The 66533-nt window shown below is 61.3% G+C and overlaps 1 protein-coding gene and 1 long non-coding RNA gene across 2 annotated transcripts; both read left to right on the top strand.

The window, feature by feature from the left end:
- The first annotated feature begins 26932 nt into the window (after positions 1-26932).
- On the top strand, positions 26933-28374 carry LOC137455672 (uncharacterized). The gene is made up of 3 exons (XR_010990869.1): positions 26933-27059; positions 27507-27710; positions 28124-28374. It is a non-coding gene; the product is annotated as an uncharacterized lncRNA (long non-coding RNA).
- A 27-nt stretch (positions 28375-28401) lies between these two features.
- LOC137455660 (hydrocephalus-inducing protein-like) lies at positions 28402-42554 on the top strand. Its single transcript, XM_068166673.1, has 16 exons — positions 28402-28646; positions 28867-28986; positions 30136-30295; positions 30401-30573; positions 30988-31186; positions 31821-31884; positions 32457-32556; positions 33649-33817; positions 35774-35851; positions 36453-36657; positions 37006-37244; positions 38127-38278; positions 39631-39823; positions 40487-40592; positions 41176-41436; positions 42051-42554. Exons 1-16 carry the CDS (start codon positions 28402-28404, stop codon positions 42293-42295), a joined length of 2709 nt encoding a protein of 902 aa, XP_068022774.1. The 3' UTR covers positions 42296-42554.
- The last annotated feature ends 23979 nt before the right edge of the window (positions 42555-66533 follow it).

Genomic DNA, 66533 nt, shown 5'->3' with positions numbered 1-66533 from the left:
TGTGATCCTCCTCTTCCAGCCCTTCTTGTGGCTCACAGCAAGCCAGGCTTCCTCAAAGCTCTGCTCTGTGGCAGGACAAGGAGGCCTGGCTGCTGGCAATCAAGTCCATTGCTCCTCAGGCCAGGCTGGTTGGATGCCAGCCTCTGAAGATGGCAGCTAAGCTGCAGGGCTTTGCCTTTGCCATTGAAAGTTTGCTGTGCTGGCAGCTGGAGGCAAAGCCAAGCACCTCAGAAGGGCCACAAGAGGGAAAGTGTCTCAGGGGCTGGGCAGCTGAGTGGCCTTGAGCAGGAGGGCTGGGGAGAAGCAGGAAGGCTGCAGCGAGGCCCTGTGTGAAGGGCCACAGCTTGCAGTGCTGCTCTGGAGCCCTGATTCTGCACTGGGCTTGGATTGGATCTTTTGTAAGGGGGCTCCATGGCTGCAGTGCTGGTGATGAGCAGTGCAGGGCTCCTTAGCAGGGCAGGGGCTGAGCCTCACAGCTTTCAAGACACTTCTGGTGGTGGCTTTGGTTTGCAGAGAGGATCTGAGCAGCTCAGAGTCAGAGCTGTGCCAGGCAGCCCAGTGGTGGATTTGTCTGTCTTGCAGGCTGCCTCTCTGGGTGTTCAGCAAGGATCATCTCCTGCAGCTCCAGCTCCAGCCCCTGCTGAGCAGCACAGGGCTGCCACAGCTCATCTGGCAGCTAAAGGCCCTGCTCAGCCTGCTGTGCAAGCTGAGGAGAAGCAACCCTGCCCAAGTCCTCCCCAGCGTGCTGCCCCCCAGGCAAGGGAAAGCACAAAGGTGTCTGGAGTCAGCAAGCAGCAATCAAGGCTGAAAAGACATCTTGAGGATAAGGCAGAGGGCGAAGAGAAGGAGGGGAAGAAAAGGAGGAGCTGCAGGGAGAAGGAAGCCAAAGCAGAAGCCGAGACATGCAGAGGCAGAGCAGCAGGCAGCAGAGGCAAAGGACTGAGTGGTGCTGCTCACAGAGCCTCAGAAGCAGGCTTAGAAGTTAGTCTCCTCCTTCAGCAACTCCTCAAGTTAGAGAGCTGCCTCAGATAGCCCTGAGCAGGCTGAGGGGGCAGGGGGCAGGCCAGTGGCCAGAGCCGGCGGAGATTGCCCAGAGAGCAGAGTCTGGGAGGAGCTGCAGGAGCCAAGGGCAGGAAGAGAGCCAAGGAGGCTCCCTACAGCCTCAGCACTCAGAGGTGAGGAGCTCAGCATCCTGCTCTGCTCTTCAGGCCAGGCTTTGCTTGGCCCTGGCTGCTTTCTAGGCTGGGATCTCTTGCCCTTGAGGGTTGTCAAGGCCTGGTGCAGGCTGCCCAGGGCAGTGGTGGAGTCCCCATCCCTGGGGGGTTGGTGTGGTGCTGAGGGCCATGGTTTGGGGGTGCCCTAGCAATGGGAGCATGGTTGGAGTGGAGCTGAAAGAGCTCTTCCAGCCAGAAAGGTTCTCTGCTTCTGCTGGCTCTTCAGGCTCTTGGGCTTGGGCAGGGAGTGCTCCCTGCCTCCTTGGAGAGGTGTCAAACTCCTCCTGGGGCAGGAGAAGCCAAGAGCAGGCCCCAGGAGAAGTGTCAGCCTCAGCAGGCCCTTGAGGAGGAAGTGGGGAGCCAAGGTGTGACCTCCAAATGCTGCCCACAGCCTTGGCTCAGCAGAGCTGATGCTGAGGCAGAGCCTTGCTGACAGTGCCCTGGGGCTGTGTTGTCTCTGCCTGCAGCAGAGCTTTGCTTTGTGCCTGTTGCTGCCCTTGGCTCCTGGGCAGCCTGCTGTGCTCTCTGGGTGCTGCTGTGGTGCTGCAGCCCTGCAGTGAGCACTGGAGCTGGCTGGAGCTTGTAGAAAGGATCCAAGTGCTGCTCCAGCTGACAAGTGAGATGAGCAGAGGCTGCCCTTGGCTCTTCTGCCGGGGTGGGACCCCCTGTGCCCCCAGGGGGGATCCCCTGTGCCCCCGGGGCAGACACTGGCCCAGAGTCCAGGTCCCTGTGAGCTTGAAGAGGAAGCCCAGGATGTTTAAGTGGGCAGTCAGTTCCTGTTGCTCCTTGATTCCTCCAAGCCCCTTGGCTGACCTCCTCAGACCTCCAGCGTGTTTGACACTGAGGGTGGTGAGAGCCTGGCCCCAGTTGCCCAGGGAGGGGTAGGTGCCCCACTGCTGGCACCACTTCAGGTCAGGTTGCTTGGGGCTCAGAGCTCCCTGCTGTGCCTGCAGCTGTTCTGCTCAGTGCTGCTGCTTGGGCTGGCTGCCCTTGGAAGCTCCCTTCCCACCTCAAGGCCTCAAGGAGTCATCCAATGGAACTCTCCCCCCAGGCTGTGAAGCCAGGCTGCCTCTGCACATCCAAGGGGAAGGCCGAGGGCCCTGGCTCTGCTTCAGCCTGGAGCAGCTGGACCCTGGGCAGCTGTTGGTTGGCTCCAGCAACAGCTCTGAGGTGAGCAGCAGGGGCTGGCAGGGCTTGGGGGGAAGTCCCACTGTGGAGACAGGCTGTGGGAGCTGGGGCTGTTCAGGCTGGGGAAGAGAAGGCTCCAGGGAGAGCTCAGAGCAGCCTTCCAGGAGCTGTGGGAGCTCCAGGAGAGCTGGGGAGGGACTTTGGCCAAGGGCTGGGAGGGGGGATGAGAGGGAATGGGGTGAAGCTTGGGGAGGGCAGCTTGAGCCTGGAGCTTAGGAAGAGTCTTTAGAGTGAGAGTAGGGAGAGCCTGGCACAGGCTGCCCAGGGAGGCTGTGGCTGCCCCTTCCCTGGAAGTGTTCAGGAGCAGGCTGGATGAGGCCTGGAGCAGCCTGGGCTGGTGGGAGGGGTCTCTGCCTCTGGTGGGGGTTGGAACTGGATGAGCTGGAAGGTCCCTTCCAACCAAGCCATTCCAGGATCCATTCTATGAAGTCCTGGCTGCTTGGCATCAAACCCCCAAAGGCTGAACTCCCCTTTGGCTTCTGCCAAGCAGCAGCAGGCAGCATCCTCTGCCTTTGCCAGCTGTCAGCTTGTGCTGCTCTGGGCTGGACCTGCAGGCCAAAAGCCCAAATGGAAGCTGATGGAGATTCCCTCCCCCTCTCCCTTGGCTGGGAAGGTCAAGCAAATCAGGCAGGAGAAAGGAGAGGTAAGATCAGGACAGCAAATGGTCTGGAATCTGTTGGGCAGAAGAAAAGGTCCTTGTTCCACTCTCTTTGTGTAGATTTCAGTCCCAGGGCAGGTTCCAAGGGGATAGGGTGAAGGGCAGGGGGCAAAGCATCCAAAGGCAGCCCCAGCTGGCACTGGACTCCCTTGGTGCCAGTGGCTGCAGCTCTTCAGGAGGTGTGGATGCAGCAGGGAGCAGCAGGGGGGGGATGCAGCAGCCCTGGGGAGCCTTCTGTGCAGCAGTGGCTGTGCAGGGGAAAGAGAGAGCAGGAGCAGAGCTCTGCCCTGCCTAGCAAGGCTTGCTGGGCAGGGAGGGGCAGTGGCATAGAGCCCCTTGGAGCCAGGGGCCCCCTCCTCCTGGGAGGGGGAAAGCCAAGTCTCTCTCTGCCCAGCCAGAGCAGCTGGGGCTGGGCTCTTTTCAGCCCCCATCAAGGGGGGTGTAACCCTGCAGGGAGGTGCTTGGGCAGGACACAAATCAGCCTCCTGGAAGGAGAGAAGGTTCCTCAGGGCTTGCCATGGGATGTCTTGCAGGTGATCCTGCACAAGACAGGAGCCATCCATGCCTCCTGCAGCTGCAGCTCTGGGCTCCTGCTTCAGCTCCTGCCCCTGCCAGGGCCTCCTTTGGCCAGAGGAGTTCCAACTCCTGCAGGTCTGCTTCTGTCCCCCTGTCCTGGGGCACTTGAGAGAGGAGTTGAGGTGCAGTGTGGAAGGATCCCCTGAGCCTGGGCCCTTGGCTGTCAGGTGAGAGGCTGAGTGCAGCCCCCTGTGCTGTGAGAGCAGCTTTGCAGCCTGCCAGCAGCAGTGCAAGCTGCAGGCTCTGCAGTGCTCTGCAGCCAAGCCAAGGCCTCCTCTGCTGTGTCCCCCCAGGGGCTGTGTCTCTGCACCCCCTCTGCGCTTCCATGTCCCTTGCCTGCGCTTCGGGGACGGCTCCTGGGGTGAGTGTGGCCTGGCCTTGGAGCACAGCCTGAGGGCTCTGCAGCCCCAGAGTGCAGCCTCAGAGCCTCCAGCACTGGTGGCCCTCCAGAGCAGCCTGCAGGAGGTTCCAGCAGGGCTGCAGGCTGCCTGGGCAGGGCTTTGCCATCCTGAGGGCACAGAGGCCCAAAGGACTGGCAGAGCAGGGTCTTGTGGGGTCCCTGATGGTCTGATCAGCCCCAGGCTGCCAGTCCTTGGCAGCAGGATGGCTGTGAGAGCCCCAGCAGGGCCCAGGGGCTGGGACTGCAGGAGCAGGGAGTTGAAGCTCTGGCCTAGCCCATAGCTGCTGTGGGTCAATGTTGCCAGGCTTGGAGACCATTTCCCCCCTGAGCTGCAGGGTGAGATGTTGCTTGGTGCTGGGAGGGCCACTGGTTGTCACTGCCAGGGAATGTGGCCAAGAAAGAGCTCTGCCTCAGGCTCTGGTGTGCTCAGAGCCCTGGGCTCCTTCTCCTTGCCCAGCAGAGGCCCAGCTCTGCTGCCTGAGCACTGAGCTGCAGGTTCTGCTGCTTCAGCTCAGGCTCCCAGAAGGCTTTTCCCTGAGGGGCTCTCAGCTCTGCCTGGGAAGCCAGTTCTGGGCTGACTGAAGAGCTGTGCTCAGCCTGGCCAGGATGCCTCTCTGTTTTCCTGCTGCTGAGGGACTTGGCTAAGAGAAGTGCTGGCCCTTGCTGAGCTGCAGCCTCCCCTCCCTCCATCCCTGCCCTGTCTCTTGGCTTCCTTGTGAGCAGACAAAGCCAGAGGGATGCCAGCAGGCAGCAGCCTGGGCTCCAAGAGGAGAAGAGTCCTCTCCAGCTGCTGGCCTGGAGAAGGCTCCTGGTGCTTGCTGTGCCCTGCTGGCCACCCTCTGCTGAGAGCAGCCTTGGCCTTCTTGGCCAGGAGGGCCCCTGGCTGCCCGATGGGGAACTTGTTGTCCCCCAGCAGTGCCAGCACAGAGCTGCTTGGCTTCCGCGGCAGCTGCAGCTCAGAGGGAAGAGAGCCAGAGGCCAAGGGCAGCCTGAGCATGTCAGGAGATTGCCTGCAGGAGGCAGAGGAGCTGTGTGCAGAGGTGCAGAGCTGTGTCCTTTCCCCTAGGCTTCCCTCCCAGCCTGTCCTGTGGCCTCCCCAAGCCCTCCCCGCTGCCCCTGGCCCTCGCCCTCCGCCTGCCCGGGGCCGGCGCGGCAGAGCCCAGCGCTGCCCAGGGGCTGGACACCTCTCTGCCCTGCTGGGAGAGGAGAGCCAGGAGCTGCCTCAGGCCCTGTGAGTTCACCATCAGCCCTGGCAGAGGCACCATCCCTGCTCTGAGCTTCCAGGACATCCAGGTAGGGAGCAGTGGGGCCAGAGGGGCTTCAGCAGCTGGGGCTGAGGCTGCCCTGCTCTGGGAGAGGCCTTGGGTGCTGCTGGCTGGGAGGGGGAGGCCAGGCAGAGCCCTGCAGCAGGGCTGGGCTGTTGGGAGCTGTGCTGCTCTGGGGCTTGCCTGAAGGAGCAGCCTTTGGAGCCTGCAGGCAGAAGCTGCAGCTCCTGCCCCCCAAGCTCCAGGCCAGAAGCCACTGCTGAGGCTTTCAGAGCTGCTTAGGCTGATTCCTTGGCCTGCAGCTGGGCAGAGGAAGGCTGAGGGCAGCAGGAGGCTGTTGCAGGGAGAGATGTGGCTGGAGGAAGCAGTTAGCTTCTCTGCCTGCTCTTCTCCCTCCTGTGCTGTGGGCAGGATGAGTTGGATTCCCTGCAGTGCTCTGCAGGGGGACTGCAGAAGCTGTGGTGGCTGTGAGCTGAGCAGGTTCTGCTGGGCCAAGCTTCTGCAGCAGCTTCCCCCTGCACAGCTGGAGTGGTTCTGCTGGAGGCAGCAGCTCTGCCCTGCACTGCTGCTGTTCCCTGGCCATGCAGTGCTGAGTGGCAGCCTGCTGGGGCCTGCATTCCTCTCACCCATGGCCTGGGAGCTGCCACAGGCACTTCTGCAAGCAGCTCTTGCCAGCAGCCTTGTGGTGCTGCCAGGGCCTGTGCTCTGCAGATGGAGCAGCACCAGGGCCAAGGCCTCCCTTGCTTCCCATGGCCTGGGAATGGAAAGGCAGCAGCTGTGGGGGTGCTGAAGTGTTTGGGGCTTTGCTTTCCCCCCCCAGCTCACCCTGTGCTCCAAGCCCTGGGGCTTCAGGAGCTGGCACTGGTGCTGGATGTGGATGGTGTGGGCCAGGAGCTGCTGGCACTGCCCCTCACAGCCAGGGACCAGCACTTTCCTTGCAGGGTCTCTTGGTGCATCCAGCCCCTTGCATGTGGTTTGCTGGCTCCAGCTCCACAGGAGGAGCCTTGCATCATGAGCTGGTTCTGCCCAGGCAGAGCTGGGAGCAGCAGGGCTTGCAGGCAGCCCCCTGGAGGAGCATCTGCCCAGAATGGCCAGGCCTGGCCCTGAGCCTTTTCCTAGAGGGCACAGCAATTCTGTGGCTGCTTGGCACTGCCCCTCCCCTGGCACAGCCTGGGGCCATTTCTCTTGTGCTGTCACTCGTTCCTGGGGAGCAGAGCCCAAGCCCCAGCTGGCTCCAGCCTCCTTGCAGGGACTTGTGGAGAGCCAGGAGGGCTCTGCTCTGCCTCCTTTGCTGCAGGCTAAAGCAGCCCAGCCAGCAGCTCTGCTCCTGCCCAGCCCTGTTCTCCAGAGCCTGCCCCAGCTTTGTTGCCCTTCTCTGGACCTGCTGCAGCCCTTCAGTGGCCTTCTTGGAGTGAGGGGCCCTAAAGTGCTGCCAGGATGTGAGGGGTGGCCTCAGCAGTGCTGAGCCCAGGGGGCCAATCCCTGCCCTGCTCCTGCTGGCCACGGGGTTGCTGATCCAGGCCAGGCTGCTGGTGGCCCTTTGCAGCCACTCTGCTCTAGGCAGCTGTGTTCTGCTCCCTTCCATGCCACATGAGGGGTCAAGCAGCCTCTCCTCTGCCAGTGTCTCCATTGCCTCTGGCCCTCTCTCTGCCCAGGTGTGTGGTTCCTGCTCTGCGAGTGCCCAAGCCCGTGGTGACCTTCGGCCGCTGCTACCTGCAGCTCCCTGCCCAGCAGCTGCTGCCCCTGGTGAACGACAGCGACCTGCCAGGCTGCTATGCACTGCTGCCTCAGGTTGGCATCACCCCCACCCACCTCCTGCCCCCAGGGCTCAGCCAGGCTGTGCTGGGGAGAAAAGGGCTTTGGGAGAGAGAGACCTTGATGCTTTCCAGTCCATCCTACAGGTTTGCTGGGAACAGGAACCCACTGTCTTGGTCTGGAGAGGGAAAGAGCCTCAGTTCTTGTGAATATTCCTGTGTTAGGAAATTAGAGGCACAGAGGAGGCCAAAATAGCAACAGCTAGACTGTGTAGTACACAAATAAAGTGGATGGATCAGAAGGGGAGAGAGACAGAAAACAGAGAGGGAGAGAGAGAAGAGGAATTCTATTGGCACCCCCTCACCCCCCAAGACAGTTTGGGTCTGTGGAGGAAGGGTGCTGCAGCTTTGGCTGTAGAGCAGAGGTCATTGCTGTCCTCTGAGCAGCCTCTGCAGCTCCATGAGTTGTAGCAGGCACAACTTAGGACATGGAGAGAGGGTTCCTTTTGGTCTGCTTCTTCCAGGGTCTCTGTCATTTTTCCTCTCCTGGTATGCTCTCCATTTTCCTTCAGAGCAGCATTGTCCTGCCTGCTGTGTTGGCCTTCTCCTCTCTTTGGCCTTCTCCTGCCTTTGCCTTCTCCTGTCTTTTCCTTCTCCTGCCTTTGCCTTCTCCTGTCTTTGGCCTTCTCCTGCCTTTGCCTTCTCCTGTCTTTTCCTTCTCCTGCCTTGGCCTTCTCCTGCCTTGGCCTTCTCCTGCCTTGGCCTTCTCCTGCCTTGGCCTTCTCCTGCCTTGGCCTTCTCCTGTCTTTTCCTTCTCCTGCCTTGGCCTTCTTCTGCCTTGGCCTTCTCCTGCCTTGGCCTTCTCCTCTCTTTTCCTTCTCCTCTCTTTTCCTTCTCCTCTCTTTTCCTTCTCCTCTCTTTTCCTTCTCCTCTCTTTTCCTTCTCCTCTCTTGGCCTTCTCCTGCCTTGGCCTTCTCCTGCCTTGGCCTTCTCCTCTCTTGGCCTTCTCCTGAGCCAGTAGTTGCTCACATCTGTTGAACAGCTTTTCAGAGGTGTGTGTTCCAGAGAGCAGGGATAGCAGTGGCCTCTGCCCGTTTCCAGGACAGCTGCAGTCTGCTTATCTCTGCACCTTCCTGAGAGGCATCCCAGTGGCTGCTCCCAATACACATCAGCCATTGCCTGGGCAAGCAGCAAAGGTGATTTTACCTTTGTTGAGTCCCATCAAGAGAGCCAAGATTCAGTCTCTCTCAGCTGCCCAAATGTAAGCTCAGGAAGCAGGGAAATGGGAACCTTCCTGAGGATCAACTCTAGGCAGCAATTTCAGCTCCTTGGGAAGCAGTTTGGGCTCTGGCTCTGGGGTGCTGTCATGCAGGAGAACTCAGAGGGTGGTGAGAAGCTGCTCTGCCAGCCCAAGCAGGGAGAGTTGTGAGTGCAGCAGCTTTGGCACCCCCTGAGGATGCTGAGGCCATCCAAGTCTTGCCTTTCATTCTGTGCCTTCCTGCCAGGGATTTCAAACTCTTTGTGAGTTGCTGCTGTGGACACCTTAAGGGTTGACATTTTTCTACAAGTTCCCTCTGCAGTAACCTTTGATTGCCAGGATCAGCCCAGGCTGGAGAGCAGCCCTATGGAGAAGCCCCTGAGGATACTGAGGGCTGCCAAGCTGCTCCTGAGCTGGCATTGTGCAGTACCAGCCCAGAGCCAGCTGTGCCCTGGGCTGCTCCCCAGCAGTGGGCAGCAGGGGCAGGGAGGAGACTCTGCCCCTCTGCTGTGCTCTGCTGAGCCCCCCCTGCAGTGCTGGGGCAGCTCTGGAGTCCTCAGCACAGCCAGGGACCTGTTGGAGTCTGGGCTGGAGGAGGCCACAGCAATGCTGGGAGGCCTGGGAGCCCTCTGCTGTGAGGCCAGGCTGAGTGAGTTGGGGCTGCTCAGCCTGGAGAGGAGAAGGCTCCAGGGAGAGCTCCTGGTGGCCTTTCAGTGCTTCAGGCTGGGGCCAGGCTTTGAGCAGAGCCTGTTGGGAGAGGGGATGGCTTGAACTAAGAGAGGGAGCTTCAGGCTGGAGAAGGGGAAGACATTTTTTCACTCTGAAGGTGGTGAGAGCCTGCCCAGGGTGCCCAGGGAGGTGAGAGATGCCCCTCCCTGGAACCTTTCCAGGCCAGGCTGTCAGGGGTGCTGAGCAGCCTGCTCCAGTTGCAGCTGTCCCTGCTGAGTGCAGGGGGCTTGGACTGGAGAAGCTTGAAAGATCCCTTTCAGCCCAGCCCCTTCTGTGCCCCTGCCCCTTCCAGAAGCACCAGGAGGATGCTGCTGTGCTGTACTCCAGCCCCGTGCCCTGTGGGATCATTCAGCCTCACAGCTCCGTGGAGGTGCCACTGACCCTGGAGGCCCAGGTGCCAGGAGAGCAGCACACTCCTGCCCGTGTGGCCGTCTTTGGGCGTGCAGGACACCCCCTGGTGAGTGCTGGAGGGGCCTGCTCCGTGCCACAGGGCTTGCTGGAGCCTGAGGTGTACAAGGCTTCTTGCAGGGCAAAGGGGGCTTGTACCACAGGGATCCCTGGCACTGGGTGAGGGTGAGAGGAGAGGCAGCGTGGTGCCCTCTGGGAGGGTGATCAGAGTGTGTGCCACAGCAGTGCACTGGGGACAGGGCAGATGGGGGAAGGAGCCAGCACTGTCCCTGGCTCTCCTCCTCTGCTCTTAGGAGAGGAGCAGCAACTGCTGCTGCCTTGGGGGTCCTGGGGAGGAGCAGCCAGGGACAGCCCAGAGTGCTGCTGAAGCAAAGGCTGGCTCTGGAATGAGTGAGAAGGTGCTGCAGCAAAGGCATCCAGCTGCCACCTCCAGTGCTCTTTGCTGCTTCTGCAAGAACACTGCTTTGGCTCAAGAGACCAAAAGGCTGCTGGAGTGCTGCCATCAGCTCTGTTCCTCAGGTGGTGCCAAAGCATTCTGTGACTCTCTGATCTTCTCCCTGGGATTTGCTGGAGGAAAGTCAACTTCTTGCAGCTTGTCAGTACTTAAAGAGGCCTCTAAGAACGCTGGGGACAGACTTTTGACTAGGACTTGTAGTGAGAGGCCAAGAGGGCTAGTTTGAAACTCAGAGAGGGAGATTTCTAGCAGCTGTCCTGTGAGAGCTCAGGGCTGCCAGGCTGGAAACTCCAGCTGCCTTCCCCTGGCTCCTGCCCAATGCAATGTGCTTGGCTCGTGCCCAGCCTGCCAGCACATTGCTGCCTCCTGTTCCAAAGGGCAAAACCTCTCCAGGGATGCTGCAGGGTTTGGGCTGAGCAGGGCCTGTTGTCCCAAGCACAGCCCTGAAATGTGGAGCATGTCCCACTGCCCCCACGCTGGAGCCTTGGGAGCTGCAGATCTGCATGCCAGTGCATGTCCTGCTGGCCAGGGAGCACTCCCTGCAAGGAGGCTGGAGGAGGAAACAACCTTCTCTTGAGGCCGAGTGTCTCTGGGGCTGGTGAGGTGGTGGCTAATGAGGGGAGTCTGTGAGAGGAGGGTGGCACAGGGGGGGTGTCAGCTCCTGCAGAGGTGCTGCTTGCAGCCCCCCTAGCTCAGCTGCAGGCAAAGGAAGCCCTTCTGGTTTGTTGCCCTCACATCCTTGCTCCTCCAGCCCACAAGAGACCGAGGGCTGTGGCTCCTGGCCTCAGCTGGGCTCTGCCTTGCCTTGCAGGCTGGCAGAGGCTGGTGCTGGAGGGTTGAGCCCAGCCGAGGAGTAATCCCCCCCGAGGGCCAGGTGTCTGTGTCTGTCACAGCCCAGCTGGACGACACGGGGCAGTTCCAGGCCGAGGTGCAGCTGCTGGGGGAGCACAGCCGTGGCTACGGCATCCCCGTGCGGGCGCTCGGCGGCGGCAGCAGCATCGTCCTCGACAGGCCCTTGGCTCCGCAGCTCAGCCTGGGCACTCGCTTCAGGTAGGTGTCCCTCAGCTCCTGCTGCTGCCGGGGGCTCAGCCAGGAGAAGCTCCTGGCTCTTCCAGGGCAGCCCCAGGGATTCTTCAGGCTGAAGCCCAGCAGGAGCAGGGCAGGGCTTGTGCCCTGTGCTGGGCACCGCTGAGGATACAGTCGGAGCCCTGGGCTCAGGTTTGGGCTCCTCGCTCCAGGAAGGGCAGTGAGGGGCTGGAGCGTGTCCAGGGAAGGGCAAGAAAGCTGGGGAAGGCTCTGGAGAACAGGGCTGGGGAGGAGCAGCTGAGGGAGCTGGGGGTGAAGAGGAGGCTGAGGGGAGACCTCAGTGCTATCTACAAGAGCCTGGAAGGAGGCTGGAGCCAGGTGGGGGTTGGTCTCTTCTCCCAAGGAACAAGTGATAGGAGGAGAGAAGATGGCCTCAGGTTGCTCCAGGGGAGGTTTAGGTTGGACATGAGGAACAAATTCTTCCCCTGGCCCAGGCTGCCCAGGGCAGTGCTGGAGTCCCCATCCCTGGAGGGGTTTCCTGGAGCAAAGGGTGGCCATGTCTGCCCAGCTGCACTTGGTGTTTCTTTCCATGAAGGAACTTCCATTCCCATGGGACATTCCCTTGGGTTTCTGTCTGGCTCTGGTTGTTCATCTCTGGCTGTGGCTCTGCTTCCTCAGCAGCCAGAGCTGGGCTGGCTGCCCTACTCCTCTCAGCCACACTCCTGCTGATCCATGTTCTTAGGCTCAGTGCTCTGTCTCAAACACAACCCCAGCTGCTCTGGTCAGCAGAGGCTGATGAGGGCTGGATGCTTCCTAAAGGATGGAGGCATGAAAGGGATGCCAGGGCCCCCCACCAGCGCAGCCAGTGGTGCCCTGACCACCAGATAGGATCCTAGAATGGTTTGGTTTGGAAGGGATCATCTGGTTCCAGCCCTCCTGCCATGGGCAGGCCCTGAGGAGTCCACACCCTGCAGCTCCCTGCTGGCATCTGCAGAGGAAGCCAACTGAGGCAGCAGCTGCCCAGGGGAAGCTGCAGTGGCCTGGAGCTCTTCCTCCATCTGCTTAGTATCACAGGATCATAGTATCAGTCAGGGTTGGAAGGGACCACAAGGATCAGCCAGTTCCAACCCCCCTGCCATGGGCAGGGACACCCCACACTAGATCAGGCTGGCCACAGCCTCATCCAGCCTGGGCTTAAACACCTCCAGGGACAGGGCCCCAGCCACCTCCCTGGACAACCCATTCCAGGCCTTCACCACTCTCATGGGGAAGAACTTCCTCCTCCCCTCCAGCCTGAACCTCCCCACCTCCAGCTTCATTCCATTCCCCCTAGTCCTATCACTACCTGAGATCCTGAGCAGTCCCTCCCCAGCCTTCCTGTAGGCCCCCTTCAGATCCTGGAAGGCCACAATGAGGTCACCTGGGAGCCTTCTCTTCCCCAGACTGAACAGCCCCAACTCCTTCCGTCTGTCCTCACAGGAGAGGTGCTCCAGCCCTCTGCTCATCCTCGTGGCCCTTCCCTGGACACCTTCCAGCACCTCCAGATCCCTCTTGTCATAGGGGCTTGCAGCCAGGTCAGGCCAGCTCAGGGTCTGATCCAGTCTGACCCTCAGGCAGCCCTTTGCTAGAACTCTGCTGAGTGTGAAGCAGCAGGGGCTGGTGCTGCTCTGCCCACAGCAGCTGAGAGGATGTGCTTCAGGAAGCTTTCCCTGGCTGGGCACAACCAGAGCTGCTGCTGGGTGGGGAGAAGCTCAGGGGTAGGCAAGGGCTGGCTCCTGCTGAAGGTTTGAGCTAGGGCAGCAGTTCAGAGGTGGTTCCATTGCCAGCTGTGTGGTCAGACAGCAGCAGCAGCAGCTGGGTGAGTGCTGGGCAGTAGCAGCTCTCCTGATCTTTTCCATCTCTGCTCCTCTTGCAGCCTGGCTCCCTGCTGTTACAGCTCCAGGGTCACCAACCGAGGCCGCCGCACCCAGCGGCTCCGCTGGACCGTGGGAGGTTGCTCCCCGCCTGGCCAGCGCCGTTGGCTGCCTTCCCTCAGCAGCACCAAGGGCAAAGCTTCCTCCCAGGGCCCCCCTGCTGCCTGCCCTGTGTTCCAGCTTCGGCCCAAGAGGATGGAGCTGAGGCCAGGCCAAACGATGGAGGTGAGGCTGGAAGGCTTCTCCAGCACTCCCCAGGTGAGGTCCCTCACAAGGGCTGAGCCTTCCCCATCAGATCACCTCCCCTGGGACTTGTCCTGCAGCCCCCTGGCACTGGCCTGAGAATGTGAGCAAGAGACTGTTTGAAGGCCACAGGTTCCCCCTGGCAGAGTCCTCTGCTTTCCTTGCTGGCCACCATCAGTGGCTGGGGCTGCTCTGTGTTCCATCCTGCAGCACTTGCTGCTACCAAAGCAGGGGCTGAAGGCAGCTGCTGCTGTGGCAGGTGCCAAGGTGCCAGGTGCTGAGGCAGGAGGGAAGGGCAGAGAGAAGAAGTGACTCACAGCCTGGGAGCAGAGGCAGAAAGGAAGGCAGGAGGGCAGGTTTCCTGTGTCTGGGGGAAGCCAGCAGGGCAGGCAGTGGCTGGAGCTGCAGCATTTCTCCTCTGCAGACAAAGATGGGCAGAGGCCTTGTCTGGCACCAAGTGCTGGAGGAGAGGAAGGAGCCCAGTGCCAGCTCTGCTGATCAGGGATGTTCATCCCCATGGCACCACTGCAACTGGCAGCTTAACTTGCTTTCCTGGGAACAGTGACACTTGCCCCAGGCTCCCAGCCAGCCCTGCTGTGCCAAGGGCAGCCAGGTCTTGCCAGCACCCTTGGATGGGTCGCTGGGCCTCCTCCTGCCTGGAGCCTTCTGCCAGGGGAATGCAGCTCTGCAGAGGAGCTGCACCCTGATGTGCACTGCTGAGCTCCAGCAGCACAGAGGTTGAAGTGGAGAGGGCTTGGACTGGATGACCTTGAATGGTCCCTGCCAAGCCAAGCCAAGCCATGAGATGATTCTCTGTGGAACAGCTCTAGAGGAAGCTCCTGCTGATGTTCATGTTTTGAAGGGTGTTCTAAAGGCTTGCCTCAAGAGTGGCTTGAAGAAGACTTCATTGCTCACCTGGGTGGCTGTATTGGGGCTGTCCCCATGCAGTTCTGAGCCCAAAGGTTTTGCTGAGGAGGAGCAAAAGGCACCAAGCTGTTGAGTGCAGTGGTGAGAATGTCTCCCTGGAAAGCTGGCAGGGGCTCTGTGCAGCCAGCTGTGCCTGCCTGGCCCTGCAGTCAGAGCCAAGAGCTCTGGGAGGAGTTGGGTTGTGGTGCTGTAGCAGAGGAAAGAGCGAGCAGTGGAGAAGTGATCCCAGGAGCTGTCCAGAGCAAGGCTTGGCTGTGAGCCCATCCAGCTTGAGAGAGGACTCTGCTGGGACATGCAAGGCAGCTCTGTCCTGGGGAGGTCTCTTTCCAAAGCAGCTCTGGGAAGGAGGGCAGGAGGCATCCTAGTGGGGAGTGATCCCTCCTTGACCTGAAGGCATCTGCCTGTGGGGGGGGTTCCTGTGGGTCACAGAATCCCAGCATGGGGGAGGTTGGAAGGGACCTCTGGGGATCAGCCAGCCCAATCCCCCTGCTACAGCAGGGGCACCCACAGCAGGTTGGCCAGGTTGCCAGTGTCCAGGGGGTGTTTGGAGTCTCTGCAGAGAAGGAGACTCCACAACCTCTCTGGGCAGGCTGCTCCAGGCCTCAGCACCCTCGCTGAGAAGAATTTTCTCTTCCTGCTCAGATGGAGCTTCCTGGCTTCCAGTTTGTGCCCCTTGTCCTGTCACAGGCTCCATCCTCTTGCCCCTCACCCTTTAGCTCTTGCTGAGCATGAAGAAGATCTGCTCTGGGGCTGCTCTTCTTTTTGAGGGGGTTGGACTAGAAGACCTTTGGAGGTCCCTTCCAGCTCAGAGCCTTCTGTGCTTCTGTGTGATTCTGTGATGCTCCAGGCTCAGCAGCTCCAGGTCTCAGCCTTTCCTCCTCAGAGAGGTGCTCCAGGCTCCTCAGCATCTTTGTAGTCTTCACTGGGCTCTCTTCAGTAGTTCCCTGACTACTTTGAACTGGGCAGCCCCAAACTGGACCCAGCTGTGGCCTCAGCAGGGCAGGATGGAGGTGGAGGAGAGCCTGCTGGCCACAGTCTCCTTCAGGAATCCTCTTGGCCTTCTTGGACACAAGGGCAGCTTGCTGGCTCGTGGGCAACTTGCTCTCCAGCAGCACTCCCAGGTCCCTGTCTGCAGAGCTGCAAGCTCCCAGCAGGCCAAGGCCTCAGCTGTGCTGGGGCAGGGGTTGTTCCTCCTCAGGAATCATTTCCACTGAGCTTCCAAGGCAGAGCTGACTGCCCTTGGCCTTTCTGTCTCCTGTTTTTCTGCCCAGTTCCATCTCCATCTTCATTCCATCAGCTCCTCCAGCTTTCTGTAGCACTGTGCTCAGCACTGGGGCACATCAAAGGAAGAACCCTTTGGGGCAGGGATTGTCCCTGGCAGCACAAGCCTCCCCAGAGCTGTTTGTGGCTGTTGGCTGCAGCCTGATGGCCACTGGAGTGCAGGAGAAAGGGGATGCAGCACAAGCTGTGGAGGGCAAGGGGAAACCAGCAGTGAGGGGGGCAGTGGCAGGGCTGTGGCTGGTGGCTGGCAGAGGCAGGCTGTCCTCTGGCCACCCTGCTGGCAGCCCCCATGTGCCCTGTGGCTTCTCCTGCAGGCGGTGAGGGAGCAGCTGCTGTGCCAGGCCGCGGTGGGCAGCGAGGCCAGGAGCACCCAGACCCTGCAGGTGGAGCTCAGCTGCCAATTCATTGCTCCTGCCCTGCAGATGTCCTCCACAGCAATCACTTTCCAGGTGGAGAAGGTGAGTGTCTGGCTGGCATCCTGGCCCTGGACCTGCTGGCTGGAAGCTGTGGCTGTGCTTGGCTTCAAAGGAGGAGGGGAGAGAGCTGCTCTGAGTCCCCAGGGCTTTGGCTGTTGACTGCAGCAGGACCAAGCTTTTGCTGTTAGCACTGAGCTCATTCTTTGCTGCCCTGGGGCTGGCAACAGCCTCAGCAGCACTGCTTTGCTCTTGTTGGTGTGGCACCACTGAGGAGAGTGGCCCCAAGCTCTTGTCCCCCACCCTTTAGCTCCTGCTGAGCACTGATCAGATCCCCTCTGGGGCTGCTCTTCTCCAGGATCAAGAGCCCCAGGGCTCTCAGCTCCTCCCAGAGCTGCTCCAGGCCCCTGAGCATCTTGGCACTGTAGCAGGGGCAGCAGGAGCCTGGAGGTTGCTGCCTGGCTGTGCATACTCAAAGCCAGCCTTAGGCTCCTGCAGGCTCTCTGCTGCATCCTGCTTGCTTGTCTCCTCTGCCCAGCACCCCTGGCCTTAGGAGGCTCCTAGAGGCATGAGTGTAGGTGACTGGAACTCCTCTTGTGCTGCTGTCCCCAGGAGAGGACAGGCCACTGCAATCAGATGGGCTGGATCTCTTAGCAGCAGCTGCCTCCTCTCAGGGGCCTGTTCCCTGCACATTCCTGAGGCTGTTCCCCCTGGGCAATGCTGTGGTTTGCAGCCAGCAGCAGCATCTGCTGTGCTTGGAGAAAGCCCTTCCAGAAGGGGAGAAACCTATCCAAAGAGTCCAGAGGAGCTGTTGGGAGCTCTGGGGGCTGAAGGGTTTGGAAAGGCAGCGGGTGGGGAAGGAGGGCCCTGGGCACTTGGAGGTGAGTGATGCTTCTCTCCTGTTCTTGCAGCAAGCAGGGGATGTCCTAACTCCTCTGGCCCAGCCTCTGTCTCTGAAGAACATCTGCCCCCTGCCCCTCAGCATGGTCCTGGCCTTAGGGCAGCCCTTCTCTCTCTGTGATGTGGAGCAGCAGCCCCTGCCTGCAGATGCTCAGGTGAGCAGCCCTGGGCCTTGCTGCTGCTGGAGTGTGAAGAGGGAGCAGTGTGGTGGTGTGCTCCTGCTGGGAGGGCCTCCAGGAGAGAAGCTTCTGCAGAGCCAGCAGTGAGCCTGAGCTGAACCAGCTTGGAAATGAGTTTGCTGGGGGAAACAAGGCATCATCTGAACTGGGAAGAGAGCCATGGGATGGTTTGGGCTGGAAGAGACCTTTCAGATCATCAAGGCCAACTGTGAATTTCTCACTGCCAGCTCACTGCTAGATCATGGCCCTCAGCACCAGATCTCCATGCCTTTGCACTCCCTCCAGGGATGGGGACTCACCACTGCCCTGGGCAGGCCTGGGCTAGGCCTTGACAACCCTTGTGAGGAAGAAATTGTTCCTCGTGTCCAACCTAAACCTCCCCAGGGGCAGCTTGAGGCCCTTTCCTCTTGCCCTGTGGCTTGTTCTTTGCTTGCTCCTTGCTCCAACCTCCTTCAGAGTCCTGGCTCTAGGAGATGAAGAGAAGGGATCAAACAACTTGTGGGCAAGCCACCTAGTGAAGCTGTCTGCTGGAAGCCATCCCAGCAGCCCTCCTCAGCTGTCTGTCTGCTCCTCAGGAGCAGCTTGCTGCCTTCAGGGGCAGCCCTGCCTTTGAGAAGGCTGAGGGTGCTCCTCCAGCCACTGCCTGCCCCCTGTGCCAGCGGCAGGTGCTGGGCACAGGCTCTGCCAGGCACGTGGTGATGTGGGCATGGGCACCACTCCTGTGCAGCCCTGGCAGGGGGGTTGGACTGATGACCTTTTGAGGCCCCTTCCAAGTCCTAACCTTCTGTGCTTCTGTGCCGGTGCTCAGCCCTGCCAGGCCCAGGCTGCAGTGCTGGGAGGAGCAGAGAGTGCAAACGGCCTTGGCCTGCCAGGGTGCTGCTCTGGGGGGGGCTTTGGTGCCTCTGCAGAAGCCTGAGCTGGGCTGGGCCAGCAGTGGGGTGGGGCTGGCACAGGCAGGCCCTGCTGGAGCCACACTTGGGGCACTGCCATGGTTGTGAGCCCTGGGGATGGCATCCCACGGGTGCTGGATGCTCTTCCTTTCCTTGCAGCCCATGAAGCTGGAGGCAGGGCAGGAACTTCCCCTCTGCATCAGCTTTACCCCTGCTCATGAAGAGGGTTTGCACTCCTGGCAAGTGGAGCAGGCTCTGAGGATCCAGTTCCTGGAGCACCCTCATGAGGAGCAGGTCCTGCTGCGGGGAGAAGTCTGCTGCCCCAGCCTGCACTTCCAGAGCATGGCTGTGGACTTTGGCTGCATCCTGAATGACACTGGAGCTGTGCAGAGCCTGGAGATGAGCAACTGCAGCCAGCTGCCTGTCTCCTACTGCTGGCAGCTGCTGCCAGCCAGCCAGGGCAGCCAGCTGAGGTATGGCCACCTCTGCCCTCTCCTTGCAGCTCTTCTGCTTCCTGCTGTCCTGCTTGTGCTTTGCAGAGACCAAGGTGGTTTCCCTGGGCTCTGGCCAACTGCTTTCCCCTTGGCCTGGCAGGAACAAGCCCTCCAGCTGTGGCCAGGCTGGGTGCTCAGGTGTCCTCCAGCACTCTGGGGATGGGCAGGGGACTGTTCTGCAGCCCAGCCAGGACTATAAGACATTGCCAACACTTTTCCTGCAGCCCATGACCTCGGAGTCCTGCTTTGTCCCTGGAGCTCCAAAGCCCTGCTTGGGCCCTGGGACAAGCAGATACAAGCTGGGAGCTCTCTGCCTTCCCTGCCAGCCCCAGTTGTTGTCAGTTCAGTACTAAGAACCTCCACTGCCCCCACAACAGTGTGTCCAGTGCTGGCTCCCCAGCTCAGGAGAGCCAGGGACCTACTGCAGAGAGTCCCAGGGAGGCTCCAAAGATGCTGGAGGGGGCCTGGAGCAGCTCTCTGAGGAGGAAAGGCTGAGAGCCCTGGGGCTGAGAGCCTGGAGAAGAGCAGCCCCAGAGGATCTGATCAATGCTCAGCAAGAGAGACAAGGTTGGGGGCAAGAGGATGGGGCAAGAGGATGGTGCTGGGCTCTTAGTAGTGGTGTCCAGTGACAGGACAAGGGCCTGCTGAAGCCTGGAGCTTCCATCTGAGCTGGAGGAGAAACTTGCTTGATGGGAAGGTGCTGGATTAGCACCTCAGAGGTGAAGCCTGCCTGGCAGCCAGCCCCTGCTCCAAGAGCCTCCCCCTTCAGGCAAGCAGAGGCCACTCCTCTGTCCCCCCAAGCACAGCTGCTCTGCTGCTGCCAAAGCACAGGTGTCCTCTTGCCCCCCAGCCTTTAGCTCTGGCTGAGTGTTGAGCAGATCCCCTCTGGGGCTGCCCTGCCCCAGGCTCCACAGCCCCAGGGCTCTCAGCCCCTGCTCTCACCTTGCCTCTTTAGAGACAAAGCCCCAGCTCCCAGGGCTGCTGCAGGGACAGGTTGAGGGCTCAGGCAGTTCCTGATTGCAAGCTGCCTGGTAGCTTCTTTTTGTTCCACCTTCACCTGCCCTGGAGTGGTGCCAGGGATGGGGCATCTGCCCCCTCCTCAGGCAGCCTGGGCCAGTGGCTCACTGTTCTCAGCACCACAAATGTCTTCCTTACATCTGCTCTGACTCTCTCTCTTTGAGTTCACCCCCACCCCCCCTTGGCCTGTCACAACAAGCCCTGCTCCAAAGGCTGTCCCCAGCTTCCTTGTAGGCCACTGGAAGGTCTCTGCTGGGCTCTGCCCCTTTGGTTCTTCAGTCTCCCTCCCACTCCTACAGTGTGTGTCTGGTTTCCCTTGTGGTGCCCTTCCTGCCTCCCCACAGGGCACCCAGCCCTGGCCTCTTCTCTGTCTGCCAGCAGCCAGGTGCCCACAGCTCTGCTGTGCCAACCTCCTGCCTGGGCAGCCCTGAGCCTTGCCCTGCTCCCTGCTGGTGTGGAGCTGCTGGGGCAGAGCCCTTGCTGAGCTCAGAGCAGCAGAGCCCAGGGGGGAGCTGCTGGGGCAGTCTCCCCTGCCTGCCCCTGCAGTCCCTGCTCACAGGGCTGTTCTGTTCCAGGTGCAGCCTCCCAGCCCAGGCAGTGCAGGAGGAGGGAGCCTGCTGGCAGCCTTGGGCCTCTGCAGGGAGCAGCTCCAGGGCTGGGGGTGTGGAGGAGCCAGCCCAGGCCCTGGGAGCAGCTGGGGATCCTGCCCAGGAGCCAGCAGATGCCAAGGACTCCCTGGAGGCAGAGGTAGATTTTCTGGGACACCTGCTGCTCCTCCTGCCTCCCAGTTTGCCAGCAGAGCCCTGCTGCTGCCACCCTCCCTTCTCACAGCCCTGCAGCCACTGCCCTGAGAGCAGGAGGGGCAGCAGCTGGCAGCTGGACACAGGGCTCCTGCCTTTGGGCTGCTCTGCAGGGTGGAATGAGGCTTGCTGCTGGGAAGGCTTTGAGCTTCCTTCTGTGCCAAGCCAAGCCCTCAGCCCCATGGGCCAGCTGCTCAGCCCCACTCCTTTGCCCCTCCCAGCCTCAGCCAAGGGCTGGGATTGCAGAGCCAGCCAGGGAGCTGGCAGGGGGCAGGAGGGGCACTGACACAGAAGACTCAGCCCTGCCTGGTGCTTCATCTCTCAGGGAGATGGAGCTCTGCTTAGGCCCAAGGATGTCCCAGCACCATTCCTGCAGAGCCTGCTGGTGGCCAGGCCCCAGCACCAAGCACTGCAGCTGCCTGAAGCAGCAGAGCCTCTGGAGCTGGAGGAGCAATCCCAGAAGCCTCTCTCAGAAACAGGCCTCAGGAGGCCAGAGCCAAGGCTCCTCTGGCAAGGTGGCACCTCTGAGGTTACAGATGAGCTCCCAACTGCTGCCAGGCAGGAAAGCATCTCAGCTGCCTTCTTCAGGAAGGTGTCCTGGGAATAATGGCCTGGGGGAGATCCTCAGCTCTCCAGCAGCCATGAGTGCACAGGATGAAACCAAAGCACCACTGGAGAGCTGGGCCAAGCACTTCCTCAGTTGTCCTTTGCCTGTTTGGGAGTCTGACTGGCAGCTCTGTTCCTGGTTTGGTCCTGGAGACCCTAAGCTGTCCAGGCAGGAGGCTCTCAAGATGTTCTTTGGGCAGGAGGGAGCAGAGCTGGCCTGGCAGAAGGGTGCAAAATGCCCCCTCAAAGTTTCTGCCAGGCCTCTCAGCTTGCTCCTGCAGGCTTGGGTGTAGGAAGTGAAGCTGGAGCCCAGGCCTGACCTGTGGCTGGGCTTGGAGCCACACTCAGCAGATGCCATGGGCACAGCCAGACTTGATTTGCTCCCAGCTCCCATCTCAGCTGCCCCTGGCTTGATGAGGTGCTGGAGCCTGCAGCAGAGTGGTCTCCCCCAGAGCAGCCACTTGCTCACTGCAGCCCTTGGGGCTTGCTTTGCAGCTGCTGCTGCTGTCCAGTGCTGTGGAGCTGGGAGGTGCTGTGGAAGCTCTCCCTTTGCCCCAGGCCATGGCTGCTCTCCTGCCTCCCTCTCCCTGCTCAGCCTCTCCACCTCTCCTCCCTCCCCAGGTGTTCGATGTGCTGCCGCTGCAGGGGCTGCTGCAGCCAGGCCAGAGCCAGCAGCTCACCTTCAGCTTCTTTGGCCACCCTAACACTGGGGCCTGTGCCAGGGCTCTCTGCAGGGTGCAGGGAGGCCCCAGCTACGAGCTCAGGCTGCGTGGGGAGGCCTCACTCATCAGCTACCTGCTGGACACCACGGAGCTGGACGTGGGGCTGCAGGTAGCGCAGGCTTCTCCTTGCCTGCAGCCCTGGCTGCTGGGGGCTGCCTGCCTGGGGCTAGGGCCAGCTGCTGTGCTGGCTCCAGGGCTTGGCAGCACCACCTTGGAGTGCTGCCTCCTGCTGCCAAGCTCCACCCCCACCTCAGCTGGGAAGTCCTCCTCTCCAAGGCACCTGGAGGTGCCTCCTGGGGTGGGCAGGAGGCCAGCGCTGCCCTCCAGAGGGCTGTGTTCTCCAGACAGCAGCTGCTGAGCTGCTGCTCAAGCCTGAGCTGCAGGAAGAGGCTGCTGTAATGCTCTTGGCTCATCAGCAACAGAAAGCCAAGAGGAAGCCCTCTTGGGCTTGCCAGTCCCCATCCTGGGGGGAATGTCCCAGAGTCACCCCCACTTCCCTTTTCAGTTCCCCCCCAGCTGTTTCCAGCTGTTGGCCCTGTGCTTGGTGCTCTGTCTGCCCTGTGTCCCTGCCAGCTCTGCAGGTGCCTTTGCCTCTGCCATGTGTTGATGCCAGCTGCTTTGCTCCAGCCAAGGGTTTGAGGCCCCCTCCAGGTGCAGAGAGCTCAGCTCCTCTCTGCTTCCATGCCTGATCTCTGGGTGCTTGGTGCTGTGCCTCTGCAGGGTGCCCCAAAGCTCAGCTGCTGTGCAGGGCCAAGAGGTCCCTTGGGGCTGGGGGTGCCCAGGTGAAGCTGGGAGCCAAGTGTCCAGCTCTGCTCTGCTGCTCTGCTGCACTGCCTCCCTTGGCTCCTTCCCCAGTGCCAGCTGCAGGAGATGCCCAGTGCCAGGCCTGTCTCTAACTGCCCACTCCTCTCTCCTCTCTGCAGCTGTGGGACGTGGTCACAGAGGTGGAGCTGCCCCTGCAGAGCTGTGGGAAGCTGCCCTTCCCCTTCGTGGTGCTGAGCCCTGGCACGGGCACTGCCCGCAGCCCCCTGCCCGCTGTGCCCCTGGTGGTGCCCAGCACGGTGAGGATGGGGGCAGCACAAGGGCCTGACCCTGGCCCTGTGCCAGCCTGCCCTGGCTGGGCTTGGAGGGGAAAACCGGGGAGAAAGAGAAGAGCAGGAGGGAACTGTCCCAGCAGCAGGCAGGGCTGGGAGCTGTCTCTGCTGAGGGGATGCAATCACAGGATCCTTTGGCTTGGAAGAGCCCTTTCAGATCCTCAAGGCCAGCTGGGAGCTCAGCACTGCCAGGCCAGCCCCAAACCCTGGCCCTTGGCACCACATCTCCACAGCTTTTCAGTGCCTCCGGGGCTGGGGACTGCCTGCTGCCCTGGGCAGCCTGGGCCAGGCCTTCACAGCCCTTGTGGGGAAGAAATTGTGCCTGATGCCCAACCTCCCCCTCCCCTGGCACAGCCTGAGAGCATTTGCTCTTGTCCTGGGTCACCTCCTGTGGGAGCAGACAGGAACTGCCCTGCCTGCCCCTGCCAGGGCTGCCCAGGAGACTGCCTGGCTCTTGCCTGGCCATGAAGCTCCTGTGCCAGGAGCTGGAGCAGCCCTTCCCTGCTCCTTCACCCCTCCAGCTCTGCTCCTCTGCAGCAGCTGGGGGGGGCAGTGAGGGGGCCAGGGCTGAGCAGGGCTGGGGCAGTGCAGAGAGGAGTTTGCAGCATCCCAGCAGCCTGCCCTAGCTGCAGCTGTCCCTGCTCACTGCAGGCCTGAAGGAGCTGCTGGCACAGAGGCTGGCTGGAGCTTCTGTAGTGAGTGGTGGTGCCCAGGGGGCAGGAGCTGGTCAGGACCTGAGGGAGCTGCTTGAGAGGGTCCAGCCAAGGGCTCTGAGGGGACTGGAACATCTGTCTGGTGAAGAAAGGCTGAGGGGCTTGGGGCTTTGTAGCCTGGAGAAGACAAGACAGAGGGCAGATCCCCTCAGTGCTTCTAAAGCCTTCAAGGGGACCCAGGGGGCTCTGGCCAAGGCTTTGTCAGTGGTGCCCAGGGAGAGGACAAGGGGCAATGGGCACACACTGCAACAGCCAAGTTCCATCTGACAGCAGGAGGAACTTCTGTGTGTTGAGGGCAGTGGGGCACTGGGGCAGGCTGCCCAGAGAGGCTGTGGAGTCTCCTCTGGAGCCATTCCAAAGCCTCCTGGCTGCACTCCTGTGCAAGCTGCTCTAGGTGACCCTGCTCTGATGATCTCCAGAGGTCCCTTCCAAGCCCTGTGATTCTGTGACCTTGAAAGGTCCCTTCCCAGCCAAAGCCTTCCAGGATTCTGTGACCTCAGCTCCTGAGCCTTGGGTGGATGTCTCTGGGCTGGAGCAGCATTCCTCTCTCAGGCCCTTGGTGCCATGGGCAAAGGAAGCCAAATGGCTTCCATCTTTCCTCCTGCCTGCCTCCTGCAAGAGGTGCCAGGCTCATGCCCTCTTCCTGCCAGCTTCTGAAGGCACAGCTCTGCTTGGTGCTGCTGTGGCAGCGTGGATGGTGCTGGCAGTGGGGCTGGGCTGGCTCTGGCTGTGTCCTGTGCTGGAGTGGGGGCTCAGGGGGCAGGTCCTGGCCCACTCCTCAGCTCCTCCCTGCAGCCTGAAGGGGAGCAGGGACCTGCAAGTGCAGCCCTGTGTGCAGTGGGCAGCTGAGGAAGGCTGCAGATGTGTCCTGTCACCCAGAGCCAGGTGCCTCTGGATCTGCTTCCTTTTGCTCTGGCCTGGGACAGCTCTTCTGGAAGCCAGAGACACTTCTGGAAGCCCCAGTGACACTTTCTGTTCTAGATCTTGTCCTAGGCTCTGCTGCTGTGTTGCCAGAGATGTGTTTGCAGCTCATAGAATCACAGGGTTGTCAGGCTTGGGAGGGAGCTCAAGGCTCAGCCAATTCCAACCCGCTGCCATGGGCAGGGACACCTCACACCACAGCAGGTTGCTCACAGCCACCTCCAGCCTGGCTGCAAACACCTCCAGGCAGGAGGCTTCCACCACCTCCCTGGGCAGCCTGTGCCAGGCTCTCACCACCTTCATGGGGAAGAACTTCTTCCTAACACCCAATCTGAATCTCCCCCTGTCTAGTTTTGCTCCACCCCCCCAGTCCTGTCCCTCCCTGACACCCTCAAAAGTCCCTCCCCAGCTTTCTTGGAGCTGCCTTCAGAGACCTGAAGGCCACCAGAAGGTCTCCCTGGAGCCTTCTCCTCTCCAGCCTGCACAAGCCCAACTCTCTCAGTCTGTCCTCATAGCAGAGCAGCTCCAGCCCTCTGCTCCTCCTTGTGGCCTTTCTCTGGAGCTCAGCATGAGCCAGGGCAGGCTCCTGCACCCTGAGTTGAACTGCACAGGCAGGAGGTTTGGTGGGAGTCCCAGGTGGGGCTCAGAGCCCTGGACACCCACCTGCACTCCCAGGATCCCAGGAGGGGGGGTGGTCTGCAAGGGGCCTCTGGGGGCATCCAGCCCAACCTCCTCCTTCCAGCAGGGCACCCCCAGCAGCGTGCCCAGGGGGGGTTGGAATCTCTCCATAGGAGACTCCACAACTTCTCTGGGCAGCCTGCTCCAGGCCTCCAGCACCCTCACAGCAGAGAATTTTCTCCTCCTGGCCAGATGGAACTCCCTGGGTTCCAGCTGATGCCCCTTGCCTCTTGTCCTGTCAGTGGGCACCACTGACAAGAGTCCAGCCCCATCCTCTTGTCCCCCACAAGCCCTTTAGCTCTTGCTGAGCTTTGATCAGAGGCCCTCTCTGGGGCTGCTCTTCTCCAGGCTCAACAGCCCCAGGAGTCTCAGCCTCTGAGCCTCACAAAGATGCTGCAGGCCCTCAGCATGTGTGTAGTCTCCCTTGGACTCTTTCCAGCAGGTCCCTGTCCCTTTTGAGCTGAGGAGCCTAGTGGCCACCACTGAGGTGCTGTGAGAGGAGCTGCTGGCCCTGCAGAGGGCAGGGGCACTTCCCTTGCCTTGCCCAGCACTGCTGCTGGAGCTTTGCTTGGTCAGGCCTGGCTCCTGCTGGCTGAAGGCAAAGCCTGGGAGCAGCAGAGCTGTGCTGGTGCTGAGCAAAGGCCAGGCTGTGCTGAGGGAAGGCCTCCTCCTGCTCTGGAGGGATTCCAGCTCCCCCTGGCCATGGTGCTCTTGGGCAAGCTGCTGGGGGTGCCCTGCTTTAGCAGGGCAGTTGGAGTGATGACCTCCAGAGGTCCTTTCCAGCTCTCCCCACGCTGGCACTCTGGAGGGGACCTGGCAGCCTGGGGCAGGAGACAAGCTCTTGGAAACCAGACAGCTAGAAGGTGCTGCTGTCTGCTGTCTTCTAGAGGAGAACCTGGCTGAGCATCACCCCCTCCATCAAAGCCTCTTTGGTGCATTCCCTCCCTGCAGGGTAGCCTTGGAGCCGGCCAGCAGCAGGTGCTGAAAGTCTCTTAGCTGCCAGAAGCGCCTGGGGCCTTCTGCAAGGCTTTCCAGCTCCAAGTGGGTCACCTGGAGCCGCAAGAAGTCTGCCTGAAAGGAGAGGGAAGCTTTCCCAGGCTCTGCCTGCACCTGCCCAGGAACAGCCAAGGTGAGCACTGCCTGGCTGCTCCTCAGGATGCTCCCCTGGGCTTTCCCCCAGGGCCTACCCCCAAGGCTGTCAGAGCAGCACTGGTGGCTTCCCCAGGCTCTGCAAGTCCCTGTGGGCTGTGTCCCAGGAGCCACCTTGCAGAGCTGGGTTTGCACCAGCTGGCTGGGGCTGAGCTGCTCCTCTGGGGGAGGAAGCTGGGCAGGGGTGAAGCTCAGCATGCAGCAGGAGGATAGGCACCCACTGCCGGGGGCTGCACTTTGGCCACGGCAGCCCCAGGCAGAGCTCCAGGCTGGGCTCAGAGTGGCTGAGAGCAGCCAGGCAGAGAGGGACCTGGGGGTGCTGATTGACAGCTGCCTGAACATGAGCCAGCAGTGTGCCCAGGTGGCCAGGAAGGCCAAGGGCATCCTGGCCTGCATTAGGAGTGCTGTGGTCAGCAGGAGCAGGGAGGTCATTGTGCCCCTGTGCTCTGCATTGCTTAGGCCACACCTTGAGTCCTGTGTCCAGTTCTGGGCCCCTCAGTTTAAGAAGGACATTGAGAGACTTGAAGGTGTCCAGAGAAGGGCAACAAGGCTGGGGAGAGGCCTTGAGCACAGCCTTGTGAGGAGAGGCTGAGGGAGCTGGGGTTGCTTAGCCTGGAGAAGAGGAGGCTCAGGGGTGACCTCATTGCCCTCTACAGCTACCTAAAGGGTGGCTGTAGCCAGGTGGGGGTTGGTCTCTTCTCCCAGGCACCCAGCCCCAGAACAAGAGGACACAGTCTCAAGCTGTGCCAGGGGAGGTTTAGGCTGGAGGTGAGGAGAAAGTTCTTCACTGAGAGAGTCATTGGTCATTGGGATGTGCTGCCTGGGGAGGTGGTGGAGTCCCCACCCCTGGAGGTGTTCAGGAGGGGATTGGATGTGGCACTTGGTGCCATGGTCTGGCCATGAGGTCTGTGGTGACAGGTTGGGCTGGATGATCCTCGAGGTCTCTTCCAATGCTGTGCCCTGAGCTGCTGGAGGAGTGTTTCTGGGAGAGGTGGTGTGGGGAGGGGGCTGCCCAGCTCAGATGCCCACACTGCACTCTGGGGGGTTTCTGCCTTCAGGAAATGAGAAATATGAGAAGGCCTTCAGGAAGGTGAAAGAAAAGATGGCCAAGGACAGTGAGAGAGATGGAGAAGTTGTCCTGGGGGAGGCTGCAGCCACAGAACCAACCCCAGATGACTTGGCTGCCACGGTGAGAACAGCTGCTGCCCTGTGTGGCAGGAGCCAGCCTCTCCCCGTTGTGTCACTGCATCCCCTTGTACCCCACAACAGGCTTCCTGGGGCCCTGCTAGCAGGTGGGACCTCCCTGCCCACACTCAGCCATGACTCTCATCAGCTGAGTGCTGCCCCAGGGGCTGTCCACCCCTGGAGGTTGTCCCTGCTGGAGCTGGAGGAGCTTCCTGGCAGCTGGCTGAGATCCTGCAGGCCATGCTCATGGGGGTGAATTGATGGGGCCAGATTCCTCTGCAGGTGCCACCTGTAGTCCTGGCCCTGCTCTGGAGCCTGCTCCCCACCCTGGGCAGAGCAAGGGCTGTGCTCCACCTCAATCAATCAGAGCTCCCTAACAGCTCAGTGTCTTTCAGGAGGTGTGAGGATAGAGGCCACAGGAGCATGACCAAGGTTTGCTCTTCTGCTTTAGGTCCTGGATGAGCTGGGCCTGGGTCCCTCAGGGCCCCCCATTCCTCCCCCTGCTGTCTACTCTGTGGTTCACTGCCCAGCCAAGCGGGAGGTGCCTGCAGAAGTCCTCCAGCACTTTGTGCTCCTGCCAGCAGCTGCCACAGGGCCAGAAGAGGAGGAGGCTCCTGAAAGTGTTGTGGATGTCCCCACTGTGCCCACAGTGAAGGTGCCAGGACAGGGACCAGGCTGGATGGGGGCAAAGGGGCAGGTGGGATGGAAAAGGGTGAGAGTGGCAGGGCAGTGAAGATGTGACAGGGCCCAAGCCTGCAGAGATCCCTTCTGGCTGTCCAGAAGAAAGAGCTCTGCTTGAAACACAGGGCCAGTCTGAGAGGAGAGGCAAAGCCTCAGCAGCACACCCTGCTCTGCCCCTCAAACCTTCAGCTGGGAGGTGCAAAGATGGAGAGGAGCTGGCACTGAAAGCCCTATCCTGGGCTGATCCCCAGCAATGTGGGCAGCAGGTCAAAGGAGAGGATTTTGCCCCTGTGCTGTGCTCTGCTCTGCTGAGACCTCCCCTGCAGTGCTGGCTCTCAGGGCAGGTCTCAGCTGTCTTTCCCTTTGCTCTCTCCCTTTGGGGTGAAGACCTCAGAGGAGCAGGGCACCCCAGCCAGAGGCCATTGGAGAAGGGAGAAAGGCAGCAGCAGCCAGGAGGCTGTGAGGGGAAAGCAGAGCTCTGGCTGTGGCAGGAGAGATCTCCAGGGACCAGCCACAGGACCCCCCAGCCGTTCCTCTGAGGGGGACCAAAGGCACGTGGACACCCTGCCCCCCCCAGAGAGCTGTGCCAGGTGAGCTGTGAGGGAGGAGGGATCCCTCTGCTTCAGGGCCAGCTTGCCAAGGAGGTTTCCCACCCCAGCTCCACCATGGCTCCTCCTGCTCTCCTTTGCTCCTCAGCAGTGCCTGAAGGTTCCTCTTTCCCTGCCAGGCTCAGCAGCTACCGCTGGGTAGTGCCTGCCCAGGGCCAGGTGGTGCTGCAGGTCCACTTCAGCTCCGCGCTGCTGGGCAGCTTTGAGCAGAGGCTGCACTTGGAGCTGCTGGGCACCAAGCGCCCCTACCAGCTGCACTGCAGGGGCACCTGCCTGTACCCCAGCATCAGCCAGGAGCCACGGTAAGGCTGGCCCCTGGGGCCGTCCCGCTCTGCTGCCCCTGAGCTCAGAGCTGAGACTCTGCCCCTTGTGCCCCTGGGACCTGCCTGAGCCCCCCAGCATCTCTTGCCGTGCTTGGAGCTGGGCAGCGGTGCTGTGCCTCAGCCAGCACTAAGAGTTCAGCCTTTGGGAGCAGGTTTTGTGCTCAGAGAATCTCACAACTCTTCCTTCTCTCTGTGCCAGGGAGGTGTTTCCTGGCTGCAGGCAGAGCAAGGCAGCTGATGCCATCATCTCCAAGCAGTATGTCCTGAGCACGGGGATGTTCCACTTCAGGCCGCTGCTGTGTGCCAAGGCAAGAGACAGGTAGGTGCTGCCCAGCCCCCAGCTGTGCTGCTTGCAGGACCTTGTGCTTCCAGGAACATGCACCCAGGGGCACGATTCAGGGCAGGCCCGGGCAGAGAGCTGGGGGTTTGGTGGCTTTGAAGGAGCACAGCTGTGGCAACTTGAGCACCTAGCAGGCACAGGAGTGCTGGGGGGGATGGAGCTGATCTTCCTGCCCCCTGGGGGCTTTGGTGGCCAGAGCCAGGTGCTGCTTGCAGCCTGAAAGCAGCTTGGGGTCACTTGTCAGCCCCCACCTCGGCTTCAGCAGCTTTGTGCTGTTTGTTTCAAGTGCTGGGAGCTCTGTGGGTCAGCCTGAAGGAGCAAAGGAAGTTTTTCTGCTGAGGGACTGGAAACCCTCCGTGAAATCTGCAGTGTCAGCAAGACTTGATGGTTGGAGCTGCTGTTGGGGGACAAGCACCTGCAGGGCAGGGCAAAGGGGATTTCCATTTTCCTGATCCTCACTGCTGGATAGAGTCTGGCCTTAAAATAATGTCCCTGTAGCTGCTGGCATCTTTCTGTTTTTCACTTCCCTCTTCTTTCAGCATTAGAAATGGAGGTTTGTCTCCAGGGGAGCTCTGGAGAGCTGGTGGCATTCTGACACCCCAGGGAGGGTAAATCAAAAGAGTTTAAAAACCAAAAGAGGATTTGGCCAGGCTGAGGCATTGCCTTTTTTTGACCTTGTCCCACCAACCTCTGTCCCACACCTGAACCAGGAGGTGTTTGTTAACTCTGGGATTCCTCTTGGGAAGGAATCCTTTTGCTTTCCCGCCCTCAGCCTCAGGCTCACCCAGGAGCTGGGCCCAGGCAGTCTCCTGGCTGCTTTGGAAGAGAGAAGCTGAGCTCTTGCCACACTTTCCTGGGAAGCCTGCAGGGAGGGAAAGCCAGCAGAGGAGGGGAGGAATCCAGGTGCCTGCTGTGCTTCTGTTTTGCCAGGCACCTTTGAGGTCCTGGTTTGTCGAAGGCCTCTTGAAGTGGCCTGTGCACACCTCTGGGATGGAGACACCAAGTGTGGGCTGGGCATCCAAGGAAGCAGGGAATGAACACAGGCAGCATGCAAGGTGTCCCACATGAGCCTTTCTCTCAGGCTGCTTGACAGAGCTCCCCTGCAGCCTTTGCCCTTTCTGTGGCCAGGTCCAAGGCTGTGCTGCAGGATGACAACTGTGAGCAGCTCTCCATCTGCAATGTCACCCCCTGGGAGGCAGAGGTGCACTTCTCCTTTGAGAGGGGTGGCAGTGGGGGCACCTTCCTCTTGGAGCCTGCCAGCATGCAGCTGGGACCTAAGGAGAAGCAGGTAGGAGACAGGCAGGTGGGCCAGGGAGCAGCAGCAGAGCCCAGGAGCTGCCCCTCCTGCTCACTGAATGTTCTTCTGTGCTTCTCTTTGTGGGGCTGGGGCCAGGAGCTGAGCATCTGGGCATGCCCCACTTCACCTGGCCTGGTGGAAGACAGCCTCATCTGCTGCATCAAGGGCAACCCAGAGCCAGTGGTCTTCCACCTGTGCTGCCAAGGGGTGCAGGTGAAGCTGGGGGTCAGCCCCAGGCAGCTGCATTTCAACAGGGTGCTTCTGCACAGGTCAGTCAGGCCAGGGGCACTCTGCTGGGGGTGGCTCTGCTGCAGCTTCCCTTTCCTCAGCTTGGAGGCTGGGCCAGCAGCCCTCTTGCTCCCAGCACTTGCCAGCCTCTTGCTCACTGTTCCTTGCTGGCTGGGATGTCCCATGACAGTCCCCAGCTCTAGCCCCCCAGCAGTGGGGGCCCTGATGCATTTGCTTCTCCTCTGCTGGTGCAGAGAGAGTGGATCTGGCTCTGGCTCTGCCTGCTGTTGGATCCCCTTCTGCCACCAAGCTCTCCCTAGGGCCTCCCCTCTCAGGCTTGTGGCAAAGAGCAAAACCTGCAGGGTGGTTTCAGCCCCATGGGGAGGGCTGCTGCCAGCGGCAGGGCTGCCGCTGTGCCCCTCAGCAGCTGGCACTGAGCCTTGGTGTCTCCGCAGCGAGCACAGCAGGAGCCTGCTGCTGCGGAACAGCTGCCCCCTGCCGGTGGCCTGGAGGCTCAGCGGGCTGCAGAGCCTCGGCGAGGGCTTCTCGGTGCGGCAGAGGCAGGGCACGGTCGGGCCCCGCTCGGAGCTGGCCGTGCAGCTGTGCTTCAGGAGCACCAAGGCTCTCGGCGTGGAGAAGAAGATCCGCTTGGAGGTGAGGGGACAGGGCCCTGCCTGGCAGAGCTGGGCAGAGTGCTGTGGGCCCTGGGGGATGGAGGCTGTGTCTGAAGGCAAAGAGGGCCAAAGGATGAGCCCTGAGGAGATTCCTTTGAGCCCACATTGTCTGGGCCCTTAGCACCAAGGGACCCTCACTGAAGGATGCTGCTTAGGAATACCTCAGTGCTGAGCAAGAGCTGAGGGTGGGGGGCAAGAAGATGGAGCCAGGCAGTGGTGCCAGCACAGAACAAGGGGGAAGAGGCAGGAACTGGAAGCCAGGAGGTTCCAACATCTTTGGTGTGAGGGTGCTGGAGCCCTGGAGCAGGTTGCCAGGGAGGTTGTGGAGTCTCCTCCTCTGGCTATTAAGGCTTTGTTCCCTGGGGTTTAGAGGCTGCATTGCAGTGAGGCTGCTGCCTGCTAAGAGAGAGCTGGCTGTCATTGCCACCTGCTCTGGAGCACCTCAGGACTCTTGTGGGTGTTTGTACATCACACTGCCTCCCAGGCTGGGTAAAGACAGCTGCTAGAGACAAGGACTCCTCTTGTTTAGCAGGAACACTGAGGAGAAGGACTTTAGGGTTTGCTTCTTGCTGCCTCAGGTTTCAGCTGCAGAGAATGTCCAGGGTGTTGTTCAGGTGGAGAACATTGAAGTTGTGGCTGAGGCCTACGAAGTTGCTCTGAACATCACCCTGCCTGAAGGTCAGTGGCTGGCCCCAGAGCAAAGGAGTTCAGATGCATTGCACTGCTGGGGCAAGTGGGGGATGGGATGGGATGGGATGGGATGGGATGGGATGGGATGGGATGGGATGGGATGGGATGGGATGGGGTGGGATGGGGTGGGACAGCAATGCAGGCCTGGCATGGATCCATGGCACAGGTCTCTTGCCAGCTGTGTGGAGTAAAGCACTGTCAGGTCACACAGTGCCTTGCCTCTCTCACACCTTGAAGTGTGCCCCTTTGAAACACCAGGGGTGGGAACAAGCAGCTGGCAGTTCCTGAAGGCTCAGTACAGCACATCAAGTGGTTGATCTGTGCTTGGAAGCAAGGAGGTAGAGGCTGAGCTCCTTGGCTGCTAAGCCCTACAGATCCTCTCTGAGTAAGAAGAGCAAAGGGCAGCAAAGCAGCCAGAGAAACCTTGCAAGGCTGGAGACTTGCTGAGCAGAGCTTTGTCCCACCTGAGCTCTCCCAGTCTCTGTCTCCTGACTGGGTGCAGCCTGCAGCAGCTCCAGCATCCTCCCCATCCCTTCCCTCGCTCTGGGGGTGTCCTGCAGGTGCAGATGGCTGTGTGAACTTTGGAGTCCTGAAGGTCCTGGGGAGTGCCAAGCAAGTGCTGACCCTGAGGAACCAAGGGCAGTGCAAGCTTGCATACAGGTTGGTCCAGCTGCCTGCTCTGGGAGTGCCTGGGGCCAGCACCTGCCCAGGCCTGCAGTCTGCTCCTGTGGCTAGAAGCTGTTCCCATGCTGGCTGCCTCATGGTGTGTGTGACCACTGGGACTGTCCTGAGCTCCAGGCTCCATTGCCATGGAGAATCCAGCCCCAGCCCAGCAGTTCTGCACAGCTCAGCAGGCACCATAAGGAGAGCCCCTGGGCTCTGGGGTGCAGTAAGAAGAGTGTGGCCAGCAGGTCAGGGGACATTCTCCTCTGCCTGTCCTCTGCCCTAGGGAGACCACATCTGGAGTCCTGGCTCCAGCTCTGGGCTCCTCAGTGCAAGAGGGAACCACTGGAGAGAGTCCAGCAGAAACTAGAAAGGTGCTGAGGGGCCTGGAGCAGCTCTGTGAGGAGCAAAGGCTGAGAGCCCTGGGGCTGCTGAGCCTAGAGAAGAGCAGCCCCAGAAGGGAGCTGAGCAATGCTCAGCAGGAGATAAAGGACCTGTGGCAGGCAAGAGGTTGGAGCCAGACTCCTGACAGTGGTGTCCAGGGACAGGCCAAGGGGCAGTGGGCACAAACTGGAAACCCAGGAAGTTCCATCTGAGCAGGAGGAGAATCTTTGCTGTGAGGGTGCTGGAGGCCTGGAGCAGGCTGCCCAGAGAGGTTGTGGAGTCTCCTTCTCTGCAGAGATTCCAACCCCCCCTGGCCCTTGTGCTCCTGGGCAAGCTGCTGTGGGTGCCCTCCTTTAGCAGGGGGGTTGCACCAGATGATCCCCAGAGGTCCTTTCCAAACCCTCCCATGCTGGGGGTCTGGGATTTTGTGACCCTGAAGTTGAGGCCAGTCCCTGCTGAGCTCTGCTGCTGTCCTTCCAGGGCTAAGTCCTTTCTCTTCAGGAGACTCTTCAGAGGAGGAATGAAAACGCTGGGGGTGGAGGGGAGCTGCCAGCACTCAGCACTGCCTGGCTCTGCCAGGGCCTGGGGCTCCTAAGCACAGCAGAATTCTTTGGTTGGTTTTTACTGGTCCCATGCCAGGTCCTGGCTGTGCTGCTGGCCCCTGGGCTGTTCACTGCAGAGATCTTCTTCTCCTTCCCTCCCCAGGTTCAGGCTGCGCCCCACAGAGCCCGGAAGCCGTGACCTGGCCTCCCACCTCACTGTGCAGCCCCAGCAGGGCCTGCTGCCTGCCTCTGAGCATCCTGTCACTGTCCAGCTGCTCTTCCACTCCCAGAGGGAGATCAGCATTGAGGACAAAGCCATCCTGCTGTGCCAGGTGAGCTGCCTGGGGCAGGCAGGGTGAGCACAGCTGGGCTGAGGGGGTCAGGAGGACATGGCTGTGCTGGAAAGCAAGCTTTAGCTGGGGAACCTTCTGTTATTTGCACACAGCAAAGGCTTTCAGAAGCCAGTTCTGGCCCTTCCAGTGCTGGAGGGGGCCAATCCAAAAGCTGGGGACAGACTTTGGATCAGGGCCTGCTGGGACAGGACAAGGGGTGATGGTTTGAAACTAAAAGAGGAAGATTCAGCCTGGATAGGAGGAAGAAATGTCTGACACTGAGGGTGGTGCCAGCCTGGCCCAGCTTGGCCAGGGAGGTGGTCATTGCCCCATCACTGGAAGCACTGCAGGTCAGGTTGTTTGGAGCTCTGAAGCACCTGCTCTGCCCTCAGCTGTTCCTGCTGACTGCAGGAAAATTGAAGCAATGACTCCTCCAAGCCAACCCATTCCATGATTCTAAGAGGGGCTGAAAATGCAGTTCTGGAGAAGGACTTCAGAGCAGGGGGATGAGCTGATGGGCACCTGGGCTGTGGCCACAGGCCAGAGCCAGAGGTTGGGCTCTGCTGGATTTACCAAGCCCTGCCCTGGTTGCAGGTGCTGGAGCCCAAGCTGAGGGCAGGAGGGGAGCCCATTGCCAGCATCCCAGTGAGGCTCTCAGCCAGAGCTGTGCTCAGCCAGTACAGCATCAGCCCTGCGGCGCTGCTCGACTGCGGGGCCATGGCCAGCGGCACCAGGAGGGCCTGCAGCTTCCTGCTGCAGAACAGAGGCCTCCTGCCCTTCCAGTTCCTCATCTGCAGAGCAGAGCAGGCTGCAGCTGAGCCCACAAAGAAAAGGTGAGAAGGCCTGCAGCAACCTTCCTGCTGGAGGAGGCCCCACAGCAGGGCTGGCGTGTGGCAGGCAGCCAGGACACACAACCAGGCTGCACTGTGAGTCCTGGGGCCAGGTTTGGGCCCCTTACTCCAAGAGCATTGAGGTGCTGGAAGGTGGCCAGAGAAGGACAACAAAGCTGGGGAAGGGTCTGGAGCACATGGGCTGTGAGGAGCAGCTGAGGCACCTAGCATTGTTTAGCCTGGAGAAGAGGAGGCTGAGGGAAGCCCTTCTGGCTCTCTACAACTCCCTGAAGGGAGGCTGGAGCCAGCTGAGGTTAGTCTTTTCTCCCAAGGAACAACTGCTAGGACAAGAGGACACAGCCTCAAGTTGTGCCAGGGGAGGTTTAGGCTGCACATGAAGAACAATTTCTTCCCCTTGAGGGTTGTCAAGGCCTGGCCCAGACTGCCCAGGGCAGTGGTGGAGTGCCTGCTCCTGGAGGGGTTTCAGAGCTGTGGAGAGGTTGGTGCTGGTCTCCTCTCACAGGTAATTAGTGACAGGAAAAGAGGGAATAGCCTCAAGCTGTGACTGGGTAGGTTCAGACTGGGCATTAAGAAAAACTGTGTCCCAGCAAGAGTGGTCAGGACAGGAATGTGCTGCCCAGGGAGGTGGTGGAGTCACCAAGCCTGGGTGTGTTTGAAGGTCGTTTAGATGTGGTGCTTGGTCTGTTCCAGCCCCAACACCTCTGTGACTCTGTGAGGTGTGGTGCTGAGGGCCATGGCTTAGTGGTGACCTGTAGTGCTGGGGTCAGTCTTGGCCTTGCTGACCTTAAAGGTCTCTCCCAACTAAACAAGTCCATGTTCTGTGAGCCCTGGGTTATTGTCTGCCTGTGCAGTTGGCTTGTGAGCAGGGAGGAGAGAGATGCCACAGAATCCTCCTGCTCATCCTCATGCAGCTGCTGCTGGAGCCCATCTGCCCATCAGCTACAGCCACAGGTGGTGCAGGGGGCTGTGAAGAGCAGGAGGACTTTCTTCCCTGGGGAGGAAGGTTTGGCTGTGGAGAAGGGCAGGAGGAGCTCAGCCTGAGGGATGTTCTCTGCTCTCTCCTCTGGGTGCACATCAAAGGAAGTTCTCTGACTCCCACAAGCAGGGGAGCTCCAGTGGAAGGTCTGCTGCAGCCAAGCAGAGCAAGCCCTTGCTGCCAAAGGAAACCAAGCCCTCTGTGAAGGTGGGTGGCTCCTGCTCCCCAAGACAGGCTCCTCCCCTGCTGTGCCCAGGCTGGGGGCTTGTGCCCACGGCATGGGACACGGGCTGCATGGGGGAGACCCATCCTCTGCCAGCCCTGAGCAGAGGAAGGAGCTGCTCAATGCTGTGCTCTTGCTCAGCCCTGGAGCTGTGGGGCCAAGGGGAAGGGATCTGTACCTGGTAGCTGCTGGCCAAAATAAGGCTGTGAGTGCCACAGCTGTGGAGTGTCCCTGCTGAACTCCCAGTCCAGGGACAGGAGATGACCTTGCCTTGCCTTCTGCCCAGTCTGCTCTCCTCTCTGATGGTTTCTCACAGTTCTCTCTGCTCTCCTGTTTCACATTGGAGGCTGAAGGACCCCAGCTCCCACCTTCACCCTTTACAGCCCAACTCCTTTCTCTAAGCCACTCAGGCTAGGCCTGCACATCTCCTTAGCTTGTTCATCTCATCCTGGGTTGTGCTCTGGGCCGTGGTGTCATCCCTGCCTGCCCTGGGCCCAGCTGGAGGCCAAGGCCCAGGGTCCTCCTTGCTGGGATGCTCAGAGTGAGGCTGTTTGCCATCAGCCTCTGCTGGGACTCTTTCTGCAGGCTCGCTTCACCCTGGGCATGTTCACAGTGTCCCCTGCCTTTGGCTCCATCCTTCCTGGGGAGCAGCAGCTGGTGACAGTAGATTGTGCTGCGGAGCTGCCAGGGCCGTGCCAGGAGCAGCTGCTCATCGACATCAGCAGCAGAGACCCCAGGGACAACCCTCTTGGCATCCCCTACACCCTGCTGGCCGAGTCCTGCCTTCCAGGTGAGTGCTGCCCACGGGTTCCTGTGGCCAGGCTGCTGCTGCTCGGCACCCAGCCTCAGTCCTGGGACAGAGCAGACAGCCTGAGCCTGACCTTGCATCTCTCTGCGAATCCTCAGAGGTTCTTGCCAAGCCCACCAGTGGGAGAGGCTGGGAGGGATGCAGGGAAGGATCAAAAGAAACCCTTTCAGACTGAGGGTGCCTGAGCTCCATCCTCACAGGCAGGTCCCCCACCCAAGGCTGGGGTTTGCAGCTCCCTGGGCAGAAAGAGCTTCTCAGAGGCCAGCAGGGGCAGGGCAGTTCAGCAGGAAGGATTCTCCATCCTCAGCCCTCCCTCTGCTCTGCTCACAGCATTCCTGGCTGATGACCTTGAGTGCATCTTTGAGGGGCATCAGATCTGCAGCAGCAGCAACCTCTGCCAGGTCCTCCAGACAGTGCAGGAGCAGCAGGGGGTGTTCCTCACAGATGAGAACAAGTTCATCTTCACCAAGGTCCTGGTTGGGCACCAGGCCACGGCACGCTTCAGGATCTGCAATGTGAACAGAATCCCCTGCGATGTGCTCCTCTCCATCAAACCCAGCCCCAGCAAGGTAAGAACAGGAGGCCTTGGGGAGTCTCTGAAGGCTGTGTGACATCTGCCTTGTTCTCCAGCTTCCTTGCTTCCTTTTGCCCAGACTAGTGCAGCTCAGGGCAGGTGACAGCTGGGCTGCATTCAGTGTGTCTCAGGCAAGGTTTTAGCTCCAGGCCCCTGGGGCTTTGGAGTGAGACCTGAGCCCTTCTGAACATCTCTTGGAAGCACAGGCAGAGGAGGAGCTTTTCCTCAGCTTTGAGCCAGGGCTCAAAGCAGACCCTTTTGGGGTGGGCTTGGTCTCCTCTCAAAAGGAATAAGTGCTAGGACAAGAGGACATGGCCTCAGGTTGTGCCAGGGGAGGGTTAGGTTGGACATGAGGAGCAATTTCTTTCCCTTGAGGGTTGTCAAGGCCTGGCCCAGGCTGCCCAGGGCAGAGGTGGAGCCCCATCTCTAGAGGGATTTCAGAGCTGTGGAGCTGTGGTGCTGAGGGCCATGGTTTGGTGGTGACCTGGCAGTGCTGGGCTTAGAGTTGGACTTGATGATCCTAAAGGTCTCTTCCAACCAAAGCCATTCTCTGCTTTCCTCAGGCTCCCTGCTCTTTGCCCCTTCTCTTTAGAGGCCAGGGGCAGGTTCTTTGCAGGGTTCTCCATGCAGTCCCCACTTCCCATGTGTGCTGGGGCTCTGACCAGTGCTGAAAGCAAGCTTTGCACTCCTGGGCTTGATGGCAGCCCCCTGGGGCAGCACTGCTTTGGATTCCCCCCCTGAGACAGATGGAGCCTGTCTAGGGAAGCCAGAAGGGGGCCACACTGTCTGGGGCTGTTCCTCATGATCCTTGTATGGGTGAGACAGCAGCACATGGAGAAAAGTTTCCTCCTAACAGCCTTCTCTGGGCTTCCCCAAGCTGAAGAGCCACTCTGGCCAGGTGTTTGAGGTGGATCCTGTCCGGCTGTCCGTGCCCAGCTGCTCCCAGGCCTTTGCCACGGTCACCTTCACTCCACGGAAGGTGAAGAGCTACCATTGCACTTTTGAGGCCTCCCTCGATGTCCACACAAGGTAACTCACCTCAGGAGAGCTTGGGAGGGGACCTTCCTGAGAGCTTCTAGCTCTTTGAATAGCCTTGGGTAGAGTACTCAGCGTTACAGCATCCCAGCAGGGAGGGGCTTGGAAGGGAGCTCTAGGGATCATCCAGCCCCACCCCCTGCCTGAGCAGGGCACCCACAGCAGCTTGCCCAGGATCCCGATGGCCAGGGGACTGTGGAATCTCTGCAGAGAAGACTCCCCAAGCTCTCTGGGCAGCCTGCTCCAGGGCTCCAGCACCCTCACCTCCAGGATCCCCTCTGGGGCTGCTCTTCTCCAGGCTCAGCAGCCCCAGGGCTCTCAGCCTCTCCTGCTGACAGAGATGCTGCAGAGAACTCAGAAGCTGTAGCTGCGAGATCCAGCAGAGCCGGGGAGTCAGTGCCCTGCTGTAGCCTGCAGCAGTGCCTGTGAGGGCAGTGGGACACTGACACTGGCCCAGGGTGCCCAGAGAGGTGGGGAATGCCCCATGCTTGGAACCATGCCAGGTCAAGTTGGCTGGGGCTCTGAGCAAACTGCTGGAGTTGCCAAGGGCCCTGCTGCCTGCAGGGGGCTTGGACTGGATGAGCTTTCAAGGTCCCTTCCAAGCCAAAGCATTCCAGGATTCTCTGATGCCAAGGAGCCAACAGGGAGTGGATGAATCAGGAAGCAATGGAGCTGTGTGCAGCTTCAGCTGAGCTGGAGAATGCCAAGGACAGAGGATTGTTTCCATGCCCTGAGCCAGCTGCCCTTGTTGCCTCCTTGTTCCTGTGCTCAGGAGGTGATCTGGTGGATCTCCTGGGGTGCATGAAGATCTTTGATGCTAAAGGAGCCATTGGATCCTCACTGAAAGACCCCAGCTCTTCTGCCCTAGGCCCTGTGTGTGTCCTGGGCCTGCCTTGCCCTTGCCCAGCCCTTTAGTAGCTGAGCTGGGACTGGATCCATCAGTCTGCTACCCTAAGGAGCAATTCCTGCTCTGAGCCTCTGTGGAGATCACCTTCCCTGCTGGGGTCACTGATTTGCCCCTTCTTCCTTGGACACCTTTTCTGTGCTCTGCTCATGCTCCTTCCTTCTGTCTCACCTCAGCACAGCCAGGGAACCTGCCCCATGGCCTCTGTCACCTCCTCATGTCTGCTGCCCTGCAGGGCTCCTCTGAGTGAAATGGTTTGAACTGGTGCTCTGGGAGGCTCTGGCTCTGCAGAGCAGATTCCTCTTGGATGGGACTGGGTGGAGAGGGGCAAGGGGGAGCTGTGTCCTGGGGGACAGGAGCCCCAGGCAGGGGAAATGCAGCAGGTGGCCCTGGCTTCACTGCTTGCCAAGTGAGCAGTGGCTCTGCTGCCCCTCTCCTGCAGCCCTGCAGCAGTGAGAGCACAGAGCCTGAGCTTTGAGATCAGCGGCGAGGGGAAGCTGCCGGAGGTGAGGGTCCTGCGCCCGGCGCTGAAGGACAGGAGAGGGAACCCCCTGCTGCTCTTCAGGAGGCTCCTGCTGGGGGCCTGGGAGAAGCTGCCCCTGGTCCTGCAGAACTCTGGCCCTGTTCCTGCCCAGGTGAGCAGCTGCTGAGGGAGCTCTGCTCTGGGAACAAGGCTGCTGCTGGGCAGGAGAGGGCCCAGCGCAGCCGGTGAGGGTGGGCAGGGGCCCCACTGCTCTGCAGGTGCCCTTGGAGCCCAAAGGAAAGCCTTGGCTTGTGCTCAGAGCCCCTCTGTGGCAGGAGGACGACCTCCTGAGCTTCTGCTGTGGCAAAGCAGTGGGCAGAGGCTCGTGCCTCAGCAGCCCTTCACTTTTGCCTCCACCTCCTTTGCAAGCTCTGCTGCTGTCCTTGCCAGCCTTGACCCAGCCCTGGGGTTTGTGTTTTCCCTGCCTCAGGGAACAGCCTGGGAAGGGGCCTCAGAAAGTCTGTTGGAAGCCCCTGGCTGACTTCTGCTTGCCAGGAAGGGAGTTCCTCTGGGAAAAGGGATTTTGGGACCTTCTCAGGGAAACACAACTCAGAGAGTCAGGCTGGAGCCTTCCTGTCCTGCCTGGTTCTGTTTCCATCCCCTCCCAGTGTCTCTGGATGCCTGGCTTTGGGCTGGTTTCGCTCCAGCCTTGTGCTCAGAGCTGTGTTGGAAGGGGGGCAGCGTGCTGGGCTGCCCGTGGTGGAACAGCAGCAGTGTGGGCTCAGGCCCTGGGCCATGCTGTGCCCACCCCAGTCTGGTCCTGCTCTTTTCCCAGGTGCTGCTGGACCTGCTGGATGAAGAGGGAGTTTTCTTCTTGAAAGCCAGGCCCAGCACCAAATGCCTCTACCAAGCTGTGGGCATGAAGGACTCTGCTGGGGAAGGTGAATTCATCACCCATGAAATGTGGTCACTCACAGAGGGAAAACTTGTGTCCTGCTGCTGGCTTGGCCAAGCAGCAAGCAGCTGTTGGCCAGAGCTTGTGTCCTGGGGCTCTCTGGGGCTTTTGCACATGGACTCTTTGCAGGGTTGATTTCTACCTGGCAAGCTCTAGGAAGCTTTTCCATTCTTATGGAGGTGGTGGGTTGAGTCCTGGGGGGGGTAACACCACTTCAGTGGAGCATCTGAGATCTTTGCTGCATATGGGGAGTCCCCAGCCTGAAGGGAGGCTGCCCCTGAGCTCACAGCCAGCCAGCAAAAGCCCAAAGCACTCTGACTCAGCTCTGCTTAAGGCAGGAGCTATCTGGCTGCAGTTTGAGCCAGGGCTGAGCACTGAGCTGAGCTTAAGACAACTAACAGGGATGGCCCTGGTAGTGTCACAGCTTTGTGACCATGGGAGGAGGGTCTGGAAGCACTGGTGAGCCAAGCTGTGCTTAGAGACAGCTGGTTTTCAAGCTCCTGTTCCTTTTCTGGAGCATGGAAATGTTTGCAGTGCCTCACCTGTCCCTGGTGTCCATCTCTGTGCAGAGAGGAAGCCCCACACTGCTTCCCTGCTCCTGCAGCGTGGGCAGACAGCAGAGTTTGAGGTGGTTTTCAAGCCCACCCTGGCCAAACGCCTGGAAGGGAAGCTCCACCTGTCCGTGCTGGACAACCCCTCTGAGACCACCATCAGGCTGCTGGGGGAAGGCTATGGAGATGACTTCACCCTGGACAACATCCAGGGACTAGTGGCAGACAGGGAGGAGCAGAACCTCCCTGAGAGCAGCCTGGAGGAGGACAGCCTGGAGGGTAAGAGGAGAGGCTGCCAGGGTGTAGCAAGGAACCTCCAGGGCTGGGCACACCTTGTGGCAGCACAGGGCTGGCCCAGATTTAGCAGCCAGCTGCTGTCACCTTTTGTAGCCTGCAGAGCAGCCTTGCTTGGGAGCCCCAGGGAAGGTGCCCTGTCAAGGGAGAAGTTTGCAGGCCAGCAGGGAGGGCTCAAAGGAAGCAGCTTTTGATTGAGGAGCTCTAAAAGGAGGTCTGCCAGCCCATGGGGTGCTGTGGAGAGCACATCTGATCATTTGTGTCCTCTCTGGGTGGACTGCTTGGTGGCTAAGGAATTGGTTGGATAGTCACAGCCAGAGGATAGTGATCAACAGCTCAATGTCCAGATGGAGACTGGTGTCCCTCAGTGATCCATGCTGGGCCCAGAGCAGCCCTGCAGAGAAGGACTTGGGGGTGCTGGAAGGTGCAGATCTGGAGGTGAGCTGGCGCTGTGATCTCAGCCCAGGCCCGGACATGTCCTGGGCTGCATGTCCCAGGGGAAGGAAGGCTTGGAGAAGGTAGAGCTGGAGTCCTGTGTGTCTGTGGGGGGCAGAGGGCTCTCCCCTCATGCTGAGAGCTCTCTCTCTCATTGCCAACAGCTGACCCAGGGGATCACATCCAGTTTGGGTTCTGTCCCGTTGGCACCCCCTGCACCGTGACCTTCACCATCGCCAACCGCAGCAGGGGGCAGGCCCTGCGCTTCCAGTGGCTGCCTGAGCCTCCCTTCCACTTCTGCCCCCAGGTGAGCTTGGTTGTCTCTGCTTTTCCCTGCTGCTCAGACCCTGCCTGGCAGCTTTCTGGGAGCCACCATGGAGCAGTGAGAACCCCTTTCAGTGCCACCTAGGAGATGCCATCCCTGGCTTTGCTGGGGCCAGAAGAGCTCCATGTTGTGGGACATGGCATCTTTTGGTGGTGTTCTTCTCCATCAAAACCCAGATAAATCCTCAGTAAGATGCAGTTTGACACAATCCCAGCATGGTGGGAGTTGGAAGGGACCTCTGGGAGTCATCTAGTGCAACCCCCCTGCCAAAGCAGGGCACCCACAGCAGCTTGCCCAGGATCACAATGGCCGGGGGGGTGTGTTTGAATCTCTGCAGAGAAGGAGACTCCACAACCTCTTTGGGCAGCCTGCTCCAGGGCTCCAGCACCCTCACAGCAAGGAATTTTCTCCTCTGGCTCAGATGGAACCTCCTTGGTTCCAGTTTGTGCCCCTTGCCCTGTCCCTGGGCACCACTGAGAGGAGTCTGGCCCCATCCTCTTGTGCCCCACCTTCTAGCTCTTGATAAGCTTTGAGAGATTGTCTCTCAGGCTGCTCTTCCCCAGGCTCTCAGCCTCTCCTCACAGAGGTGTTGCTGGCACAGCTGCTCCCCACACCCACAGCCTGTCCTGTCCTTGCCAGTGATCCCAGGTTGGTCTTGGCTCTCTGCTTCTCCCTAGGTGGGACACCTCCATTCTGGCTGTGTGAAGGACATCACAGTGACTTTGCGATCAGAAGTTGAGGTCACCTTTAAAAAGCACCCAGTGAAGTGTCAGGTGTCCAGGATCTCCTTCCAGCTGCCACCAGAGGAGGTCCCTGACTGGGATGACAGCCTGCATGCCACCAAGTGGGTGGATACCACAAGGGCCCCAGGTGCCACCTGGCCTGTCAAGAAGAAGGTGAGAAGCACAGCAGCAAAAGCTCCCTGAGCTGCCACAGGAAGGTCTGCTGATGGCAGCAGATCTCCATCTCTGCTGGCTGAGCTGCTCCTCCTGACAGTGAATCCATCCCTGAATGGGAACCAGCAGGATGTGTTAGAGGAAAGGATGCTGCTCAGGGATCTGAGGGCTCAGACAAGATGGGGAAGTCTCTTGGACAAGAGAGGCCAACCCTAAACCAAGAGCTGAAGTGTTGCAGTCTGTGTTGGATGGGAGCTCACAGTTTTGAACCCACTTGCACAGCATGGTGGGGGTTGGAAGGGACCTCTGGAGGTCATCCAGTCTCAACCCCCTGCTAAAGCAGGGACACCCACAGCAGCTTGCCCAGGATCACAATAACCAGGGGGGGTTGAGATCTCTGCAGAGAAGGAGACTCCACAGCCTCTCTGGGCAGCCTGCTCCAGGCCTCCAGCACCCTCACAGCAAAGAATCTTCTCCTGGTCAGATGGAACCTCCTGGGCTCCAGTTTGTGCCCCTTGCTTCTTGTCCTGTCACTGGGCATGACTGAGAAAAGAGTCTGGCCTCATCCTCTTGCCCCCCAACCTCCTGCCCCCCACTTTAGCTGTTGGTCAGCACTGAGCAGATCTCCATTCCCTGGAGTTCAGATATGGTTTAGATGCAGTGCCTTTGAACTCCCAAGGAGTTCAATCCCCTGCTTCTTGTTTTGGGTGCAGAGCAGCAGTAGCAGCACTCTGCTGTGTGTGCTGAGGAGCCCCCCAGCACCCTGGGGCTGAGCTTTGAGCGCTGTCTGCACTGAGCAAGGCAGCAAAGCTGGCCAAGGGTCTGGAGAGCAGGGCTGATGGTTGGACTAGACAATCATCCAGGTCTTTTCCAACTCCAACACCCTCTGCTGTTGGCTGTGGGGATCTCAGCAGCAGCTTCTGCTTTGACTTTCCTTGCCCAACACACTTCTCCTGGGTGATGGCTCTGCCCCAGCTGCTGAACCACTGCAAGACCTGGAACCCAAATCGTTTTGCCTAGCAGAGGCAGAGCAGTCAGAGACTTTCCAAATGAGTTCACTCCCACCCCGGAATGCCCCTTCCCAGCCCCCAGCAGTGTGGTGGCTGCCCCACACCAGACATCTCTCCGGGAAGTCCTTTGTCCTAAAAAGAGTTTCCGGAGCTGTTCATTCTTGGGGTTCTCCACCCACAGCCTCCAGGAGGGAAACTGGAGGCTGCTAGGTTTATAGGGGCCAGGAAAAGCAAGGTCAGGCACTGGTACCCAGTGGCAGTTCCCACGTGTGTGCTTGCAGTGCTGGCGCTGCTGGCTTTGGTCAGCAGGCGACACACAGCCTACAGCAGAAGGGTCTCCTGCTGCCGTCTTCATGGGATGAGCCATGGGAATGTCCTTCCTAGCCCCTCTGTGTGGCTGCTGTTGGAGGCTCCCTGATCAGCCTGGCACTCAGGGCCCTGCTCAGTGACTCTTCTCTTCTCTTTGCAGGTGGTGGAGCCAGAGGCAGAGCCAGCTCACACTGTCTTGGAGAGCAGCAGCCGTGAGGTGCACATTTTCCTCAGCGCAGTTGTCACTGGCTCGAGGTGTGATGAAGAGGTTATTAATTAATATGAAACACAGAAATATTAATTGTATTAATTATTAAAATAATTAATAACCACTATTTGATGTACATATTCTAGTGCACAGTTGTGCAATACATCCCATAAGTGGTTTAGTATTTATCATTTGGACTCCATTGGAATATTTACAGAGTTAATTTCTATGAATCTAAAGAAGGGTGCAATTCCACTGCTTGTCCACCAGATGGCGGGTTGATGGGACATTGGCAGCTGCTTAACTATATAGAGAGACATTACAATGCATCAGAGGTGACTTTGCTAGACGTGGGTGCTTTGAACCAAATGTTAATGAGTAAGTGGAAAGCACGGGGGAAGATTCACTGTGTCCTTTGTTGTAGCAGTCTGCTGTCACCGGGCTGGCTCCTGACTGGTCCAGATGGTGACAGTGGGGGGCAGCCTTCTCCCTCCCACGGCAGCAGAAAAGAGATGGAATGTAGGCTAGCTGGCAGGCAGGTTCCCTTGGCAGGACTGTGGCGGCTCCCTTCAGATGGCAGGGAGCGGTCCTGTGGGATCGGCCTGGCAGGGCCGGCAGGGCTGGTCCCAGGACAGGGTCGGCCCTGTGGCAACGACCTTCGGGGCCGGCGTGGACAGCCCTGGGGAGGAAGTGCGGCTGCATGAAGCGGCGACTTCCCCTTTGCTTGGCTCGAAGGTGTGGATGGGACCCTATCGGAGTGGTCCCAGCTTTGGAGCGCAGGGCATGGACTCCTCTTCTCTCCCACAACAGTGGCATCATGCAGGCATGCGATGAAGCACTGCTCCTGCTTTCTGAGCTGACACCCAGGGTTGTGCAGCTTGTTAGTCTGCTGCTTAAGGCTGAGGCAGATGTTTGGACTGCTGGACTCGGCTAGTCTCTTCCCTGGCAACTGGGCAGATCTTACCCTCAGGGGTCCAGTCCTCTTGAAGACATGGCAGGGTCTTCCGGCCTGTGAGACTGGTAATACAAGGCTGTAGTTTCTCAGGCACTCAGCGTATGTCACTCCTCTGGAGATACTCTCAGGGCCAAGGCTCAACAGGCCTGCCTGGATGCAGGCTTAAGAGCAAGGCTATGGCATGAGGTTAGGCTGGAGCAAGGAGAGAGAGCAAAGTGAAAGGGGGCAACATATTTACAAGTTGGGGTAATACTTACAGGTTTCTTGCAGCTAGACTTGGCCAATGGGCATGCCGTAAACAATCGGCTGCAGCCTACAGGAAGCGTGAAGCTAGAATGATGCCATACTTGGTATTAGCACCAGCATCCCCTGCCATGGGTGTGTGCGGTGGGCTGTGCTGCCTCGGCCTTTGTTCCCCTCATGAAAGGAGAGGGAACTTGTCCGCATGCTGGGACAGGTATCAATATCTGGGCATAATTCTGGGCATAATGTGCCTTCACCACACTGAGCTCCACCCCTTCTAAACAATTCCAGTGGCTGCTAATACTATCCATCTCATCTAAAACAATAGCTACAATGAGTAAATAAAGTTCACAGTCCATTCTGGATACTTTCCGATGGAGATGATTCAGGAGTCCAAAAACCAGGCACCAAGAAAAGAGAAAACAGTTTGTCTCTCTGCATTGCAGCAAAGAAAAGGAGCAGGGACTCTCAGGTGACTCAGGGCACTCAGGGCTCTTAGGGTTCGTGCTCCATAGATGCCTCATGGATTACTCCTTTGGGCACAAGGTTGTATCTGTACAACACTCTGAATTGAAACTCTCTCAGCTAAAGTTGGATTTCTTTGGGGAATGCACTGAATTTCTCCATTCTCTTGCATTACCCAATAAGTGTGACCAGGACCTTCAGCAGAAACCACCCCTTAGACAGGTTTGGCCTCTCCTGAAGGAGAAAATATCCAAAGAGTTTTGCCTAACAGATCCTTTTCTCTAACAACAGGAACTCTATCACCTTCTACCTTTCGGGACAAACCTGAGTGTGCAGGTCCAGCTCCATTCACTGAGCCTCTGCTATTTACCAGCCAGGTTGCTGCTGCTAGATGTTTCTCCCAGAGTGGTCTTCAGCAAACTATTGTAGTGCTCAATCTTCCCTGCAGCTGGTGCATAGTAGGGGATGTGGAATATCCACTCCATGCCTGCTCTGTGGCCCAGTTCTTCACAAGATTGTTTGTGAAGTGAGTTCTGTTGTCTGACTCAATCCTCTCTGGAGTTCCATGTCTCCACAGGATTTGTCTCTCCAGACCAAGAATGGTGTTAGGTGCAGTAGCAGGAGGTACAGGATGAGTTTCCAACCATGCAGTGTTTGGCTCTACCATAGTAAGCACATACTGCTTACCAGATCGAGAATGAGGTAGAGTGATGCAGTCAATCTGCCAGGCCTCACCATACTTGGACCATCTGTCACCATACCATAAGGGCTTAACTTGCTTTGCCTGCTGAATAGCAGCACAAATGTCACAGTCATGGATGACTTGTGTGATAGCATCCATGGAGATGTCTATGGATCTGTCACGAGCCCACTGGTATGTTGCATCTCTGCCTTGATGTCCTGACGAATCGTGAGCCCACCGAGCTAAGAATATCTCACCTCGGTGTTTCCAGTCGAGATCAAGATTAGAGTCCATGTCTACTTGAGAAACTCTTGCAGCCAGATCTGCCTGATGGTTGTGTTGCTGTTCCTCAGTAGCTTTGCTCTTAGGAATGTGAGCATCGATGTGTCTCACTTTCACTGGAATTCTCTCGATTCGATCAGCAATGTCCTGCCACAGGTCGGCTGCCCAAATGGGTTTTCCTTTCCTCTGCCAACCACTCTTCTTCCAGTTCTTTAGCCAACCCCATAGAGCATTGGCTACCATCCATGAGTCGGTGTAGAGATAAAGCTTTGGCCATCTCTCACGTTCAGCTACGTCGAGAGCTAGCTGGACAGCTTTTACCTCTGTGAAGTGACTGGATTCTCCTTCTCCATCTTTCGCCTCTGCAACTCGGCGTGTTGGACTCCACACTGCAGACTTCCACCTTCGCTTGTTTCCGACAAGATGACAGGAACCGTCTGTGAACAGAGCATATTTCTTTTCATCATCAGAAAGGTCATTGTAAGGAGGAGCTTCCTCAGCACGAGTTACTTTCTCCTCTGGAGGTTTGGCACAGTTGATACCTTCAGGCCAACTTGAGATCACCTCCACTAGACCAGGCCTTTCAAGATTTCCCATTCGAGCTCTCTGTGTTATCAGAGCCACCCACTCAGACCATGTTGAGTCTGTGGCATGATGTGGTGTGGAGCCTTTGCCTTTGAACATCCAATTCAAAACTGGCAATCTGGGAGCTAAGAGAAGTTGTGATTCAGTTCCAATCACTTCAGAAGATGCCTTTACTCCTTCATAGGCAGCTAAGATTTCTTTCTCTGTTGGAGTATAATTAGCCTCTGAACCTCTGTAACCTCGACTCCAGAAACCAAGAGGTCGTCCACGTGTCTCACCTGGAGCTTTTTGCCACAAGCACCAGGTTGGACCATTGTCACTTGCAGCCGTGTACAGAATGTTCTTAATGTCTGGACCATCTCGGACAGGTCCCAGACCCATCGCTTGAACTACCTCTTGCTTTATCTGGTCAAAGGCTGCTTGTTGTTCAGGTCCCCAGTGGAAACTGTTTCTCTTTCGAGTCACATCATACAGAGGTTTCACAATCTGACTGTATGCAGGAATGTGCAGTCTCCAAAATCCCACTATCCCCAAGAAACATAGGGTCTCTTGCTTGTCTGTGGGATTTGCCATGGTAGAGACTCTATTTAGCACATCCACCGGAATGTGTCGGCGTCCATCCTGCCACCGCACTCCCAGAAACTGAATCTCTGTGGTAGGTCCTTTCACCTTGTGTAATGGGTTGTGGCAAACCCCCTCCCCACCACAGGGCAGAAACAACGACTCAGACAAAGGGATTGCAAAAGTGATGGAAAGTTTCAATAGGAAAAAAAACAACACTTTAAAAACAAACACCAATGAAAGCTTTCCAGAGAACCACAAGCACCATGACAAAGAGAGAAATCCCAGAACATGCCCAAGAACATCCCATCCCCACCTGGGGGTACACCCAAACCCCCCCAGGGCTCTTTCCTCCCCCCCAACCCAGCCTCGGGCCTGGGCAGGCCCAAGGGAGGCGGCTCACGCCATTTTACCTAGGCTGCAGCTGGGGACGAAAGAGGAAGTGAAGACCCCGCATGGACATTTTATAGGGGAGCAGGGCATTATGGGATTGGAATATGTGCCTGTGACCACCCCCTGGGCTGGGCCCACCCCTTGGGACCTCCTAGGTGTGGTCTATGCAGTGGCGTCTGGGCCAGCACCCAGCCTAAACCACCACACGCCACCCCTTATTCCATACCACAATCCCTGCACCCAGAACATAGCATCAAATTAGGACTCTTCTGATGACATGTCTAGCAACAGTCCAGGTCTTCATCTGGGCATCCTTCCACACAGTCTCTCATTCAGCCTCAAGTACCAGTCCATTCTGGTTCTTCTTCCTCCACACTGCAGACTTCCACCTCCGCTTGTTTCCGACAAGACGACAGGAGCCGTCTGTGAACAAAGCATCTTTCTTTTCATCATCAGAAAGGTCATTGTAAGGAGGAGCTTCCTCAGCACGAGTTACTCTCTCCTCTGGAGATTTTGTGCAGTCAGTGCCTTCTGGCCAATTTGTGATCACTTCCACCAGAGCAGGCCATTCAGGATTTCCCATTCAAGCTCTCTGTGTTATCAGAGCCATCCACTTGGAGCATGTGGCATCTGTGGCATGATGTGGTGTGGAACCTTTGCCTTTCAACATCCAATTCAAAACTGGTAATCTAGGAGCTAGAAGAAGTTGTGACTCAGTTCCAATTACTTCGGAAGCAGCTTTTACTCCTTCATAGGCAGCTAGAATCTCTTTCTCTGTTGGAGAATAATTTGCCTCTGAACCTCTGTAGCCTCAACTCCAGAAACCAAAAGGAGATCCATGTATCTCACCTGGAGCTCTTTGCCACAAGCACCAGGTTGGACCATTGCAGCCATGTACAAAATGTTCTTAATGTCTGGACCAGCTTGGGGGGAGCTGTTGGTTACCTCCTGGTTTTGTCCAGGGTGGTTCTTGTGTTGTTAATAAATTACAAATATATGTAAATATTGTATGTTTTGTACACATTGAGTGCATCAATCTCTACGCCCTCCCCTCTTCCCCTAATACTTTTCGAGCATTTCAAGCATTCAGTGCAGTTAGGCTGCAGCAATGAGCTCCCACGGGGCTGTACACTCCGTGGCACGGCTGCAGTGCCGGCCATTGCACACAGGGTGGCAGCACAGAGCACCTCCCTGCGCGTGAGCAGCAGCTGGGCCCCGATGCGGTTTTTTTCTTTTCAATTCTAAAAGCCTTTTTGAAACAGAGAGGGGAGACAGGGGGTGGTTTGCAAAGCTTGTCACCCTCCAGAATAGAATAGAATTGGTTGGAAGAGACCTTCAAGATCATCGTGTCCAACCTATCATCCAACACCACCTAATCAACTAAACCATGCAACCAAGCACCCCATCCAATCTCCTCCTGAACACCTCCAATGATGGCGACTCCACCACCTCCCCAGGCAGCACATTCCAATGGGCAATCACTCCCTCTGGGAAGAACTTCTTCCTAACATGCAGCCTAAACCTCCCCTGGCACAGCTTGAGACTGTGTCCTCTTGTTCTGGTGCTGGCTGCCTGGGAGAACAGACCAACCCCCCCACCTGGCAACAACCTCCCTGCAGGGAGTTGCAGAGAGCAAGAGGGTCTCCCTCGAGCCTCCTCTTCTCCAGGCTAAGCAACCCCAGCTCCCTCAGCCTCTCCTCCCAGGGCTGTGCTCCAGACCCCTCACCAACTTTGTTGCCCTTCTCCGGACACCTTCCAGCAGCTCAACCTCCTTCCTAACCTGAGGAGCCCAGAACTGGACACAGGACTCCAGGTGTGGCCTAACCAGTGCTGAGCACAAGGCAGAATGACCTCCCTGCTCCTGCTGGCCACACTCTTCCTGATGAAGGCCAGGATGCCATTGGCACTCTTGGCCACCTGGGCACACTGCTGGCTCATGTTCAGCCTACCATCCACCAATACCCCCAGGTCCCTCTCTGCCTGGCTGCTCTCAGCCACTCTGAGCCCAGCCTGTAGCACTGCCTGGGGTTGTTGTGGCCAATGTGTAGAACCTGGCACTTGGATGTGTTCAATCTCATGCCGTTGGACTCTGCCCATCTGTCCAGCCTGAAGCCTTGCTTCAGCCTTCACCCAGGGACCCCCCCAAAGTCCCCCTGGCCTGGTGGGTACCCCAAAAATTCAAAACTCCCCCTCTTGACCCCCCAAAAGTAGCCCGGGAGTCCTCTCTGATAACACAGAGAGCTTGAATGGGAAATCCTGAATGGCCTGCTCTGGTGGAAGTGATCACAAATTGGCCAGAAGGCACTGACTGCACAAAATCTCCAGAGGAGAGAGTAACTCGTGCTGAGGAAGCTCCTCCTTACAATGACCTTTCTGATGATGAAAAGAAAGATGCTTTGTTCACAGACGGCTCCTGTCGTCTTGTCGGAAACAAGCGGAGGTGGAAGTCTGCAGTGTGGAGGAAGAAGAACCAGAATGGACTGGTACTTGAGGCTGAATGAGAGACTGTGTGGAAGGATGCCCAGATGAAGACCTGGACTGTTGCTAGACATGTCATCAGAAGAGTCCTAATTTGATGCTATGTTCTGGGTGCAGGGATTGTGGTATGGAATAAGGGGTGGCGTGTGGTGGTTTAGGCTGGGTGCTGGCCCAGACGCCACTGCATAGACCACACCTAGGAGGTCCCAAGGGGTGGGCCCAGCCCAGGGGGTGGTCACAGGCACATATTCCAATCCCATAATGCCCTGCTCCCCTATAAAATGTCCATGCGGGGTCTTCACTTCCTCTTTCGTCCCCAGCTGCAGCCTAGGTAAAATGGCGTGAGCCGCCTCCCTTGGGCCTGCCCAGGCCCGAGGCTGGGTTGGGGGGGAGGAAAGAGCCCTGGGGGGGTTTGGGTGTACCCCCAGGTGGGGATGGGATGTTCTTGGGCACGTTCTGGGATTTCTCTCTTTGTCATGGTGCTTGTGGTTCTCTGGAAAGCTTTCATTGGTGTTTGTTTTTAAAGTGTTGTTTTTTTTCCTATTGAAACTTTCCATCACTTTTGCAATCCCTTTGTCTGAGTCGTTGTTTCTGCCCTGTGGTGGGGAGGGGGTTTGCCACAACCCATTACACAAGGTGAAAGGACCTACCACAGAGATTCAGTTTCTGGGAGTGCGGTGGCAGGATGGACGCCGACACATTCCGGTGGATGTGCTAAATAGAGTCTCTACCATGGCAAATCCCACAGACAAGCAAGAGACCCTATGTTTCTTGGGGATAGTGGGATTTTGGAGACTGCACATTCCTGCATACAGTCAGATTGTGAAACCTCTGTATGATGTGACTCGAAAGAGAAACAGTTTCCACTGGGGACCTGAACAACAAGCAGCCTTTGACCAGATAAAGCAAGAGGTAGTTCAAGCGATGGGTCTGGGACCTGTCCGAGATGGTCCAGACATTAAGAACATTCTGTACACGGCTGCAAGTGACAATGGTCCAACCTGGTGCTTGTGGCAAAAAGCTCCAGGTGAGACACGTGGACGACCTCTTGGTTTCTGGAGTCGAGGTTACAGAGGTTCAGAGGCTAATTATACTCCAACAGAGAAAGAAATCTTAGCTGCCTATGAAGGAGTAAAGGCATCTTCTGAAGTGATTGGAACTGAATCACAACTTCTCTTAGCTCCCAGATTGCCAGTTTTGAATTGGATGTTCAAAGGCAAAGGCTCCACACCACATCATGCCACAGACTCAACATGGTCTGAGTGGGTGGCTCTGATAACACAGAGAGCTCGAATGGGAAATCTTGAAAGGCCTGGTCTAGTGGAGGTGATCTCAAGTTGGCCTGAAGGTATCAACTGTGCCAAACCTCCAGAGGAGAAAGTAACTCGTGCTGAGGAAGCTCCTCCTTACAATGACCTTTCTGATGATGAAAAGAAATATGCTCTGTTCACAGACGGTTCCTGTCATCTTGTCGGAAACAAGCGAAGGTGGAAGTCTGCAGTGTGGAGTCCAACACGCCGAGTTGCAGAGGCGAAAGATGGAGAAGGAGAATCCAGTCACTTCGCAGAGGTAAAAGCTGTCCAGCTAGCTCTCGACGTAGCTGAACGTGAGAGATGGCCAAAGCTTTATCTCTACACCGACTCATGGATGGTAGCCAATGCTCTATGGGGTTGGCTAAAGAACTGGAAGAAGAGTGGTTGGCAGAGGAAAGGAAAACCCATTTGGGCAGCCGACCTGTGGCAGGACATTGCTGATCGAATCGAGAGAATTCCAGTGAAAGTGAGACACATCGATGCTCACATTCCTAAGAGCAAAGCTACTGAGGAACAGCAACACAACCATCAGGCAGATCTAGCTGCAAAAGTTTCTCAAGTAGCCATGGACTCTAATCTTGATCTCGACTGGAAACACCGAGGTGAGATATTCTTAGCTCGGTGGGCTCATGATTCGTCAGGACATCAAGGCAGAGATGCAACATACCAGTGGGCTCGTGACAGATCCATAGACATTTCCATGGATGCTATCACACAAGTCATCCATGACTGTGACATTTGTGCTGCTATTAAGCAGGCAAAACGACTTAAGCCCTTGTGGTACGGTGACAGATGGTCCAAGTACAAGTATGGTGAAGCTTGGCAGATTGACTACATCACTCTACCACGTTCTCGTTCTGGTAAGCAGTACGTGCTTACTATGGTAGAGGCAAACACTGGGTGGTTGGAAACTTATCCAGTTCTGCATGCAACTGCACGCAACACCATTCTCGGTCTGGAGAGACAAATCCTGTGGAGACACGGAACTCCAGAGAGGATTGAGTCAGACAACGGAACTCATTTCAAGAACAACCTTGTAAAGAACTGGGCAAAAGAGCACGGTATTGAGTGGATATTCCACATTCCCTACTATGCACCAGCTTCAGGGAAGATTGAACGCTACAACGGTTTGTTGAAGACCACTCTCAAAGCCATGGGGGGTGGATCTTTGAAAAACTGGGAAAAACATTTAGCACAAGCAACCTGGCTGGTAAATAGTAGAGGTTCAGTGAACTGAGCTGGACCTGCACATTCAGATTTGATACGGAAAGTAGTAGGTGATAGAGTTCCTGTTGTTAGAGAAAAGAATCTGTTAGGTAAAACTGTTTGGGTATTTTCACCCTCAGGAGAGGCTAAACCTGTCCGAGGGGTGGTTTCAGCTGAAGGTCCGGGTCACACTTATTGGGTAATGCAAGAGAATGGTGAAATTCAGTGTATTCCACAAAGAAATTTAACTTTAGCTGAAAGAGGTTAATTTCAAACTGCTGTACAGCTACATCGCGTCCAGAGGAAGAATCAACGAGGAATCTACGGTGCACGAACCCTGAGATCCCTGAGAGCCCTGAGTCAACTAAGAGACCCTGAGATTCCCTGTTTCCCTTTTCTTCGCTTCATCAGTGAAGAAATGAACTGTTTTCCATTTTTCTCATTTTCTGATTTTCTTGGACTTTTGAATCATCTACATCTGAGCATAGCCGGAATGGACTATGAACTTTACTCACGAACTGTAAATGTCGTTTTGGATTGGATGGACAGTGTGAACGGCCAATGAAATTGTTTAGAAGGGGTGGACTGTCACCGGCTGAGGCTGTCCCCTTAAGAAAGGGAATATGGTGGACGGAAGTTGGTAAACGGAAAGAATAATCTAAACTAATTTCATTGGTGAAGTGGGAGGAAGCACCTTCTGAACTGGGAGTGAACTGGGCATTTCCAGCACTTCTCTGTCAGTCTTGCTTCCGCCTCTTCTTCGTGCTGCAGCTCTCTCTGTGCTGGGCTTTCTGCCAAGGCCTTGGCCTTGAAGACCAGATAAAGGCCGGTATTAACTCCCTTCCAATTAACACAAACTGCTTCTAACATTTTTTTTTCTCTCTTTTCTCTCTCTTTCTATCCCACTCTGGGGAAAGGGGGAAAGAGTGGAGAGCGGAGGTGTGAAACCCCCCTCAGCCGAGGGGGGAACTCTCATTTCTGTGTTACTTTATTGTATATCTTTGTATATATTGTAGATATTGTAAATTTGTAAATATTCCCCTGCAAATCCTACACTGCTTTGTAAATATAGCTCCACTGCCTTGCTAATTTAGCTTGTGAGTTTTTTTTTCCTTTCCCTTCAATTTTTTTTCCCTTTTACCTTACAAGGGGGAAGGCAGGAGGCTTCTTCGCCTTACCCTTCCAACCCACCACACTGCCCCAGCCCCCAGCCCAGCCCCAGATCAGCCCCAGGCGAGGCCTAGCCCCAGCCACGGCTCCAGCCCCCAGCCCAGCCACAGCCCTGCCCCAGCCCTGGCCCAGCCCCCAACCCAGCCTCAGCCCCATCCCTGCCCCCAGCCCCAGCCCCAGCCCAGCCCCAGCCCTGCCCCAGCCCCAGCCCCAGACTCGGCCCCAGCCCAGCGCTAGCCCAGCCCTGCCCCCAGCCCTAGCCCAGCCCTGCCGCAGGCCCAGCCCTAGCCCAGCCCTGCCCTCAGCCCAGCCCCAGCCCTGCCCTCAGCCCAGCCCCAGCCCAGCCCCATCCCCAGCCCTGCCCCAGCCCTGCCCTCACCCCAGACTTAGCCCCAGCCTGGCCCTAGCCCTGCCCCAGCCCCAAGCCCGGCCCCAGCCCTGCCCCAGCCCAGCCCCAGCCCCAGCCCCAGCCCAGCCATAGATTTGGTTCTTGCCCTGGCCCCAGCCCTGTCCCAGTCCCCGCCCCAACCTCATCCCCAGCCCTGCCCCAGCCCCAGCTCAGCCTCCAGCCCAACCCTGCCCCAGCCCCCAGCCCAGCCCCAGATCAGCCCCAGGCGAGGCCTAGCCCCAGCCCCGGCTCCAGCCCTATCCCAGCCCTGCCCCAGCCTCAGGCCCAGCCCTGCCCCAGCTCCAGCCCTAGACCTGTCCTCAAGCCCTGGCCCCTGCCCCAGCCCCAGTCCTGCCCCATCCCAGCCCCCAGCCCCAGCCCTGCCCTCAGCCCAGCCCCAGCCCTGCCCCAGCCCCAGCCCCACCCTCAGCTCCACCCCAGCCCCAGCCACAGCCCAGCCCCTGCCCTGGACCCAGCCCCAGCCCCAGCCCAGCCCCTGCCCAGCCCAAGCCACAACCCAGCCCCAGCCCCAGCCCCAGCCCAGCCACAGCCCCAGCCCTGCCCCAGCCCAGCCCCAGCCCCAGCCCCAGCCCCAGCCCCAGCCCCAGTCCAGCCACAGCCCCAGCCCTGCCCCAGGCCAGCCCAAGCCACAGCCCAGCCCCAGCCCTGGACCCAGCCCCAGCCCCATCCCTGCCCCCAGCCCAGCCCTAGCCCAGCCCATACCCAGCCCCAGCCCTGCCCCGAACCCAGCCCCAGCCCGGCCCCAGCCCAGCCCCAGCCCCAGCCCTGCCCCAGCCCAGACCCAACCACAGCCCAGCCCCAGCCCTGGACCCAGCCCAGCCCAGCCTCAGCCCCGGCCTCAGCCCTGGACCCAGCCCCACCCCTAGCCTAGCCCTGCCTACAGCCCAGCCGCATCCCAGCCCCCAGCCCCAGCCCTGTCCCCAGCCCAGCCCCAGCCCCGGCACCAGCCCAGCCCCAGCCCCAGCCCTGCACCGAACCCAGCCCCAGCCCTACCCCAGCCCTGCCGCAGCCTCGAGCCCAGCCCTGTCGCAGGCCCAGCCCAGAACCCAGCCCAGCCTCAGCCCCGGCCCCAGCCCAGCCCCAGCCCCACCCCTAGCCTAGCCCTGCCCTCAGCCCAGCCCCAGCCCTGCCACAGGCCCAGCCCTAGCCCAGCCCTGCCCCAGCCCAGCCCCAACCACAGCCCAGCTCCAGCCCTGGACCCAGTGCAGCCCAGCCTCAGCCCCGGCCCCAGCCCTGCCCCAGCCCCACCCCTAGTATAGCCCTGCCCTCATCCCCAGCCCCAGCCCATCCCCAGCCCCAGCCCTGCCCCAGCCCAGCCCCAACCACAGCCCAGCCCTAGCCCTTGACCCAAGCCAGCCCAGCCACAGCCCAGCCCTGCTCTCAGCCCAGACCCAGGCCTGGACCCAGCCCCAGCCCTGCCCCGAACCCAGCCCCAGCCCGGCCCCAGCCCTGCCCCAGCTCCGGCCCTAGCCCTGTCCCCAGCCCCGGCCCCTGCCCCAGCCCCAGTCCTGCCCCATCCCAGCCCCAAACCCCAGCCCTGCCCCAGCCCTGCCCCAGTCGCAGCCACAGCCCCGGCCCCAGCCACCACACAGCCCCTGCCCCTTCCCTGCCCCCAGCCCAGCTTCAGCCCTGACCCAGTCCCAGCCCCAGCCCCATCCGTTCCCCCAGCCCAGCCCCAGCCCCAGCCCTGCACCGAACCCAGCCCCAGCCCGGCCCCAGCCCTGCCCCAGCTCGGGCCCCAGCCCTGTACCCAGCCCCAGCCCTGCCCCAGGCCCAGTCCTGCCCCAGCCCTGGCCCCAGCCCTAGCCCCAGCCCTGCCCAAGACTTGGTTCCAGCCCCAGCCCCAGCCCCGGCCTCAACCTCAGATCCAGCCCTGCTCCCAGCCCTGGCCCCAGCACTGCCCCAGCCCCAGCCCTAGCCTAGCCCTGCCCCCAGCCCAGCCCCAGCCCCAAGCCCAGCCCCAGCTCTGCCCCAGTCCCAGCCCCGGTCCCAGCCCCAGCCCCGGTGCCAGGCCGGCCCTAACCTAGCCCTGCCCCATCCCCAGCCCTAGCTCATCCCTTCGTCAGCCCAGCCCCAGCCCTGGACCCAGCCCCAGTGTTAGTCCCAGCCCTAGATTTAGTCCCAGCCCTGCCCCAGCCCTACCCCAGCCAAGACCCCAGCCCCAGCAACAGCCTGATCCCTGCTCCCAGCCCAGCCCTAGCCCAGACCCTGCCCAGCCCAAGCGCCAGCCCAGCCCCAGCCCTGGACCCAGCCCCAGCCCCAGCCCCAGCCCTGTCCCAGCTCCGGCCCTAGCCCTGTCCCCAGCCCCGGTCCATGCCCCAGCCCCAGCCCTGCCCTCAGCCCAGCCCCAGCCCCATACCAGCCCCAGCCCTGGACCCAGGCCAGCCCTAAACTAACCAGGCCCCAGCCCCAGGCCTAGCCCAGCCCTGCCCTCAGCCCAGCCCCAGCCCCTGCTATGCCCCAGCCCCAGCCCTGCCCCGAACCCAGCCCCAGCCCGGCCCCATCCCAGCCCAGCCCCAAACCCCAGCCCTCCCCCAGCCCTGCCCTCAGCCCAGCCCCAACCCCAGCCCTGCCCTAGTCCCAGCCACAGCCCCGGCCACAGCCCCAGCCCAGCCCCCGCTCCATCCCTGCCCCAGCCCAGCCCCAGCCCCAGCCCCACCCTCGGCACCAGCCCAGCCGCAGCCCCAGCCCCAACCTTGGCCAGAGCCCAGCCCCAGTTCCAGCCCTGCCCAAGCCCTGCTCCAGCCCTGGCCCCAGCCCCGGCCCCAGACTCGGCCCCAGCCCAGCCCCAGCCCCAGCCCTGGACCCAGCCCCAGCCCCAACCCCAGCCCTGGACCCAGCCCAGACCCAGCCCAGGCCCAGCCCAGCCCCAGCCCCAGCCCTGGACCCAGCCCCAGCCCCAGCCCCCACCATGCCCCAGCCCCAGCCCTGCCCCGAACCCAGCCACAGCCCAGCCCCAGCTCGGGCCCCAGCCCTATCCCCATCCCCGGCCCCCACCCAGCCCCAGTCCTACCCCATCCCAGCCCCCATCCCCAGACCTGCCCCAGCCCTGCCCTCAGCCCAGCCCCAGCCCCAGCCCGGCCCCAGCCCTGTCCCCATCCCCAGCCACAGCCCAGCCACAGCCCTGCCCCAGCCCTGGCTCCTGCCCCAGCCCCAGCCCCAGCCCCAGTCCCAGCCTTGCCCAAGCCTTGGTTCCAGCCCCGGCCCCAGCACAGCCCCAGCCCTACCCCTAACACAGCCCTAGCCCCAGCCCTGTCGGCAGCCCCAGCCCCAGCCCCAGCCCCACCCTCGGCACCAGCCCAGCCGCAGCCCCAGCCCCAACCTTGGCCCCAGCCCAGCCCCAGTTCCAGCCCTGCCCCAGCCCTGCTCCAGCCCTGGCCCCAGCCCCGGGCCCAGACTCGGCCCCAGCCCAGCCCCAGCCCTAGCCCTGCCCCAGCCCACCCTCAGCCCTGGCCCCAGCCCTGCCCCAGCCACAGCCCTAGCCCAGCCCTGCCCTTAGCCCAGCCCCAGCCCGGCCCCAGCCCTGTCCCCAGCCCCAGCCCCAGCCCCAACCTCATCCCCAGCCCAGCCCCTGCCCAAGCCCTACCCCAGCCCAGTCCCGGTCCCAGCCCAGGCCCAGCCCTGCCGCAGCCCAAGCCCCAGCCCCAGCCCCAGCCCCATCCGTTCGCCCAGCCCAGCCCATCCCCATCCCCATCCCTGCCCCCAGTCCAGCCCCAGCCCCAGCCCTACCCCAGCCCTGCCCCAGCCTCAGGCCCAGCCCTGCCCCAGGCCCAGCCCAGACCCCAGCCCAGCCCCAGCCCTGCCCCAGCCCGAGCCCCACCCTCAGCTCCATCCCAGCCCCAGCCACAGCCCAGCCCCTGCCCTGGACCCAGCCCCAGCCCCAGCCCAGCCCCTGCCCAGCCCAAGCCACAACCCAGCCCCAGGCCTGGACCCAGCCCTGGACCCAGCCCTGCCCCAGCCCAGCCCTAGCCCAGCCCAGCCCAGCCCCAGCCCAAGCCCTGGACCCTGCCCAGCTCCAGCCCCAGCCCAGCCTCAGCCCTGCCCCAGTCCAGCCCCAGCCACAGCCCAGCCCCAGCCCTGGACCCAGCCACAGCCCCAGCCCAGCCACAGCCCCAGCCCTGCCCCAGCCCAGCCCCAGCCCCAGCCCCAGTCCAGCCACAGCCCCAGCCCTGCCCCAGCCCAGCCCAAGCCACAGCCCAGCCCCAGCCCTGGACCCAGCCCCAGCCCCATCGCTGCCCCCAGCCCAGCCCCAGCCCTGCCTCAGCCCCGCCCTAGCCCAGCCCAGCCCAGCCCCAGCCCCAGCCCTGGACCCTGCCCAGCCCCAGCCCCAGCCCAGCCCCAGCCCTGCCCCAGCCCAGCCCCAGCCCCAGCCCAGCCCCAGCCCTGGACCCAGCCCCAGCCCCAGCCCCAGCCCAGCCACAGCCCCAGCCCTGCCCCAGCCCAGCCACAGCCCCAGCCCCAGTCCAGCCACAGCCCCAGCCCTGCCCCAGGCCAGCCCAAGCCACAGCCCAGCCCCAGCCCTGGACCCAGCCCCAGCCCCATCCCTGCCCCCAGCCCAGCCCTAGCCCAGCCCATACCCAGCCCCAGCCCTGCCCCGAACCCAGCCCCAGCCCGGCCCCAGCCCAGCCCCAGCCCCAGCCCTGCCCCAGCCCAGACCCAACCACAGCCCAACCTCAGCCCTGGACCCAGCCCATCCCAGCCTCAGCCCCGGCCTCAGCCCTGGACCCAGCCCCACCCCTAGCCTAGCCCTGCCTACAGCCCAGCCGCATCCCAGCCCCCAGCCCCAGCCCTGTCCCCAGCCCAGCCCCAGCCCCGGCACCAGCCCAGCCCCAGCCCCAGCCCTGCACCGAACCCAGCCCCAGCCCTACCCCAGCCCTGCCGCAGCCTCGAGCCCAGCCCTGTCGCAGGCCCAGCCCAGAACCCAGCCCAGCCTCAGCCCCGGCCCCAGCCCAGCCCCAGCCCCACCCCTAGCCTAGCCCTGCCCTCAGCCCAGCCCCAGCCCTGCCACAGGCCCAGCCCTAGCCCAGCCCTGCCCCAGCCCAGCCCCAACCACAGCCCAGCTCCAGCCCTGGACCCAGTGCAGCCCAGCCTCAGCCCCGGCCCCAGCCCTGCCCCAGCCCCACCCCTAGTATAGCCCTGCCCTCATCCCCAGCCCCAGCCCATCCCCAGCCCCAGCCCTGCCCCAGCCCAGCCCCAACCACAGCCCAGCCCTAGCCCTTGACCCAAGCCAGCCCAGCCACAGCCCAGCCCTGCTCTCAGCCCAGACCCAGGCCTGGACCCAGCCCCAGCCCTGCCCCGAACCCAGCCCCAGCCCGGCCCCAGCCCTGCCCCAGCTCCGGCCCTAGCCCTGTCCCCAGCCCCGGCCCCTGCCCCAGCCCCAGTCCTGCCCCATCCCAGCCCCAAACCCCAGCCCTGCCCCAGCCCTGCCTTCAGCCCAGCCCCAGCCCCAGACCTGCCCCAGTCCTAGCCACAGCCCCGGCCACAGCGACAGCCCAGCTCCCGCTCCATCCCTGCCCCAGCCCAGCCCCAGCCCCAGCCACAAACTTGGCCCCAGCCCAGCCCCAGTTCCAGCCCTGCCCCCAGCCCCATCCCTGCCCCCAGCCCAGCCCTAGCCCAGCCCATACCCAGCCCCAGCCCGGCCCCAAACCCAGCCCCAGCCCGGCCCCAGCCCCGGCCCTAGCCCTGTCCCCAGCCCTGGCCCCTGCCCCAGCCCCAGTCCTGCCCCATCCCAGCCCCCAGCCCCAGCCCTGTCCCCAGCCCAGCCCCAGCCCTGCCCCAGTCGCAGCCACAGCCCAGGCCCCAGCCACCACACAGCCCCTGCCCCTTCCCTGCCCCCAGCCCAGCTTCAGCCCTGACCCAGTCCCAGCCCCAGCCCCATCCGTTCCCCCAGCCCAGCCCCAGCCCCAGCCCTGCACCGAACCCGGCCCCAGCCCTGCCCCAGCTCGGGCCCCAGCCCTGTACCTAGCCCCAGCCCTGCCCCAGCCCCAGTCCTGCCCCAGCCCTGGCCCCAGCCCTAGCCCCAGCCCTGCCCAAGACTTGGTTCCAGCCCCAGCCCCAGCCCTGCCCCCAGCCCAGCCCCAGCCCCGGCCTCAACCTCAGATCCAGCCCTGCTCCCAGCCCTGGCCCCAGCACTGCCCCAGCCCCAGCCCTAGCCTAGCCCTGCCCCCAGCCCAGCCCCAGCCCCAAGCCCAGCCCCAGCTCTGCCCCAGTCCCAGCCCCGGTCCCAGCCCCAGCCCCGGCGCCAGGCCGGCCCTAACCTAGCCCTGCCCCATCCCCAGCCCTAGCTCATCCCTTCCGTCAGCCCAGCCCCAGCCCTGGACCCAGCCCCAGTGTTAGTCCCAGCCCTAGATTTAGTCCCAGCCCTGCCCCAGCCCTACCCCAGCCAAGACCCCAGCCCCAGCAACAGCCTGATCCCTGCTCCCAGCCCAGCCCTAGCCCAGACCCTGCCCAGCCCAAGCGCCAGCCCAGCCCCAGCCCTGGACCCAGCCCCAGCCCTGTCCCAGCTCCGGCCCTAGCCCTGTCCCCAGCCCCGGTCCATGCCCCAGCCCCAGCCCTGCCCTCAGCCCAGCCCCAGCCCCATCCCAGCCACAGCCCTGGACCCAGGCCAGCCCTAAACTAACCAGGCCCCAGCCCCAGGCCTAGCCCAGCCCTGCCCTCAGCCCAGCCCCAGCCCCTGCTATGCCCCAGCCCCAGCCCTGCCCCGAACCCAGCCCCAGCCCGGCCCCAGCCCTGCCCCAGCTACGGCCCTAGCCCTGGCCCCAGTCCCAGCCCCGAACCCAGCCCCAGTCCTGCCCCATCCCAGCCCAGCCCCAAACCCCAGCCCTCCCCCAGCCCTGCCCTCAGCCCAGCCCCAACCCCAGCCCTGCCCCAGTCCCAGCCACAGCCCCGGCCACAGCCCCAGCCCAGCCCCCGCTCCATCCCTGCCCCAGCCCAGCCCCAGCCCCAGCCCCACCCTCGGCACCAGCCCAGCCGCAGCCCCAGACCCAACCTTGGCCCCAGCCCAGCCCCAGTTCCAGCCCTGCCCAAGCCCTGCTCCAGCCCTGGCCCCAGCCCCGGCCCCAGACTCGGCCCCAGCCCAGCCCCAGCCCCAGCCCTGGACCCAGCCCCAGCCCCAACCCCAGCCCTGGACCCAGCCCAGACCCAGCCCAGGCCCAGCCCAGCCCCAGCCCCAGCCCTGGACCCAGCCCCAGCCCCAGCCCACGCCATGCCCCAGCCCCAGCCCTGCACCAAACCCAGCCCCATCCCTGCCCCCAGCCCAGCCCTAGCCCAGCCCTGACCCAGCCCCCGCCCTGCCCCAGCCCCAGCCCTAGCCCAGCCCTGCTCTCAGCCCAGCCCCAGGCCTGGACCCAGCCCCAGCCCTGCCCCGAACCCAGCCACAGCCCAGCCCCAGCCCTGCCCCAGCTCGGGCCCCAGCCCTATCCCCTTCCCCGGCCCCCACCCAGCCCCAGTCCTACCCCATCCCAGCCCCCATTCCCAGACCTGCCCCAGCCCTGCCCTCAGCCCAGCCCCAGCCCCAGCCCGGCCCCAGCCCTGTCCCCATCCCCAGCCACAGCCCAGCCACAGCCCTGCCCCAGCCCTCGCTCCTGCCCCAGCCCCAGCCTTGCCCAAGCCTTGGTTCCAGCCCCGGCCCCAGCACAGCCCCAGCCCTACCCCTAACACAGCCCTAGCCCCAGCCCTGTCGGCAGCCCCAGCCCCAGCCCCAGCCCCACCCTCGGCACCAGCCCAGCCGCAGCCCCAGCCCCAACCTTGGCCCCAGCCCAGCCCCAGTTCCCGCCCTGCCCCAGCCCTGCTCCAGCCCTGGCCCCAGCCCCGGGCCCAGACTCGGCCCCAGCCCAGCCCCAGCCCTAGCCCTGCCCCAGCCCACCCTCAGCCCCGGCCCCAGCCCTGCCCCAGCCACAGCTCTAGCCCAGCCCTGCCCTTAGCCCAACCCCAGCCCGGCCCCAGCCCTGTCCCCAGCCCCAGCCCCAGCCCCAACCTCATCCCCAGCCCAGCCCCTGCCCAAGCCCTACCCCAGCCCAGTCCCGGTCCCAGCCCAGGCCCAGCCCTGCCGCAGCCCAAGCCCCAGCCCCAGCCCCAGCCCCATCCGTTCCCCCAGCCCAGCCAATCCCCATCCCCATCCCTGCCCCAAGTCCAGCCCCAGTCCCAGCCCTTCCCCAGCCCCAGCCCCATCCGTTCCCCCAGCCCAGCCCATCCCCATACCCATCCCTGTCCCCAGTCCAGCCCCAGCCCCAGCCCTACCCCAGCCCTGCCCCAGCCTCAGGCCCAGCCCTGCCCCAGGCCCAGCCCAGACCCCAGCCCAGCCCCAGCCACCGCCCAGCCCCAGCCCTGGACCCAGCCCCAGCCCCGCCCTAGCCCTGTCCCCAGCCCTGACCCCTGCCCCAGCCCCACTCCTGCCCCATCCCAGCCCCCAGCTCCAGCCCTGGCCCCAGCCCAGCACCAGCCCTGCCCCAGTCAAAGCCACAGCCCCCGCCCCAGCCACAGCACAGCCCCTGCTCCATCCCTGCCCCCAGCCCAGCCCCAGCCCTGCCCCAGCCCTGGAACCAGGCCCAGCCCTGCCCCAGCCCCAGCCCCAGCCCAGCCCCAGCCCTGCCCCAGGCCCAGGCCCCGCCCATCCCTGCCCCAGCCCAGCCCCAGCCCCAGCCCTGCCCCAGCCCCAGCCCCAGCCCAGCCCCAGCCCTGCCCCAGCCCAGCCCCAGCCCCAGCCCTGCCCCAGTCCCAGCCCTAGTCCCAGCCCCAGCCCAGGCCCCAGGCCAGCCCTAACCTAGCCCAGCCCCAGCCCCAGGCCTAGCCCAGCCCTGCCCTCAGCCCAGACCCAGCCATGGAACCAGGCCCAGCCCTGCCCCGAACCCAGCCCCAGCCCAGCCCCAGCCCCAGCCCTGCCCCAGTCCAGCCCCAGCCCCAGCCCTGCCCCAGCCCAGCCCCAGCCCCAGCATGGCCCTATCCCTGCCCCCTGCCCAGCCCCAGCCCCAGCTGAGCCCCAGCCCTGCCCCAGCCCAGCCCAAGCCACAGCCCAGCCCCAGCCCTGGACCCAGCCCCAGCCCCATCCCTGCCCCCAGCCCAGCCCTAGCCCAGCCCATACCCAGCCCCAGCCCTGCCCCGAACCCAGCCCCAGCCCGGCCCCAGCCCAGCCCCAGCCCCAGCCCTGCCCCAGCCCAGCCCCAACCACAGCCCAGCCCCAGCCCTGGACCCAGCCCCACCCCTAGCCTAGCCCTGCCCTCAGCCCAGCCCCATCCCAGCCCCCATCCCCAGCCCTGTCCCCAGCCCAGCTTCAGCCCTGCCCCAGTCCCAGACCCAGCCCCATCCGTTCCCCCAGCTCCAGCCCCAGCCCCACCCGTGGCCCCAGCCCCCGCCCCAGCCCAGCCCCAGCCCCAGCCCTGCACTGAACCCAGCCCCAGCCCGGCCCCAGCACAGCCCCAGCCCTGCACCGAACCCAGCCCCAGCCCAGCCCCAGCCCTGCACCGAACCCAGCCCCAGCCCTGCCCCAGCCCCAGCCCTGCCCCCAGCCCAGCCCCAGCCCCGGCCTCAACCTCAGATCCAGCCCTGCTTCCAGCCCCGGCCTCAGCCGCGGCTCCAGCCCTACCCCAGCCTTGCCCCAGCCTCGAGTCCAGCCCTGTCCCAGGCCCAGCCCAGAACCCAGCCCAGCCTCAGCCCTGGCCCCAGCCCTGCCCCAGCCCCAGCCCTAGCCTAGCCCTGCCCTCAGCCCAGCCCCAGCCCTTCCCCAGCCCCAGTCCTAGCCAAGCCCTGCTCTCAGCTCAGCCCTAGGCCTGGACCCAGCCCCAGCCCAGCCCCAGCCCTGTCCCCAGCCCCGGCCCCTGCCCCAGCCCCAGTCCTGCCCCATCCCAGCCCCCAGCCCCAGCCCGGCCGGAGCCCTGCCACAGCCCTGCCGCAGCCTCGAGCCCAGCCCTGTCCCAGGCCCAGCCCAGAACCCAGCCCAGCCTCAGCCCCGGCCCCAGCCCAGCCCCAACCCCACCCCTAGACTAGCCCTGCCCTCAGCCCAGCCCCAGCCCTGCCACAGCCCCAGCCCTAGCCCAGCCCTGCCCTCATCCCCAGCCCCAGACCAGCCCCAGCCCAGCCCCAACCACAGCCCAGCCCCAGCCCAGATACCAGCCCAGCCCTAAGCTAGCCCGGCCCCAGCCCCACCCCTAGCCCAGCCCTTCCCGAGCCACAGCCCCAGCCCAGCCCCAGCCCCAGCCCTGCCCCAGCCCAGCCCTAACCACAGCCCAGCCCCAGCCCTGGACCCAGCCAAGCCCAGCCTCAGCCCCGGCCCCAGCCCTGCCCCAGCACCACCCCAAGCCTAGCCCTGCCATCAGCCCAGCCCCAGCCCTGGACCCAGCCCCAGCCCCAGCCCAGCCCCTGCCCAGCCCAAGCCACAGCCCAGCCCCAGCCCTGGACCCAGCCCCAGCCCCAGCCCCAGCCCAGCCCCTGCCCAGCCCAAGCCACAGCCCAGCCCCAGCCCTGGACCCAGCCCCAGCCCCAGCCCTGCCCCAGCCCAGACCAAGCCACAGCCCAGCCCTGCCCCGAACCCAGCCCCAGCCCGGCCCCAGCCCTGTCACAGCTCCGGCCCTAGCCCTGTCCCAAACCCCGGCCCCTGCCCCAGCCCCAGCCCTGCCCTCAGCCCAGCCCCAGCCCTGCCCCAGTCCCAGCCACAGCCCTGCCCCAGGCCCAGCCCCAATCCCAGCCCCAGCCCTGGCCCCAGGCCAGCCCTAACCTAGCCAGGCCCCAGACCCATGCCTAGCCCAGCCCTGCCGTCAGCCCAGCCCCAGCCCTGGAACCAGGCCCAGCCCTGCCCCAGCCCCAGCCCTGGACCCAGCCCCAGCCCCATCCCTGCCCCAGCCCAGCCCCAGCCCCAGTCCTGCCCCAGTCCCAGCCCCAGTCCCAGCCCCAGCCCTGGCCCCAGGCCAGCCCTAACCTAGCCCGGCCCCAGCCCCAGGCCTAGCCCAGCCCTGCCCTCAGCCCAGACCCAGCCATGGAACCAGGCCCAGCCCTGCCCCGAACCCAGCCCCAGCCCAGCCCCAGCCGTGCCCCAGCTCGGGCCACAGCCCTGTCCCCATCCCCGCCCCCCACCCAGCCCCAGTCCTGCCCCATCCCAGCCCCCATCCCCAGCCCTGCCCAAGCCCTGCCCTCACCCCAGCCCCAGCCCCAGCCCGGCCCCAGCCC

The sequence above is a fragment of the Melanerpes formicivorus genome, unplaced genomic scaffold, assembly GCF_026170545.1.
Source record: "Melanerpes formicivorus ecotype bairdi unplaced genomic scaffold, bMelFor1.0.p_v2 SCAF_103, whole genome shotgun sequence".
Taxonomy (NCBI): Eukaryota; Metazoa; Chordata; class Aves; order Piciformes; family Picidae; genus Melanerpes; species Melanerpes formicivorus.
This window is presented reverse-complemented; position numbering and strand designations above follow the sequence as displayed.

Bases quoted from the DNA above. Each gene is read 5' to 3' on its own strand.
- LOC137455660 (XM_068166673.1), top strand. From the start codon at position 28,402: ATGGCTCCTCCTGCTCTCCTTTGCTCCTCAGCAGTGCCTGAAGGTTCC. The intron at 28,647-28,866 runs GTAAGGCTGGCC...TCTCTGTGCCAG, and splicing joins AGCATCAGCCAGGAGCCACG to GGAGGTGTTTCCTGGCTGCA. The intron at 30,296-30,400 runs GTAGGAGACAGG...GGCTGGGGCCAG, and splicing joins TGGGACCTAAGGAGAAGCAG to GAGCTGAGCATCTGGGCATG.